Genomic DNA, 72,089 nt, shown 5'->3' on the forward strand with positions numbered 1-72,089 from the left:
TTAACCTTTATGAGATGGGGAGACACTGGAGGATTAGGAGCAGAAGAGTGACATGATCTCATTTACATTTAGAAGATCACCTGGCTACCCTGCTGAGACCAGACGAGAGCGAGGCAAGAGCAAAGAGGAAGACTAGCCAGGTGGCTCTAGAAATCATCCAGATGAGAAAGGCTGTTGGCCTGGAATAAGGTAGTTGTGAGAAATGTTGTATTTTGGAGTTTAGATCCAAGAGAATTTACTGACAGATCAAATATGGGATGTGACTGAAACAGGAGAAACAAAGATGGCCCCAGAGTTTTTGGCCTGAGAACCTGTAAGTGTGGAATTGCCATTTGATCGTAGGGCAAGATCAGTGATGAGTTTCCCTAGTGGCTCAGATGATAAAGAATCTGCCTCCAATGCGGGAGACTGGGATTCGATCCTGGGTTGGAAATATCCCCTGGAGAAGGAAATGACAACGCACTCCAATATTCTTGCCTGGAGAATTCCATGGACATGGGAGTCTGGCGGGCTACAGTTCATGGATTTTCAAAGAGTCGGACATGACTGAGCAACTAACACTTTCATTTTTCTTTTTCAAGATCAATGAATGCCTCAAGTCCTGCTCAACTCTGTTTGCTCCATTCTGGCTGCAACTTCGTGTGGGTCTAACAAGTCTAATTAGGATTTCATCTGACAGGCTTCACAAGTCTATCCTTCAAAAACCCAAATAATAGATATCTCAAAATGCAAAGTAAAAAAGTTGAAAGATTTATTGAAAGGGATATATGTATATATATATATAGTTGACTCATTTTGCTATAAGTAGAAACTAGCACAACTTGGTAAAGTAACTATACTCCAATAAAAATTCCTTAAAAAACATAGATTTATTCAGCCCTGAAGTCTACAGGCTCTATAGTGGGATTGCTGGCGATCTCTGGGAGGGCTTGTGCCCAGGGCCACCTCCCAGGACTGCTGCTGCTGGTGCCGCTGTCCCCGAGGTGAGTCGCTGCTGACCCATGTCTCCACAGGAGACCCTCCAACATAACAGGGGCTGGTTAAGTATGCTGAGCCCACTGATTGCTCCTCCCAGTCAACAGCCAGCAGAGCAGCATCAGGATTCTTCTGGAAGCTTGAGTGCTCCGTGTAAAGAAGACGTGAGTGTGGAAGAGGACAAGGAAGTGCTGACTCTGTTGTATGACGTGTGTCTGAACTGTTACTTTGATCCCCAGACTGGGAAATGTTATGAGTTGGTGTAATGCCTCCTTCCAGGGCAAAGAATGGCCACTCCAGGTGGAGGAGGATAGCAGTTCTGACTCTGCTAAGTTGGCATCACAATCAGTGTCTTGGACAGGCCCATGGAATTAAAAGGAGGGTGGCTCAGTGGTAAAGAATCCACCTGCCAGTGCAGAAGACGCAAGAGGTGTGGGTTCAATCCCTGGGTCAGGTAGATCCCCCTGGAGCAGGAAATAGCAACTCACTCCAGTATTCTTGCCTGGAAAATTCCACGGACAGAGGAGCCTGGAGGGCTACACTCCAGGGCGTCACAAAGAGTCAGACACGATTGAGCAACTGAGCACTGAGCAAAAGAAATGAAGTTAGTTTGTACACAATGTTCAGTGTTAAGACTACCTACATTCTTTTTGTGTATGCATGTGTTTTTTATAACTGTGAAGAAATTAATACAGAGACAAGATTATAAAAAACTTTATTGATTGAAATAGTGTGATAATATATTCCTAATACAATGAAGAATATGACATATCTTTGTTACAAGGTATTTTATATTTGGTTAAGAATGCCCAAGCCATATGCCTAAGCATGAAAGCAAAAACGAAGTATAGCAAACACGAAACAAAACTTGATTCTACCTAATAACTTTCATGAGGCAACCATAACGTTTTAAAGCCAGACGTTAGGACTATTGAACTTCAAAAACTTAAATGCTGTTGGCCATGTATAATCCTTACTCCCAACCCATCCCATTGCTGTTAGTTGTCCTTCAAGAGGACAGTAAGCCCCCCAAAAGAGCATAATTAAAAAACACAGATTAAAGTAACTTTAATTTTGAGATGTATGCTCAAACTCACTTTTGATAACTTTATAGAAAAGCAGTAAGGCTAATTCTCTAGCTCTTTCTCTCTTACTATCTCCCTCCTTGCATTTCTGAATACTTTTAAATATTTATTATTGTCTAGGTGGCTCAGTGGTAAAGACTCTGCCTGCCAATGTAGGAGACTCAGGAGACACAGGTTCGATCCCTGGGTCAGGAAGATCCCCTGGAGTAGGAAATGGCAACCCAATCCAGTATTCTTGCCTGGAAAATTCCATGGAGAGGGGAACCTGGAGGGCTACAGTCCAGTGGGGTTGCAAAGAGTCGGACACAACTGAATAACTGAGAGTGCATGCATACATGTAACTGTGTAAAACCAGAAACTCTATTCTTTTGTCACATTTTGAACAATGTTAATGAGAAATTGTATAAAGGTTCTCCAATTCATATTGTTTCACAAGAAAGACAACCTTAAACACATATGCAAGGCTGAGCCCAAAGTGAGGAAGGCCACTTGAGCCCAAGGTCGTAGAGCTTTACTCACTGGGGACATGGAGCTGTTAGAAGATTGTTGAGGGGCTTTAATGGCCCTACAGTCTCTATCAGCACCAGCTCCTTTTCCCAATAAACCCGCCACCCATGCTATGCTTTCAGCTGCTACCGGGTCCCCAACCATCCCTCATGTCCCCAATCAAACTGTCATTCAAAAGATTCTTGTATGCAGAGATAATAAAGATCCCACTGGCAGGAGACCCTTCACTGGAAGGGCTGGGTAATGAATGTGGTATAATTTAGAGTTAGGCATTATTTTTTAACTTGTTGCTGAAAATTATTATACCTGATTTTGAGAATAAGGATATAGTCTTCTCAGGCAGTATTAAAAATCAAAACAAAAACAGAAAAAAAATATTAATGTGCTGCTGCTGCTGCTGCTGTCACTTCAGTTGTGTCTGACTCCTAGCGACCCCATGGACTGTAGCCTACCAGGCCACTCCGTCCATGGCATTTTCCAGGCAAGAGTATTGGAGTGGGTTGCCATTGCCTTCTCCAAATATTAATGTGAGTATGTGCTAAATGCGGGAACTTATATTGAGTAGGCGTTCTTTGGTGTTTAGATGTTATTGTTGATAAACTATTTAGATATTAATCCAGAGATTGTGAGAAGCTTATAACTTAAAATAAAATATTGGTTCATTAAGTAGGAATATTATATAATGGAAAATGAATGTCTTTGAAGTATATTCATATAAAATAGAAACATATGGGAAAATACTTCTTCACATAAAAATTTCACTTATCTGAAAGTTGAATTACCTATGTCACGTTAACTGTCAGTAGAGACTGAAAAAGAATTATATCTGGATCACTTGTTTGTAAAACTATTTTTAAAGATTTATTCAAGAATATTTTTTAAAAATGCCTACACCTCTTTGGTTCTTTAGTTTTTATTTAGCAGACTTGGAAGAATGGAGATTATGTTAGAGATGTTAGAGACAGAAGCAAAGTTCTGTATTTCAGAGAGTCCTTATTTTGTAACTGTTTAAATTCTGATGATTTGGGGGGTGGGGTGGGGAGAGGTACTGCTTAAATTTAATTTACAAATAAAATATAAAAGAAGAAAGAACTATTAAATAAAGTCCCTGAAGTATAATGGTGAACACTGTGTTAAGAAAATATAAAAACTAACATTGTAACATTGTAAATCACCTATACTTCAATTTAAAAAAAAGAAAATATAAGAATGGCTTTCAATAAGATTCTTCAAAACAAGTCGTCTCATTCTCAGATGGCTTTGAATTGCACTCTGCAGAGTATTTCAAGGACTTTCCACGCATCTCTCTCGGCTTCTCTGACTTTTTCTGTCTAACATGGGCTGGTATATCTCAGCCACTACACAGTAACCAGTGTAAGGTGAGGTAACTTTAACTTCAACAACTCTGTGAGCTCCTTCATACACCTTTTGCTCCTGCACACAAGGGGAAAAAATGAGATGATAAACAGTTTTCAGTAAGTCACTGGCTTGCTCTGTTTTTGATAAAGCTAAGTTGTTCATGACCACAGTTGTAGTGGGCTGTAAAGCTATCTCCCAGACACATCCTCCATCTCCCGAGTCCTAGTTCCCAGACTGAGAAAGGGACAGGTCACATGGCTGCGGAGGGACCACACGACTCCTTCCTGAGTGATGTCCATTGATTGCCCCAGTGGTCAGAGTCTCTTTTTAAGAATTTGAACTGTGCAGTGAGGAGAATGGAGTAGACTTGGAGACAACTGTAGACGTGTGACTTACTTCTCCAGTTCTCCTTCCCAGTCATTATAAAACCTGGCAGCACTTTATTTCTTGCTTCCAGCTATCTTAAGATTGATCTTTGCTGCTGCTGCTAAGTTGCTTCAGTCGTGTCCAACTCTGTGCAACCCCATAGACTGCAGCCCACAGGCTCCACTGTCCCTGGGACTCTCCAGGCAAGAACACTGGAGTGGGTTGCCATTTCCTTCTCCAGTGTATAAAAGTGAAAAGTGAAAGTGAAGTTGCTCAGTCGTGGGGTCGCTCTTAGCAACCCCATGGACTGCAGCCCACCAGGCTCCTCGGTCCATGGGATTTTCCAGGCAAGAGTACTGGAGTGGGGTGCCATTGCCTTCTCCGAAGACTGATCTTTACCTCCTAGTAAAAATCCTCCTCTCCCCTCCACTTTCCTATTTGAACCAGTTTGAATGGATTTCTGTTGTTTTTATAGCCAAAGGAACCCTGTCTTAGATAGATATCAAAAAGGGGAACAGACCAAAATAAAGGCACCAATGGGAGATTATAATATCATAGCAAAACTGGCACAAATATGTAATGCTCTGATCCAAAAGCCACTTTAAAAGGTGTATAAAGATTCCATAAAAATGAATATTTGTGACCATCAAATGGAATTGAATATTGTTAATATCAATCTTTAGATATACAGGGAAGATCAAATGGAAACCAACTGAGAGATTAAAAAGGTGCAAGCGTGCACACAATTCTGATGGTGATGGTAACAATCAACTGCTTATCAATGAGGGTGAAAGGGAGAAGGAACTAAAAAAAGATAAGGAAAAATGAGAGGGGGTAGAGTAGCAAAAGACAGGACCTGTTCCATGGTTAGAATTTTGCTTAAACAAAAGAAAAATACCAAGAAAAAATACTAAATTTATCTGTCTGAACTTACCTTTTCCAGTGAATTGTTAATTATGAAGACTCGATATACTAGCTCATAGTATTCCATTGACACATTTTCCCCTTTTTGGTCTCTGTATGGTAAGTTGGGAGCATGGAGATTTACCAACAAAGATCCATTAATGTGGGTTATATTCATGACTGGAGGATCTATTTTTGCTGAAAGAATAGGAAATTTTGACAAATCACTAAAAATGTAATATTTCACATGAACACATAATAACAAATCATTATTAAATTCAGGGATCAGGCAAAAGTTATCATGGAGGGATACTGCTAAGTCGCTTCAGTCGTGTCCGACTCTGTGCAACCCCATAGACTGCAGCCCACCAGGCTCCGTCGTCCCTGGGGTTCTCCAGGCAAGAACACTGGAGTGGGTTGCCATTTCCTTCTCCAATGTATGAAAGTGAAAAGTGAAAGTGAAGTTGCTCAGTCGTGTCTGACTCTTTTCCACCCCATGGACTGCAGCCTACCAGGCTCCTCCATCCATGGGATTTTCCAGGCAAGAGTACTGGAGTGGGGTGCCATTGCCTTCTCCTGGAGGGATACTGGTGACACTCAAAATATAGATATCTGAGAAGTTTCTTTGAAGATGATTTTTTATTTGCAAAGACTGATGTATTCTGAATCAGCTTTAAGAGGAAATTAATCAACCACTTCCATAGCCTGCAGTGATTGTTTCAGAAAATGAACTATAAAAAGTTATTTGGGTGAATATTCTTAGTGTAAGGCAAATATTTTGTAGGCCCTTAAAGAGGTAAAATTTCAAAAGAGCATTAAAATCATTCGAAGACTTGTTTGTATGAGATTATTTCAATGGAACTATTTTATATACTATAGAGTAGCTGGAGAAGGATTGAGAGAGAATTTTTGTTTCTTGAATTTTGGTGTCAATAATCAGATGATCATTAACTAGGAAAGAAAACCAAATAAACTGTCACTTTAATTTCCCCCAGGTTAACTATTTGGGGGCAGTGTTTAAGGTCAGTTTAATTTAATTTAGCAAGTTAAATTCATTTAGTAATTCTAAATGAATTAATTCATTAATTGATGTTGTTGTTGTTTTCTTGTTTGGCATTCATCATGTGTTTTTAGTTTGTAGATTTCTATCTTTTATAATTCTTGAAAATAAGCCATGATCAATAAATTTATAGAGAGATAAATTGATATAGAGATCGGGATACATATGCTTTTATTCTAGAATTTCAGTTCAATATCTGTCACTATTTCTTATTTGATTTTTCCATGTCTTAATTTCTTTTTTATTTTTCCATCTTTCTTTCTCAGTATTTTGAATGGTTTCTTCAGAGCTGTCTTCTACTCCATTGATTTAAGAGTTGGAGACCAGATAGCAACTGAATAAGAACAGCATTTCTAAACTGATCTTTGCGTGTGTGCGTGCTAAGTCACTTGTCATGTCTGACTCTTTGTGACCCCATAGACTGTAGCCCACCAGGCTCCTCTCTCCATGGGATTCTCCAGGCAAGAATAGTGGAGTGGGTTGATATTTCCTTCTCCAAAACTGATCTTTCACTCCTCTTAAAATCAAAATTTTAATTTAATTGATTATATATTTTTGTTTCTATGAGTTCAATTCGAGTACTTTCCAGTCTATTTGGTCTTAGTAATATTTTGTCCTTTGATTATGTTTTTATTCTCCTCTATTATTTCTTTAAACTTATCTATTTTATTATCTGCTTTCAATAATACAAATCCTTAAAGCGTTGCTCCAGCCAAGTGCTTGTTTCTTACAAACTTGCTCGTGTTGATCTGCTTCCTTGTGTTTTTATTGTGAACACATGTTGAAAGTTGGTACTCATTTTTGTTGCTTTGGTTTGAAGTTTTAAACTTTAAATAAACTTTAAAAAATCAACCTATAAAATAGATGCAGACAAATAAATCATGACAATATGGCTAAACAAATCTTTACAGATAAACACCCCTGTACAGCTACCACCCAGACAAGAACAAGGACATTACCAGCGCTCCAGAAAACTCCATGTTTCCTCCAATTACCTAACCCCAGAGAAAAAACACAATTGTCCTAGCTTTTATGTCCATGTACATTTGTTTTTGGAATCATGCAATATACACTTTTTTGTCTGTCTGGCTTGTTTCACTCTTTCACTTTTATTTGTACATATATAATTATGGGCTGAATTATGCCCCACCTCAGACTCAGAGGTTGAAGTCCTATCCTTAGCACCTCAGGATATGACTGTATTTGGAGACGGGATCTTAAAAAAACACAGTTAAGATAAACTGAAGTCATATGGGTGATCCCTAATCCAGTGACTGGAATCCTTATAAGACTGAATACAGAGGGATAACCGTGCAAGGACACAGTGAGTGAGGTGGTCAAGGAGCATGGCTTCAGAAGAAACCAAACCTGTGGATACCTTGATCTTGGATGTCTAGCCTCCAGAACTGTAGGAAAATAAACTTTTGTTGTTTGAGCCACCTAGCCTGTGGTACTTGGCTATATCTAACACATACATATCCATCCATGATGCATGTATCAGGAATTTGTTTTTTTGATTGCTGTGTGGTATTTAACTGCATGAATAACACAGTTCATCCATTGTGTTATTCACAGACTCTTAGTTTGTTTTTAGTTTTTGGATATTCTGAGTAAAGTTTAATGAACATTCTTTTGTATGTAGTTTGGGAAACAAGCATTTTGTTGGGACTATAACTAAGGGTGAAATTTCTGGGTGATAGAGTTGATATATGTTTAACTTTTATAAATACTTACATTTTTTCCACAGTAAAGACACCATTTTTATTCCCATCAGCAGTATATGAAAGATTCTGTTTTTCACTTGACATTATTATATTTTAAAAAGTTTAATTTTGGTCATTCTAGTAAGTGTGTAGTGCCAGTTAATTGTTCCTGCTGACTAGTGGAATTTCATGTTTATTGGCCATTTGAATGTTCCCTTTTGTGAAAAGACTGTTCAAGTCTTTTGCCCCTTATTATTGATGTGTAAGAGTTCTTTGTACATTCCGGACATAGTCCTTTTTCAAAAACATGCATTGTGAATATTTTTTCTCTGTGGCTTGCATTTTCATCAATTTAATGTTATATTTTAATAATCAGAAGTTCATAATTTTAGTGTAGTCCAATTTATCAGTCATTTCCTTCTTCATTAGTACTTTTGGGGGTCTACCTATCTCCAAATCATAAAAATATTCTTCCATGTAATTTTACAGTGGTGGTTTAGTTGCTGAAGTTGTGTCCAACTCTTGCAAGCCCATGGACTGTAGCCCATCAGGCTCCTCTGTCCATGGGATTTCCCTGAGCCATCAGGGATTCCCATGTTATTTTATAGAAGTCAGCAAAAGTTTTCTGTAAAGGGCCAGATAATAGATATTTAGGCTTTGTGGGCTATATATGGGGCTTCCCAGCTGCCTCAGTATGTAAAGAACCTGCCTGCCAATGCAGGAGACATAAGAGATGTGGGGTCAACCTCTGGATTGGGAAGATGCCCTGGAGGAGGGCTTGGCAACCCACTCCAGTATTCTTGCCTCGAGAAATCTATAGACAGAGGAGTCTGGAGGGCTACAGTCCATAAGGTCCCAAAGAGTCAGACATGACGGAAGTGGCTGGGCACGCACACGCATACATGAGCCATATATGTCTTGTTGTAACTGCTTGACTTTACCATTGGTGAGTGAAAGCAGTCACAAACAAAGTGTAAATGAATGGGGGTGACTTTGCTCCAATAAAATGTGATTTTATAGAAACAGAAGTAGGTCAAGTTTGGCCTACAGTCTGTAGTTGCCAAATTTTACTGTTTTCATTTTGCCATACTTGATTTTGAAAATGAGGGATGTAGGGGACCAAGATTTCTTATTTTTCCAATTGATCCAGTCTCCTTCATTAAAAAGGACAGTGGTTACTTTACTGAATGGCACCATGGACATGGATCACACGACCTCATCTGTGTAGTGCTGCTTCTGAACTTGGGTCTGAGCATTTGCTTCTGCAAGGTATCCCATGGCACCATCAGCCTGGTACAGCCTCAAAGTGGTGTTTTCTGGAACATAAGGTTGTATGCATTTGAATCTCAAAACTTTCTGTATTTAGCAAACATTTGATTCCTAACAGTCAAGACTGAAACATACACCTTTCTTTGTTTCTCTAAAGGGCTTTTCCCTAGTCTGCACTTTTATTGAGAGTAGAGCCCTATGTGGGGGCAAGAATTTCTGGGAGTACACTCCCCACTCTGTGCTGGCTATGACATTGTCTTCTGTTCAGGGAATGGCTGTTTCCCCTCCCAGGGTCTAGTTACTACTAGTTACTAAATTGGGCAAATGTCCTCAGGGCAGTGGGACTTCACTTTCTTTCTTCTCTGGTTTCTAGCTGCTCTGTTTTGGCACCTGGGGATTTCCTTCCTTTTCTTTCATGTTCCTCTATAGAGTTAAGAGAATGTGGTATATTATATTCAGAATTTCTAAGCCTCTTAGAAAAGGGGGATTCATTTTAATTTGTAACCAAAAAATTGTTAATTCACTTTTCAATTATGTTGGAAACTTTGCCCAATTGCCTGAAGAAGGAATTCTTGTTTGTTTATGTTTTAATCATGCAAAGTGGTTGATATTTAATTCTGTTTATGGTTTTCATGCTCCAAATTCTGGTGACCATAGACCTCCTGCCTATCACTTGAAAGATGAGAAGCATGAGTCAGTTTTGTAGGCCAGTATGATATGTACAGGGCTTCCTGGTAGCTCAGCTGGTAAGGAATCTGCCTGTAATGCAGGAGACCCCGGTTCAATTCCTAGCTTGGGAAGATCCCCTGGACAAGGGATAGACTACCTACTCTAGTATTCATGGGCTTCCCTTGTGGCTCAGACTGTAAAGAATCTGCTTGCAATGTGGGAGATCTGGGCTTGATCCCTAGTTTGGGAAGATCCCCTGGAGGAGGGCATGGCAACCCACTCCAGTATTCTTGCCTAGAGAATCCCCATGGCAGAGGAGCCTGGTGGGCTACAGTACATGTGGTCACAAAGAGTCAGACATGACTGAGTGACTAAGCACAGCATAGCACGATATGCATAACTGATTTTCTCCTAGTAATATTTGTTCTTTCTGGCCTAAGTTATGACTGTTGAAGAATTTTCCTTGAATCATGTGCATACAGACCTCGTCCTTTGAATGTATCGACTTATTATTTTAGGTTCTGGTTGTTTAATGTGTTATTTGATCCTACATACAGATGAAGCACATAATGTCAAGCACTGACCTAGGAACACCAGTGAACCTGACTTACAGACTTCCTAAGGGCTCCTGATCTGTGATCTGTGATGGAGGAATCTGTGACTCAGAGACCATTATCAGCCTTTTCACTGGACTGCGATTGTGTTACAATGGCCAGGTTAAGATACTTGACCTTATAGCACTGTTTTATTAATTGACTTCGCTCTCCTTGAGATACTCACAAATAATGCAGTCCCCTGATTTCCTATGTCTTTGGCTGTTTCTTTTCAGTCTCTTTTTAAGATTTATCCTCCCTTTCTTTAGGATTGACTGGTTGGATCTCCTTGTAGTCCAAGGGACTCTCAACAGTCTTCTCCAGCACCACAGTTCAAAAGCATCAATTCTTTGGCACTCAGCTTTCTTTATAGTCCAACTCTCACATCCATACATGACTACTGGGAAAACCATAGCCTTGACTAGATGGACCTTTGTTGGCAAAGTAATGTCTCTGCTTTTTAATATGCTGTCTAGATTGGTCATAACTTGGTAATCCTTGGGGATTCAGAATACTACTGTGTGAACACAAAATGGATCAAAGATTTAAATGTAAGAGCTAAACTATAAAACTCTTAGAAGAAAACTTAGGATAAGTCTTCATAGCCTTAGATTTGGCAAAGGATTCTGAGATATAATGCCTAATGCATGAACAACAAGAGAAAAAATAAGTGGACTGGACTTCATCAAAGTTAAATACTTGGGGCTTCAAATGATGCCATCTAGAAAGCTCAAAGAGAAAACACAGAATGGGAGAACATACTTGAAAATCACATATCTAATAAGATATTGTTGTCCATAATACATAAAAAACTTCAGGCTTAGTGATTAAAAACAAAGCATTCAATTTCAAAATGGGCAAACGGTCCAAATAGACAGTTCTCCAAGGGAGATATGCCAAAGGCCAATAAACACATGAAAAGATGCTCAATATCACTAATCGTCAGGGAAATGCAAATCAAAATCACACGAGAGACCACTTCATATCCACTAGGACTGCTATAATCAAAGAGTCAGATAGTGGTGCTGAGGATGTAGAGAAATAGGAATCCTCATATTCTGCTGACTGGAACGGAAAACAGTGCATCTGCTTTGGAAAACAATGCAGCATTTCCTCAAATGATTAAACAGAGTTATAAGGTGACCAAGTGATTCCACTTCCAGGTATATACCCAGGAGAATTAAAACATGTCAACCCAAAAACTTGTATATGAGTGTTCACAGGTACTCTATTTATAGTAGCATAAGGGTGGAAATAACTCAAACAACCATGCATCAACTGAGGAGAGTATAAACAAAATGCAGTGTATTCAGGTACTGCAGTGTTTTTCAGCAGCAAGAAGAAATGAAGTACTGATATACATTACAACATTAATGAATCTTGAAAACATTAAATGCTAAATGAAAAAAGCCAGTCACAAAAGATCACATACTATGTGATTCTATTTGTATGAAATATGACCAATAAATGGTGCTATTTCTTCCATGGACAGAATTCACTGGTCTAGGATACAGGAAGTAAAAGATGGAGGAGCAATTCTCACTTTTAAACACAGTGAATGATTCATCAAATGGTTTGTTTCCCATACACTTGCTCCTTTCCTTCTTCTGGGTTATAACAACAACAGTTTCCAAGAATTGGAAGTTAAGGCTGCCTCCTGATGGTTGGGAGATTTTTACGCCATTTAACCAACAAGGAGGAAAGAGGTCCTTGTGTTGTCTAGGGTGACTGGTTCCAATTATCAAAGTGAAATAGAGCTGTTATAAATACATTGGGGTCAAATATGCTAGGTATCCTCAGAAGTGCTTCTTAGAACTCCTATTTTCAGAGATAAAAATTAATGTAGGCTATGTTAAGCTAATAGAAGAAAGATCAAAAGGACACAAACTCCTGAAAAATGAAAGGCTGAGGTGCTGGCTGAAAAGAAAGCAGATGTTGAGTTAATCATGAGAGGAGGTTATAAATATTAACTACAGCTTCATGACTAGTTGCATTGTGAGGACTATAATATCTATATTTTTGTTCTTGTTTTGTTATGCATATCTTTGTACATACACTTTAGACACATTTTTGTCATATATTTTGTCTACTATTTTATATGAAGTCCATTAGTTTTTTAAAAATAATTTTCATCATAAGTTATAATACATTATTCTGAGATTATGACTAAATTAGAAGGAGAACAAACATTATTGAGAATTGGATACAAGAGAGTATTTTGGATCTCCCGTTTTTGGAGAGGTAACTAAAAGCCTTGATTTTCTCAATAGAAAAACTGTCTAATGTATATTTTCAAGAACGTAACCCTCATGCTTAGGACGGGCAATATGAATCCTTTCTGCTATATAAAAATACTTTCTTTTCTAGATGGCAACATCCTGGCAGTAGGATGGAGTGTCAGCTTCGTAATCAGAGGCAGCCCATTTTGAATCCCAACTTGGCTTATATAGGCTGTGAGACCTGGGCTATTTCCAAAGAGTCTGTACCTTGATTTTCTGGACAGTAAACGAGAACAGTAAAACCCATCTGCTAAGGTTGTTCTGAGAATGAGATCAAATGAGATGATGGTGTGCACCTCAGCAAAGCCCAGGGTCTGGTAGCTAGCTAGCCAGGCTCTGTGAGGGCTATTGAAGGTCAGGGAAAGCAAATGCAAAGAAATGCCATGGAACTCACTTTCCCACCATGGAGTGAACCGCTGTGTCATGGTCCAGCCTGAGTGGATCCCAGCCAGAGTTGTCTTCACTCTCCCATAATAAGGTTCCCATATATCTGACGTTTCATTGGTAAGGTCACAGAAGAACTCTCGAATCCCCCAGCAGTTCTCTTTATTTTTCCACTGTCTCTCTCCATACCTAGAGACAGAAGAAGACAAAATCTGAGTTCCTTTATTCCACTGGAGAAGTTTTTTTCAGTCTATTCAGTTTTCAGACTGGTTGGCATTTGTCCTCCAATATCATAAGCACCCCTGTGAAAGCTGACAGTTGCTCCTAAGTCTCTTTAAATGTTTTTTTCTTTTTGTTAATAAAAGTGCTATCTTGTTGAAAGATAAATTCAAGCCTGATAAGCTTCTGTCCCTAGCATAACGGTTTTTGGGTTTTTAGTACTTAGGCAAGCTTTTCTTCTGGTGTCTGAACCAGCTTCCATTTTTGACTACGTCCTTCAGCCTCCCGGGGTTTCAGTGCTTTGTGGTTTTCCTCACTTCTCATCAGTCTGCTGTTGAGTAATGCGGCTGGTTCTGAGAAGTTGCTACCACTTTTCATCTCAGGTGATGTTTACTCAACACCTAAGGCCAATCTCTTATTTTGACAACTGATCAGAGGTAGTAGTGAGGGTTAGCTGAGTTTTGCAATTAGAGGGTGGGAGAGAGGGAGGAGAACCCAAGAATAGAACATAAGTGTCAAAGAGTCAGATACAGTAATTCAGCCTAACACTCTGGGATGGTGTAACAGCAAAAGGGAAGATTATTAGTCACAGATCAGAGAAATCGCAATAAGGTGATGGTGGGAACAGAGGAGGGATTAGAGGCTGGGGAGAAAAGCCCCCAAAATATTTGCTGAAGGACTTGAAATATAATTCTATAGTCATATAAGGAGGAACATTGATGGTATTTGTACTCTGCAAACTATATGTTGACAGTAGTTTCATTATATCAAAAGATACCATATGGGCAGAACCAATAACATATATCGAACACAATTTAATGTTTTCTAACATTTATTGATGAGACATTGTCTTTGCTAGCTAAATTTAGCTGTAATGACTGGCTGATTTTTTTGGTGTAATACCTCATCTTTTGTCCTATTCCAGAGGGACAAATCCATGAGTATATCTATGTCTAACAGGGATATATCCAGGAGTATATCTATGAGATATCTAACAGTATATCCATGAGAACTGGATAGACCCAAAGCAAAAAATTTCAAAAATATAAATCTGCATCGTGCTACTGAAAATACCACATAGGTAAGAAGGGATCCAGATATTCTGAATTTTATACAAATCTGGGAGCTCTATTTAAGAAAAAGAATTAGAACTATGAAATTCTTCTATGGGGCCCTAAAGTCTAATCTTCATTAATTTCATGGTAAAACAACTTCTAATCCACTGTTTATATTGAACCACAAATAGGCTCATTTTGGACATGTTTATACTGCCTAAAGGGGAAGCATAAAAAGATCATCGATCCCCACTTCCTATATGCAAGGAGCATTTTCAAAATAGATGCACAAGTCTATTTTAGAAGTGGAGAAATTTTTATGATAAAGATTCATACAGTTTATAATTGCTGCAAAAAACATGTTGAAAAAAGCCACCAAGACTGAGAAACTTTTGGAGATAGTCCTTCTGAAGTTAGAGAGATTGATTAATGGAAAAATTTGACCTTGAATCTATCCCATGCTAGAGAGACAGGAATGAATTTATGGCATAAAAACTGCCATTTTGGTCCATAGCTGCATCTGATCTTCTGAATTTCTAATAGAAAACCATAAAAGCTAAACAGTAATATTGCCTGCCTCGTGCTCAACTAGCATCTCAATCTATGAAAGAGAAGGAAGAGCCTCAATTCCCACCTTGTACTCCACCGTCCCACCATGTCCAGAAAAAGATTGTGTGAAGGGGAACATCTGCTATCTGCAAATCAGAAACTTCTGTTCCCAGGCCTCGATCCAGGAAAGGAGTAGATTATATCTGAGCTTTTGCATGGATCCATCAGAATTAGCCTGAAGATCGTGCAAGAGGAACATGCTGTGGTGTGTTCCAATTTGCATTCATGCTTACAGGAGGCATTCCGTTTTAAAAGGACTTTTCAGAAAGCTGTGATACATATACACAATGGAGTATTATTCAGCCATTAAAAAGAATACATTTGAATCAGCTCTAATGAGGTAGACGAAACTGGAGCCGATTATACAGAGTGAAGTAAGCCAGAAAGAAAAACATCAATACACTATACTAACACATATATATGGAATTTGGAAAGATGGTAATGATAACCCTGAATGCGAGATAGCAAAAGAGACACAGATGTATAGAACAGTTTTTTGGACTCTCTGGGAGAGGGAGAGGGTGGGATGATTTGGGAGAATGGCACTGAAACATGTATAATATCATATAAGAAACGAATTGCCCGTCTAGGTTCGATGCAGGATACAGGATGCTTGGGGCTGGTGCACGGGGATGACCCAGAGAGATGGTATGGGGAGGGAGGTGGGAGGGGGTTTCAGGACTGGGAACATGTGTACACCCGTGGAGGATTCATGTTGATGTATGGCAAAACCAATACAGTATTGTAAAGTAAAATTTAAATAATTAATTAATTTTAAAAAATAAAAAAATTAAAAAAATAAAAGGACTTTCCTAAATAGCAAACTCACCCTAAATTTAAAAAGACTTTTAATTGAAAATGTACTTTACACACTCACTTCCACGTGTCCCACAACTTATTTTTCAACTATCAATAGCATCAGTTTAATTGAGATTGAGTACTTATTATATGCTAAACAAGTCGCTTCTAGCACTCAGTGGACAAATGTATAGTAAGAGTCAATTGTGAAGCTGAAGGCTGAGCCTGTGAGGCCTCAGTGAGGTCTCCTAGGGATGAAGTACCTCCCTCCACAGACTTCACGTCATCATGCACTTTGTGTCACCTTCAGGGGAGACACTCTCCTGCCCCTATCTCTGCTTCTTCTCAACCCTTTTGAAACTGACAAAAGCTCAGATCCTGGCACACCATCGCGTTCTAGGGCATGGAATCTCAGCAGCCATCTACTAGCTGGAGGAAACTCAGACGACTTACACTTTATACTGCACGAAATAGATACTGTTGTTCCCAAGACAAGCCCGCCCAGGCTGCCAGTGCAAAATGTTGTGAAAATTTCGGGATTGAAAATGGACTCGTTGAGGTTTCAGAGACTCGTTGGCGGGCTGAGTTTCTAAAATAACAAGAAGAGAGACAAAACGGAACATTGATACAAGCACCATTGTCATTAGCCATAACTGGCAGTGTAGTAATATCTCCACTGGGATTCTTTGGAAGAGCTGCTATAAGAGCAGGTGGTAGAGGTGGAGCCCAGAAATCAACATTTTGGATCTTTGATGTGATGGATTTTGATGCATGCTAAAGTCTCAAAACAGTTGTGATCCAGACTGTAAAAACATATGTGCTAATCTCCCACATCACTCCTAAACGGGAGAGGAAGTAACAGTAGTGAGAAGATACTGTCTTTTGATCTGTCCCTGGTGGTGATGAAATATAATGACTGAGATGCCCATCTTCCTAGGAGGCCTTGTATTACCACCCCTCAAGGTTTCGCCTGGGATCAGCTCGGCCTCCAGGACCTCACCCTAGCACTCATTCGTCCTTTCTCTGGTTTTTCCTCCATCTCCAGGTCCTGCCTCATTGTCTTCCGCCTGTCTAGTTGACCTGGCTTTATTCCATGTAGGTTGTATCTACTCCTGAGTAGATCCTCTTACCTGCCTGCATCCTGGTTCCAAGTGCCCGAGCATAATTGCTCAGGTGACTGGTCTAAGCTATGGAGGGAGACTGCCCGTGCCAGGAACTTCCCTGAGAGGCATCTCATCAGGGGTCATGACGGGAATGGGCATTATTTCACACTGGCACAGTTTGTGCTTTCTTGCTCAATTAATGGGATGTGACAGCTCAGTCTCACCAGCCTTTAGTCCGCTGGAGATAAAAGATCTTTGACAATTTTTTTTTCTGGAGTCTGAAGGAAACCAGAATATATCACCCCCAGAAATGTCTCTTTGACATAAAAATTATTTTGAGCTGAAGGCAATTGAGAAGCAGCAAATGCAGTAAAAGCTTTCTTGATCCCCTCCTTTTCTGCCTAAATGCTATGCTATGCTGTTGCTCAGTCATGTCCAACTCTTTGTGACCCCTGACTGTAGGCTGCCAAGCTCCTTGGTCCATGGAATTCTCCAGGCGAGAATACTGGAGTGGGTTGCCGTGCCCTCCTCCAGGGGATCTTCCCAACCCAGCGACTGAACCCAGGTCTCCTGCATTACAGGTGGATTCTTTACCCTCCGAGCCACCAGGGAAGCCGGCATATAAATTCTTCTTTTACTTTTACTGGAGACAGACTCTTACCAGCCCGAAGAAAACACTAGAAGAATCTGCAAATGAAACTTCTCCATTAGTTTCCTCCCATGTACTTACTTTCCCACAGATTGCCACCTTTGGAAGCCTAGAACTGCTCTCCTTTGTCCTGTCATATTTGCACAGGTATATCATTCCTTGTTGAAGATGCTACAGAAGCTGGGACTTTCAGACGCCATTTTGAGTTCATCTTCGTTTAAGTTCCTCACTAGTGACGTGCTGTGTATGCACTCATAAACAGTTTTTCTTTTATTAATCTTTTTGCTAGAGTCCTAGTTGACTTTTTTACTGAATAAATTTGTCATGTAACATTGTGTAAGCAAAAAAAAAAAAGAAGAGAGTACCAGATGAAAACGTAAAAGAGGCAGAATTAAAGCTTTGCCTTCCTGACAGGCCCAGCGTTTCTGCTGAAGGATAGGAGATAGGCAGAAGCAGGAGTCAGGAAGCATGTCTCCCCCGCCTGTCTCTTCCTCATCTTCTATCACTTGCCCCCTGGCTTCTCCAGAGTGTCCTCCTTCCTCCTGCTCTACCATGCTGGGCGTGGCCCCATCTGAGGTCTCTGTATTAGCCCTTTCCTTTTCCTTGAATACTCTTCTCTGGATTTCCACAAGCCTCATTTCTTCACCCCCTTCAAGTCTTTGCTCAAATATCATTCAAAGGGAAGTGAATATTTTGATGCCTATGATCTCCGCTCTGAACTTTCGAAATTTGTTATTCTCGGGGCTTCCCCAGTGGTCCAGTGGTTAAGAATCCCCCAGCCAATACAGGGGACACAGGTTTGATCCCTGGCCTGGGAAGATGCCACATGTTGTGAGGCAACTAAGCCCGTGCACAATTACTGAGCCCACATACCCTAGAGCCCACGCCCCACAACAAGAGAAGCCATCACAATGAGAAGGCCATGTACTGCAGCTAGACAGCAGCCCCTGCTCACTGCAGCTAGAGAAAGCCTGCAAGCAGCGAGGAAGACCCAGCACAGCCAAATATAAGTAAATAAATAAGACATGTGTTATTCTCTAATGAGTAAGGCTGCTTCCTTAGGTATTTATTTTTACCAATCAAATAGTGTCAGTGCTGTTATTTGGTTTTTATTTTTTATTTTTTTGGACTTCCTTTCATCCAAAGTACAAGAAAATATCTCTTGGAAAGAGTCAAATGCCATGATTGGTTTCATTCACACAAGTCACTATCGGATCAATCATATTTAGCACATAAAAACTTTGAAAGTTTTCAGGAGTTGATAAGAAGTGATAGGCACAGTTTCCTAAAGACCCTGCCTACAGTTGATCTGCTATCCTGAAGGCAAATGGTCCAGTGTCCTTTATCTCATCTGTCTTTAGGCTTCTCTCATTTTTGTAACACCGTTGGTAAGCACTGTCAAAGAAAATAACAAGCCCTCTGTGCAAAACACCGCAGGTCTTTTACCTGCAAGAACTCATTGAATTTGCCCAGCTCACCTATGAAAAGGATAATATTATGGCCTTTCTCTTGCAGACCAAAATCCAAGCCTTGGGGTGGTAAAAGAGCTGGCAAAGTGGCAGACAGTGAAGCTGATTTTATACCAATGCTGTCTGGCTCCAGAGCCTGCCTCTCAGCGGCTACAGCAAACCAGGAGCAAAGCCTGGGGGGACAGGAGCCAATGGAGGAGGCAGAACAGTAAGAAGTCAAAGATAGTCCTCCCTTTTGCCCTCTTCCTCCTCTTCCTGGCTGGCATTCAGAAAACACATGTTGAACATTAACCATCTATCAGGCACTGTGCTCAGAGCTTCATCTCTTTTTTCACTCTTACAACCACCCAATAAGGTAGAGTACTTTTATTAGTACGTTTTACAGATGGGAAAACTGAGGTCTAAAGAAGTTGTGTGATTTGCCTAGGGTCGGTAAGATGCAGCACCTAAGTCATTTTGGTGGCACTTAATTCCTGTCATATTCTTTTAATTGAATCCTTGGTATGACCAAAGACCAAAGGCATAGTCTACCCAAATCCACACATTTCTGGGAAATGGAGGCTTGAGTTGTGTTTAAATTATCAGTCACTGGGCAACTGTAGAATGCTGGGAAAGCTACTTGAGCCACTGACACTGAAAGGTACACATCTGTTAACTGGGGCCCCCCATGGTTTTGCTCAGAGGTAAGCTGGGGTGACAAGATGCTCTCTGTTCTTGAAGACTTCTCCATGAATGCCAATAGCAAATTCTCACATGTTGTTTATGATCTATTCTATGCTAGGCATGGTGCTAAGCACTTGGCACATATTATTAACTCATTTAATCCTCACAGTGACCTGCAATCCCCATTCTACAGATGGAGTAATCGAGGCAGAGGTGATTTAAGCCAATCAGCCCAGTTTTTCTAGACAATAAAGAGATAGAGTTGAAATCCAGGTTCAGGCAGTCTGGTTTAGGAGCTCTGCTTGTCCCTTGAAGTTGAAAGAAATGCTAAGGAGACAGAGAAGGGTGTGTATTTGTCCTGTGTGGAGTTTTTTGAACCCACTAGAGTGCCTCCTCTTTAGTAGCTACTCATGAAGTCTGCATGTGTTTATCCAGGCTATAGAGGGAAACTGGGCTTCCCAGGTGGCAGGCAAAGAACCTGCCTGCCAACTCAGGAGACTCAAGAGACATGGGTTTGCTCCCTGGGTCAGGAAGATCCCCTGGAGGAGGGCATGGCAACCCACTCCAGTATTCTTGCCTGGAGAATCCCCACGGACAGAGGAGCCTGGGGGGCTACAGTCCATAGGATCACAAAGAGTCAGACACAACTGGAGCGACTTAGCTCACTGAGAAACGGACCCCATGTCTGTTCTGACCAATTTGTGACAGGAGAGAGCTGAAATCTTTACAAAGCCCAGAAGGGTGAGACTGCCATGTCCAATAGTCCCCTGGAGCAGACTCTGATGACAACACTGAGAAATTAGGAAGAAAGGAAGCACTTACCTACCACACCAGGCAGGAGGACACTGAGGAGGAAGCCTAGAAAGCAACATTTCAGCGTCATGGTCGCGAGTGTGACTGGTCGGGTGGCCAGCGTTCACCTCAATGAGACGACAGCGCTGGACAAGAGAGGGAACCAGAATCCTGTCTCTCAAAGATCCCCTTTTGGTTTTAACCATGCTTCTTGAAGTAAATACAATTTCATCCTGTTCGTGTATTATCATTTGAGAGGAATAAGTATTAAGAATCATTTCAAAAATATTGTCAGTTAAGTCACTTTAATGTTGGGTTGGTGGGCTGGGGGCAGGCAGGGTGAAGAATTATGCAAGGTTCTTGCAGGTGAGTGGAGGAGGCCTAAACAGCTTCTGACAGAGGGGGCAGAGGGGCTGCCAGTGACTGAGTAACGGGCTTGGCGGTTGCAGTGATCAGGGCCCCTGGCAGTGGTTCAAGCAGGTGGCGTCTCTGGCTAGTTTTTCCTTTTCCTCCCTTCATGGGAGCTCCTCAAGTAACCTCCCGGGTGTAGACCTCATACCCTCTGTCCACCTGGCCTCTCCGCAGGACTCCCTCCCACCTCTGTGGCCATCCCAGTCCGTAGCGCCCTGGGCCCCCCGCAGCTCATGCTTCTTCCTTTTCCATCTGCACTCTCCATTTCCAGCAATCTAGCTGATCAAGATTTTGAGCCCAACAAACCAAGTAAACCCTTAAAAGGAGGAAGACCAAGGACAGTCATTTTGAACTACGTTAAATCTTCATCATATCTTCTTGGAAATCTAATCAAACTAGGTCATCTGTTCTTTGCCCATGATTCGCTACATCAGTTTTCTTACCAAACTTTTTTTTTTTTTACTGCATGTTTTTAGCAACACTAAGATTATACATTAAAGCACAAGAAACTCAAAGTTTTTTTTTAAAGAGGCTTTTGGGGTAAAAGAAGAAATACATGCTGGTTTCTTTTTCCTCTTGGGAAGTTGAACTTTCAAGCTCTTGGTAGCATAACCCCTTCAGTCGGGAATAGTGATGGCTGCTGCGCAGTATCCATTAATTAATAATTATTTAAGTAATAAGTAAGTAAATACTTGACTCAATAACATAGTTTCTGCCCTACCATGAGATAGGCATTGTTCTCAGCACCAAGGATGAAGAAGCAAATAACATAGACATTGTCCCTACTCACTTGAAGATGAGTTTTAATGGGGGAAGTAGGCACATTCCCTAAGCAGGATGGGGGGCTTTGTGGAGACAATGCTGGGTTTTCCAGCACTTTCTGGCAGGGTCAGACTTTTGAATCCAAACTCCTTACCTCCTCCAGGTGAAGTTTCCACTGCTTCTAAGATGACTTAGGCTTTCAAAGAAGAAACAGCAGCCTACCTCAAGTGCCCTTTGTATGAATACTTTCTGAGGGATCTTTGTCCCTTAGCATTTTCAGCATCATCCTTCATTTCCTTGCTCGTGATTCACCACTGAACGCTAGACTTTTTACTCACCTTGGTTTCAAGTGGGGAATAGTCATTTAGGTTTGAACCATTGATGTTCAATATCTTTAATGCCAATAACTCATGTATTAGAGCAACCAAATTGCTCCAATGAATTCAAGGTTTAATAAGTAGAGAAGCAGAGAAGGAAATTGGGCTTTCCAATGTAGTGAATTTTTGTAGGAACAAATAAGGGGAAGATGGGGGGGAGAAGGTTGGGAGAGAGCAGAGAATATACTAAGAACCAAATTTGCTCAAATATGTGTGAATGTCTGTGCTATGTTAAATTTCAGAAACTGAGCTCATATTGTCACCCTTAGATGAGCTGTCTGATTGTCTGAAATCCTCTGCATAAAAGCCGACACTGCCAACCATGCCTCAAGTTAATGAAAAGATACAATTAAAATACCACCAATTGGAAAGCGGAGGAATTTGTACAGAATTATTTCAAATCAAATGAGATTGCTTTGGGAAGTAAGAAACTTACAGACAATGGGAGACCCCTGCTTTACTCGGCTTCAGACATGAAATGCTAGCTGCAAATTTGTTCCCTCCCCTCCCAAATCCCCCACTCCCAGTCAGCAACCCCTTAGCAGGAAGAGGCCACCTCGACAGTGACCACGGATGCCTCTACTGTGTTGGATCTGGAGAGAACTTGCCTAAAGCCCTGCCTTGGACAGACCTGATTCTCTTTTCTCCTGTGGCTTCCAGCTGACCAACAATTCATCAAATTAAGGAATCTTTATTCATTATTTTTGAGTGATAAAAGATTTTAGTTATTATTTTAGACATACATATTGAAGTATCACAGATGACATGACATAATGTCTGGGATTTGCTTCAAAATAATCCAAGCAGTTGGGGAAGGGGGATGACCAGCGATGAGCTGATAACTATTGAAACTGGGTACTGGGTATGAGGCAGTTCATTATACTCTGTACTTTTGTATATGTTTGAAACAATTTGTAACAAAAGAAAAAAATTTTAAGTTTATCTATAAGGTGTCATCTCTGTGAAATTTCTTATAGTAATTTTAATGCCATTTTATTGATGATAATAGTATCTAATAACTATGAGGAAGTATATTGGATCCTTTTTGAACATTACTTTAGTTAATCCTCACAACAAGCCCAGGAGTTTGGTATTATTATCCTGATTTTGCAGAAGAGGAAACAGAAGCTGAGGGGCAAGAGAAGCTGACCAGGCTCGACAGCATGCAGTAACACAGTGAGCAGTGAAGCCAGGTCTGCCTGCCTTCAGGGTCTGAGGCTTATAAAAATCGGAGTTGCTTTTTTTCTTATAATGTTGATTCCATAAAGGGATTGAATGATGTCAAAGAAGATTCAGCTATTTATTCCTTTGTTTATTCACTCAAACAAATCTTTACTGAGTATGTGCTGTGTGCCAGGCACCCGACTAGGCGTGTGGTACTGAACAAGCCAGCAGGGCCAGTCCACAGGGAGCCAGTGTCATTGTCTTCAGTGCATCTTGGTAATGAAGGGTTATATGTTTCTTATTATCTTCAGAAAGGTGTTTAAAAACTGATGTTCTGCACTGTTTCAGTGGGTTTACCCAAGGGGGTCAGATGGATTGGGTTTCTGCTTCATGTCCTATCTCTCATTCTATGACTTGGTAAGCAGCAGGACATCTTTCAAACTTCAATCATGAATTACATCTCAAACACCACTCTTCTCAACCTACAGAGAACCACATGCCTCTAGTACCCTTAACTGGGAAACTATTTGTTCTTTCTTATCCACTGGGCCCTCAATAACTCCACTGAGTAATAACCATGACCTTTAAGTACTTCTGCATTCTGGAAATAGCTGGCATGAGTTTTAAAATAGTTTATGGGCTTGAATTCAGAAAAAAAGGAACTGCATTGTTCAAATACAGGCAATAAGCACAATGACCAATTTGATCAAGTTTAATTTTATTTTTGGACTTTGTACACTAATAGATTATTCTCAGTCTCCATTAGGAGCCCTAATAGGATTTAGGGCTTTATTAAGATAACTTTTTCTGCTCTTCTCTCATATTGTTTGGATAAAAGATGCTACTGATTTTGCTTCGATTGTTCTCGACCGAGGTTGGGTGTCATCAATCATGATACTTAAGCGCTAGCATATGCCTGTACCTTGTTGCAACTCTGAAAGGATTCTTGGCATAGCCAGATCACCCCCTTGATCGCAACCATGTAGGTCTCTGCTGCCATCATCTCCTTCCTGGGTTGAGGCTGTCTCCTTGCCATTCTCCCTGCCTCTGCCGCTGTCCTCTGCCTCAGGCAGATTGTTTCTCTGAAATGTCAGATCAGAGCCATTGCTCAGAATCCTCCCATGTCTTCCCATGCCTCTCAGAATAAAAATAAAAATTTTGATGCTCACCTCTGAAGCTCTGTGTAATCTGGCCCTGCTAGATTCTAAATTCATCTGCTATAACTCTCCTATGAAGAAGGCAATGGCACCCTACTCCAGTCCTCTTGCCTGGAAAATCCCATGGACGGGAGAGCCTGGTAGGCTGCAGTCCATGGGGTCGCGAACAGTCGGACACGACTGAGCGACTTCACTTTCACTTTTCACTTTCATGCATTGGAGAAGGAAATGGCAACCCACTTCAGCGTTCTTGCCTGGAGAATCCCCGGGATGGGGGAGCCTGGTGGGCTGCCATCTATGGGGTCGCACAGAGTCGGACACGACTGAAGTGACTCAGCAGCAGCATAACTCTCCTCCTAACCCCAAACGCTCTGGCCCTGGTGGCCTTTTCTGCTGTTTGTCAAATACATCAAGCACATCCTCCACTGAGACTTATTTTTATTAGCTGTCCCTTCTGCCTGAATGCTCTTCCTGAGATGTCCAGGCTCACTCACTCACCTCCTTCATATCTTAACTTGGATATTATCTTATCAGTGAATCCCTCTGTGACCACCCACCACGGCAGCACTTCATCTGCTTCATTTTTCTCCATCACACTTTCATTTGATGGACTGTGTTATTTTATTCTTGCTGTCTGTCTCCTCCACTAAAATACAAACTCCATGAGGTCAGGAACATTGTATGTTTTATTTGCTGCTTCCCTTGGGAAGGATGCTTGGCATAGAGTAAACACAGAATACGTATCTAGTGAATCAGTGAAAGGAAGTGATATAGCAGTTTTCATGAATTTGCAAGATTGAAGTTAAAGGAATAAGAAGATGCTTCTCTGTTCTGGGGGGCTTCCCTGGTGGCTCAGACAATAAAGAATCTGCCTGCAATGCAGAAGTCCTGGATTAGATCCCTGGGTGGAGAAGTTCCCCTGGAGAAGGGAATGGCAACCCACTCCAGTATTCTTGCCTGAAAAAATCCCATGGACAGAGAAGCCTGGTGGGCTACAGTCCATGGGGTTGCAACGAGTCAGACACGACTGAACGACTAACACTTTGCTTTTTATGATCTGAGTTTTGGAGTCCTGGTGGGAGAGGGCTGAGATTCTCTGATGCCTGGGGTCACTATAGTTGTCAGACACACAGAGGAAACAATGACCTTCACCGTATTATGTGGCTATGAAGCTGGACAGATTAATCTATGTGACCTGAGAACTATTTGCTTCCTGAAGGTTGGAGTGATTTCCCTGAGAAATCATCCGGGTGCTTTCCTGGGTGGGACATGGGGGAACTTGGGGGTGGCATTTCTTTAGCAATTTTCTTATAATTCTCGCATGATCAGTAGTCTGCTTAGATTTTCTATGTTTCCTACGTTTAGTTTCTACAAATTGTATTTCTTTAGAACAGTCAGTCTCTACTTCATTCATGCTTTTAAATGTATTTGCAGAGAGTTGAGCCAATTATTCCCTTATGGTACATGCAATTTTGCCTGTTTCTGCAGCTTCCCTTTTATAATTTCCTATTCTGAGTAGTGATATTTTCTCTCTTGTTTTGTTATTTTTAGTTAGGTAAGCTAGTTATTTATCTTTACCACTCTTCAAGGAACCAGACTTTGTGATTAGTTATATATATTCTGCTTTTTGAAAATTTCATGTCTCATTCATATCTCCTCTTTTAAAGTTCTTTTCTTCTATATATTCTAAGAAAAAAAATTCTTTGTGTCAGATGTTTATTGCATTTGCTTTGTTCTTTATTTGATAACAATACAAATATTTGCACTAGGAATTTATTCTGGACTGTATCCCACAGGTTCTCCCTTTGTTTCTGAAATGTGATTTTTTTCCCCCTCTATTATTAGCAATTCTGTAACTTGGATTACTTTTTCTGATCCAAGCGTTTTTAAAGAGAATTAAAAATACACTTTCCAAGTGGGAAAATTTTTTGATTTCAGTTCTCATTGCTGCTTTTTCGTGATTCCCAGGGAAGAAAAAGATGCTGATTTTGGCAACCATTTGCAACTTGGAAACCCCCTTTATTATTGCTTTGCTTTCTGGGAGGAGTGGAAGAGCAGAGCAGCAGATCAGTATTATTATTCATGAACAAAGATACAACATGGCCAGACAATCCAACAAGAAGGACATTGAGCTTCTTAACAAAATTTAAAAATCCTCACGAACCTCAGAGTAAGCAAAGGACCTTTCCCGTTTTAAAATAATGACTTCATGTACTATTTTATGATAGCATTGTGAGTAACCACCGTAAGTAACGTATGCCAGTATATTCCCAGCTTCATCGAAGGCTGTTTCTGGGGGTAGGTGCCAGTTGCCAAAGAATAACACATATTCAAAGACAAGTGGAAGGGTTAGTGTCCCCCCTACCCCTTTGGTTTTGAATAATAGGAAGCTAGAAACATCAGACCACAACAGAAAAATCCTGGACTTTGGAGCCAAGTGACACTTGAGTTTGAGTCTCTCAAAATGAGTTTCTCTGAGTTTCATTCACCAGTGTAGTCCCCAGCCAGGTGCTCAAAGGCCTGGAGGATGCCATTTTTTATCCCCCTCCACCAAATGCTCAGAAAAACCCAGAGCACTAATTTTTGATTTCTGGAGTCTCTGGACTTTTAGGCATCCTAAATTTCCCAGTCAGGGTCCCACTTTATACTGCAGAGGTGACCTGCCTTCCCCCGACATCTTGTCCTTTCCTCAGCCTAAGAGGCTCCTACAGAGGTTCCTGCCCAGGGTCAGGCTGGGCTCCTGGCTTGCTGACTCCTTCACCTCCGAGCTGCAACCCACCCCCACTCCCAGCTGCACTGGTCCCAGGGCTGCTGTCCTCCAGGTTTTATTGGCTTCCGAGTGCCTACTGTGCCGTGTCCCCGAGATACACCTCTGTGATTTCTAGTTTACCTAACAACTTTTAGCAACTTCCCTGTGCCCCAGTTTCTTTACTTGGAAGAAACATAGAATACTTTTCACATCAGGTCACTTGGGGATCAGTAAGAAATTTGCCAGACATCTGCTTAGAGCAGAGACTTGATAAATATCAGCCCTTCCTGCAGGCTGGGGGAGTCTGAGAGACAGCTGTTGCCGTTTTCCAAACATTCAGGCAGGAGTCAAGGGGGATTCCTGCTGTGTGAAACAAAGGATCCCTACAGATCTAGAGACTGAGTCCTATCTTGTTCCATGTAACCCTGCAAGACACTGGGAATGATGGGAAAGAACAGTTCTATAGATGGCACAACATAGGTGGAAATGTTGAGGTAAAATCAGTTCACTGAGTTTGATTCCCTGTTACAAAACACGGAAATTGGTGCTCTTAAAAAAATATGAGAGACTTCCCTGGTGGTGCAGTGGATAAGAATCTGACTGCTAATGCAGGGTACATGGGTTCGATCCCTGGTCTGGGAAGATCCCACTTGCTATGGAGTAATAAAGCTGATGCACCGCAACCATCAAGCCCAAGCTCTAGAGCTTGAGAGCTGCAACTACTGTGCCTATATGCCACAAATACTGAGGCCTGCATGCCTAGAGCCCAAGCTCCACGAGAGAAGCCACAGCAATGAGAAGCACTGCAATCGAGAGTAGCCCCTGCTCGCCTCAAGCAGATAAAGCTGGAGTACAGCAGAAAAGATGCAGCACAGCCAAAAATAAATAAAAATTATAAAAAAAAAGAGTTGTTTTGTAACATGTCTAGCTTATCATCTGACTTTAATCCCACACCTTTATTCCAGATTTTAACTCAGTTCTTGCTTGCAAGAATTTGTGGTTCTGCAAGTTTTCAGATTCTTCTGGAATCACAAAAACAGACCAATTCTCTCTACACACACACACACATACACACTTTGTGGCAAAAGGAGTAAAACTGACATGGACATAATCATAAGCCAAACATAAGTGACTGTGTGGACAATTCATTCACCAGTAAGTATTTACTGAACACTTGCTGTGTTCAGGAACACTTGCCAGGCACTGTCCTAAAGTCTGGAAATATTACAGGGGATTAGAAAAGTTCTTCCTCTCAGAGAGCTGATATCCTAGCATCTACATGTGGAGGCAGACACATGACTGCTTCCTCAGGCAAGGATCAGTGCCGTAAAGATGAAGCAGGGGGCAGGGGGAGAGCTTGTCAGCAAGGTGCTCTTGCCATTGGAGGTGAGCAGAGGCCTGAGTTGGGTGAGGCAGGGAGCCCTCCACAACCTAATTTGCACTTATAGGTGAGAAGAAATATGTTTTTCTCATGGCTTGTTAATTTACTCATGTAAATTTGCATTTAACATTTTTGGGGGTCAGTTAATTAATTTGTCTTAAAATTCCTATCCTCTTAGTAATTCTCCAAACTTCTGTGTAACATAAACTTTTGGTTTTCCTTGTGTGTGTTATGCACACTGATTGCTAAATATTAAGATATAGATACAAAAAGACCATTTTTAAAGATTAGGCGATTTTTAGGATGGTTTTAAAGATATGAATAATTAGAAAATGATTCTATGATATTAATGGATAGAAACAAGTGAATGAATAAAAAACACCCCAGCTAAATGAATAAATGAAAGCAAAAATGAATTTTAAAGTTACTTTATTAAAAAATATCCCTCAATGGTAACATTTCATAAAAATATACATACATGCTTTTACTTACACATTCTATTTAATACTATGGATTTCAAGGCAATTTTAAGTGCAGTTTTGAAAAGCATTCAGGATTTCTCCTGAAAGTATATATACACAGACTTCCCAAAACAAATACCATGCTGAGGCACAAAAAGGAAAACAATCTTTATTCTCTCTTAAAGTGGTTAGAAAGGACCCTGGAGTTAACACCTACAGGAAGCAGGGTTATGTTCACCATTAACATGTAGACGCAAAGGTTCACATGTGACAATGGCTTTTTTTTTTTAAAAGAGATTGCAGTTTTCAGACGACAAGTGACAAGGCCAAACAAGCTCTTTACACTTTCATCTAAACCATGACACTCCATCTGATTTCTATCAAGATGACGCCATTTCTGAAATCATGGATCTGTTCACGGAATCAAAGTGGAAAAGCTCTTCAGGAAAACAGCTCCTTCCCAGTTTGTGATCTTGGTTCATCTCATGACAACTCTCCGGAGTCTGCTGTAAGTCTGTAACCAATTAAGGACTCTTTACCACCTTCATCCACAAGCAGATCCACTAACACGTGCGGTTTATCGTAACCAAAGGAGGTGGTGGTGTTTCTCAGCGTTGTGAAGTCCTGTCCTTCAGTCTTTACTTCAGTTTTATTACTTGGGGGAAATTCTGAGCTGGAGCAGTTGTCTAACACCACCAGGCCACTATCAGAGCCATCTCTGGAGTGATACGCATTCAAAGTGATGCTGCAGGATTCAGACTGATTGCTGCTTGTGTGGATAGAATCCTCTCTCTCTGGGGTCAGAGGACTACATGGGGCCAAGTCAGAAATATTTTCTTCAATGGTCACCACTTCCATTTCACTAGAAAGATCTCCGTGTTCCACTTTTTCTGGATTGTCCTCAGTGTGTAGGCTTGAAATGGTCCCTGGGGACAGCTGTTCATTTTCTACGGCAATTGGCTGGTAGGTGATGGGTGATATCATTTTTGAATCAAATTTTGCCTCTGAAGAGGCATTTTTCACCACAGACAGCTAAGGGAAGAGAAATCAGTGATTAAACATAATAAATTATTACACTTAAGTGCTTAACCTCACAAAAAAAAAAAAAGGTCTAAAAGGGTAGAGGGTAACTAAATGTATCACTCATTGGCATATTTAGGATAACAGTGAATAGTCTGCTAATTGCCTTTCTTTTCAATGGAAACACCATTAAGATTAAAAACAAATTTTTAGAAAGTCACTATCTCACCAACATATGTTGCTTTTTGTGTGCTACCTTCAACAACCACGCACGTTACATTTGTAATAGGAATACAGTTACTTATTCTAGGTAATGTTTCACCATTTGTCTTTATAGTCTAATTTGCATAGGCTCAATAATTTTATACTGATGATGAAATCATTTATCTAAGTGTTAAGGTCTTCGAATTTTTACCATTTATAAAACATGCTGAAGTTAATATTTTTATACTTCTTTTTATTTATGAAACTATCTTTTTAAGGATTAATTTTTTAGAGTGTGGCATGCTTAGGATGCTGCTACTTTGTACACCCATTGCATACTTATCAACTCCTCAGGATTAAAATTTCTTTTTTGCCAGCATACACTACTTTTATTACAAGGTACTAGGGGATATTCAGGTTTATTTTTCCTTCTCTAGTAGGTGTAAAGTAGCACACTGCGAGCTTCGTTTGTGCTTAACCACTGCTGCTAAGTTGCTTCAGTCGTGTCTGACTCTGTGCGACCCCAGAGACGGCAGCCCACCAGGCTCCCCCGTCCCTGGGATTTTCCAGGCAAGAACACTGGAGTGGGTTGCCATAACCACTAGTAGTTAATAATTCATATGTGAATTGTCTGCTAACTGTTGACAGTTCTTATCCCCTCTACTTAAAGACAGTGTTTCCATAACAAAGTTAAACGTGCCCTTTACATATCACAGGTATGATTCCTGTCGTATCTGACTTAACTAGTTATCATTCTGGCACCTTTAAATGTTCTTTTCATCATACTTTAAAATGTCAGGCATTAAAATGTCAACCTTCTAGTTTAGACTCACTGCTGGTCATCTTTCCTTCTACTCTTCAACTACCATGAAGCATTTCTGTATTTGCAGGTTTCCGAAAGCCACACCTTATTGACAGTGGGCCTTAGCACACACTGTCCCTCGGTACCTGGATGAGCTCCTCTGCCTCTCAAGACTGTTTAGCTATCACTGCCCCTGGAGAAGCCATAACTAACCCAACCCCACAAAGATGGACCGAGTCCTCACTGGCATGTATACAAACCTCGATCTTCAACCCTCAGATTGCACTGGACAACCACTGAGTCCTTATCATTTTCCCACTTGACTTTAAGCTCCTGAGCACTGAGGCCTAACTATGCCTCTGCCCCTCATATAAAAAGGTACCCGCTGCATAGTAATAAAACAAAAAAGTGGTTTTGGGTATGTGGGAGATTGAGTGATTTATGATAGGTGACATACAGCTGAGCATCATTCTACTTAAAAACAAAATTCGAAGAATTATCAAAAAGGTTTAAATTAACATTTTAGTGTCCAGTTCACCCTTGAGCAATACAAGGGTTAGGCACACTGAGCCTCTCTTGCAGTCAAAAAATCTACGTATGACTTTTGACTCTCTAAAAACTTAACTACTAAGAGTCTGCTGTTGGCCAGAACCTACCAATAACATAAATAGCTGATTAACATATACCCTGTGTATTATATTTACATGCATTTTATACATTTATGACATACCTAACTTCACTTAATTTTTTCAATACTTCTAGGCTATATGGTGAGTTTTTTTTCAAGCTGTCACAAATCTCCAAAAAACTTTCCAATATATTCACTAAAAAAATACTGAAGTGGCCCTGTGCAGTGCAAATCCATGTTGTTCAAGAGCCAACTATAAATAGATAAAGAAAAAAAAATCTAAATATATTACCAAGGATTTGGGTAACTTGGTGCCTTCTCGCTTAATTGGATACAACTTCTTAATGATGCAGCATACAACTACTGCAGCAAATACAAGAAAGAGGAGTAAAGCAGCAACGACAGGAATCCAAACAGGATCTACGAGAAGGGAAATAAATCACAAATCAGAATTGCAAGCGAACAGTGCTGGATCCATCAAATAGTTACACAGTCTCAGTGCTATTCTTTAATGGATTTACATATCTGGCAATTAATATGGTCAGAGTTTTAAAGAACACTGACACAGAAGTCAAAAGACATGAGTAAAAAATTAGGTACCTGTCCAAGATATCACCATGCGATTCCTCCCAGCTTTCAGATTCTAAACTTTATGCAACTATACTGTCATACAGTGTGCCTAAAATGACTTTTTCATAATAATTTCCTTACACACCCCAATACTGTATGTCTTTAGTCCCACCCTTCTGAATTGTTACATTTTGTTATTTAAAGATTACAAAAACTTAATAAAATACACAGATGTACACAAATACACACATACAGGCAAGCTGCACAGGAATAAAGTCCCTTTGAATGTAAACCAGATATAAAGAATAATATAAAACAGGGAAGGTTTGTTTCAGAGCACAAACACCTACAATCACGACTGTATATTTTCCTCTAATGCTGCTTTTTATTTTCACAGCACAATCTTCAATTTTTTTTCCCAGTCTTCTCTTCAAATTAACAGTGCTCCACATGCTGTGGTGGTGTTTGCCACCCTTCACAGCATTTTATTACCTTTAATTTCTATTCCAAAGTTACTTCTTTGAAATAATAACTCTGACAGCAAGATCTTTTTTGACCCATTTCCTAGAGTAATGAAAATAGAAACAAAAATAAACACATGGGACCTAATGAAACGTAAAAGCTTTTGTATGGCAAAGGAAACCATAAACAAGACAAAAAGATAGAAAGGGACAAAATATTTGCAAAGTAAAGGAAAGAGGATTAATCTCTAAAATACAGAAACAGCTCCTGGAACTCAGAATCTAAAAAAAAAAACAAACAAACCCCCAAAACCAGACCAATCGAAAAATGGGTGGAAGACTTAAACAGACATTTCTCCAAAGAAGACATACAGATGGTCAAGAGCACAAGAAAAGATACTCAACATCACTAATTATAAGAGAAATGTAAATCAAAACTACAATGAAGTTATCACCTCACACCAGTGAGAATGGCCATCATCAAAAATTTTCAAACAATAAATGTTGAGGAGGGTGTGGAGAAAAGGAAACCCTCTTGCACTGTTGGTGGGAATGTAAACTGATACAGTTACTGTGGCAAACAGTATGGAGGTTTCTTAAAAATAGAACTACCATACAACCCAGCAATTCCACTACTGGCCAAATACCCTGAAAAACCGTAATTCAAAAGTGAGATGTATGGAGACAGTAACATGGAAACTTATATTGCCATATGTAAAACAGACAGCCAATGGGTATTTGCTGTATGTCTCAGGGAACTCAAACAGGGGCTCTGTATCAATGTAGAGGGGTGGGATGGGAAGGGAGATTGGAGGAAGGTTCAAGAGGGAGGGGACTTATGTATACCTATGGCTGATTCATGTTGAGGTTTGAAAGAAAACAACAAAATTCTATAAGCAATTATCCTTCAATTAAAAAATAAATATATTTTAAAAAAGGACATGTGTACCCCAATGCTGACTGCAGCGCTATTTACAACAGTCAGGACAGAGAAACAATCTAAATGTCCATCAACAGAGGAATGGATAAAGATGTGGTAAGCACTTACAATGGAATATTACTCAGTCGTAAAAAAGGGAATGAAATTGGGTAATTTGTAGAGATGTGGATGGACCTAGAATGTGTCATATAGAGCGTAGTCAGAAAAACAAGGATGGTACGTTAATGCATATATGTGTAATCTAGAAAAATGGTACAGATGAACCTATTTCCACAGTAGGAATAGAGATGAAAACGTAGAGAACAGACATGCAGACATGGAGGGGAGAGGGTGGGACAAACTGGGAGATCAGCCTGACATACACAGACCACCATGTGTCAAACAGATAGCCAGTGGGAACCTGCTATAAGGCGCAGGAAGCTCAGCTTGGTGCTTGGTGATCACCTAACTGGGTGGGATGGGGGTGGGTGGGGATATATATACACACACAGTTGATTCATCATGCTGTACAGCAGAAACTAACAGCAATCATACTCCAACAAAAAAAACAGAATAACTCTGGAAGTTACTAAAGTAAATGCCTGTATCACACCTGTTAGAGGACATGAAAAAAATTTTTATAATAGGAAAAGATAAAATAACCATATAAGCAACACAGCACCCTGCTCAAAAGCACTGGAGTGGACAGGTAGAGAATGCTGCCTGCATATGAGCCACAGAGGTACCACTGTGCAGCCACCTGTCAGTCTGGTTTGTAACTCAGGATTTCTTTTTTTTTTTTAAATAAATCTGGAGTATTTGCATTATTTCAAATTTTATGCATTTTCTTACTCAAAATAGCATAACACAAAAGGATATTAAATGCATTGCATCATTTTAAGTTATCTATTTGGAATCCTAACATAATGGCCTAAAAAGTTTTCAGTATTCATTAAAGTGTTTGGTCTGATTCTTCAGGCTAGATTTTCATTCTTCGAAAAGAAATTTACAAAATTTTTTGTACATTTTTAACCTAGGAAATATACTCTAAAAATACTTGAACAACATAATATATATATACATACACAGACGCACACACCCAAAGACAGTCACCAAAGTAGTATGATTTATAAAGACACATGGACCAGTTATTCCCAAAATTGAGAAACATTAAATATGATCTTTGGGCTTCCCTTGTGGCTCATCTGGTAAAGAATCTGCCTGCAATGCAGCAGAGACCTGGGTTCAATTCCTGGGTTGGGAAGATCCCCTGGAGAAGGGAAAGGCTACCCACTTCAGTATTCTGGACTGGAGAATTCCACAGACAGTATAGTCCATGGGGTTGCAAAGAGTCGGACACGACTGAGCGACTTTCACTTCACTTATGATCTTCATAATAAAATATTTTAGAGACATCAAAAATACTATTAATAAAGTATGTAAAATAAAAAATATTTATAGCATATGCTTAGCGTGTGTGTATGTGTTCAGTTGTGTCCAACTCTTTGTGACCCCACGGACTATATATAGTCCGCCAAGCTCCTCTGTCCATGTGATTTTCCAGGCAAGAATACTGGAGTGGGTTGCCATTTCCTACTCTAGGAGATCTCCCTGACCCAGGACCAACCCACGTCTTCTGTGTCTTCTGCACTAGCAGGCAGATTCTTTAACACTGAGTCACCTGGGAAGCCCCATATACTAAGTTATAGTTGTACTACAGTATGATCATGGCTACAAAGCAAAAGAAAAAACAGGATGGAAAAAGCCCCACCAAACTGTGAATAACTGAGTATTCATTTGGATGGCAGAACTACAGCTTTTGTTTCCTTCTGGCTTTTTATATTTTAAAAATTATCTATAATGAACATTTAAATTTCATAACATCAAAAATAAGCCCGAAGTTTTGTTAAGGTACCTGCCAAATGAGAATGCCTGTTAAAGAAGATAATAATAAAATGAAAACATTTAAGAATGTGTTATAAAAATGACCTATAATCTATGATTTAAACCAATCTTTATCTATTTTTGAATGTTAATTTCCAGTGCTTGTCCAGTTCCCAGGTAACACAATTTTAGTCAGTGCACATCCCTACTTTTTAGTTTATAAACTTACTGTCCCCAGGAAGAATATTTTAATGGATATATAACATCTTGCTATATTAGAGTAACAAACTGATGTATGTCCTTACTCATAATCCTGAAATGCAGAAATTTATGCACACAACTTTATGTGTTACAATTTTTCTTTGCTGGGTCAAAGGTCATCACATGGCTTTCTAAATTGGTTGTTCTGTATCTTTTAAGACTGAAAAATGGCCTTATTTTTAATTTTAAACTTCTGAAGAATGGAACTACGAAATATTTTTTGTAAAGAGCAGAGATGTACTGAAATTAAAAATCAACTCTTTTCACATTACCATTTTAGTGATCACTGCTTATACTGGGTTTCCCTGGTGATTCAGTGGTGAAGAATGCACCTGCCAATGCAGGAGATGTGTGTTAGATCCCAGGGTCGGGAATATCCCCTGGAGAATAGCCACTTCAGTGTTCTTGCCTGGGAAATCCCATGGACAGAGGAGCCTGCTGGGCTACAGTCCACAGGGTCCCAAAGGAATCAAACACTACTTAGGGACTAAACCACAGCCCTACATTTAGGAAAAAATTGTAACAACTTACCTTCTGTGTTGTTATCATCAGAAAATGTAATACAAAGTTCATCAGACTTTTCAGTTGTAACAGCCCATAATTCTGAGACTCCTTCTGCTGAAATACAGTACTGAGAATTCAGCGAGGACATAGGAATATTTAAGAAGCACTGAGTCTCATTACAATCCTCTTCCTTTGTGTACATTTTATCCGTGGTCTGGACAGAAGAAGAAAACAAAGAAAATGCACGGCACCTTTTAATTTGGGAAAAAAAAAAATCACCATACTTATCCTGGTCGAACATTTGAAGAAAAACACAGACATGATGAGTGCTGAACATGTCTGAACATAGTGTTGATATTCAAACAGTAAGCCAACCTGTTACTTCAACACAGCATGATGCATGATGCTATAAATCCATTAAAATGTTCTTTATAGAGATTATAAATTTAAAAATTAAAATATAGATTATGACTATAAAAACTCAAATAGCAGAAACGTTCAGTGTTAGCTGTCAAACCAACAAATGCTCACTGGTCCTATTTCTATAGTGCCTGAAACTTAGCTGGTGAGAGAGACGAGCATCTCATACGAAGAATAACTCAGGCATCTTGCCGGAGCATCTCTTGGCAATAATACATGGAAGGGACTGAAGCAATCTCTGGGAGCTTATTATTCATTCAACCAGCCACAGTGCACGGATCACTGTGCTAGGGCCTAAGGACACAAAGGTAAGAAGTGGTGCCTGACCTCCAGTAACTTATGATAGTACAAGAGACACAAGAAAGAAATGCAAGTGAGTGACGAGGACTGTAAGAGAAAGCCCCACTCTGTGAAATGAGGAATAACCGGACCACAGAGGAGGAAACAGTCCATGGGGTCAGAAAAGACTTCAAAGGAGAGCTGATTTGCCAGCTGAATACTGAAGAATAAACAGAAATTCTCCAGAGTAGACAAGGTGGAGAAGGGAATTCTGCAAAAGAGCAGGGTACCTGCAGGAGACCAAGAACAGTAAGCAGTTCACCAGAGCACAAATGAAGATGAAGCTGGAAGGCTGGAGACATGTAGCTGGAAAGGATGCAAGAGGCCAAATTATGAAGGCCAAGGGGGCATGCCACGGAGGAGAATTTAGAAATGATTCTGTACTTAATGGGGACTTGTTAAAGGGTTTTAAGCAATGAAGTAACATGGTCAGATAAGCACTTCAGAAAGACAACTCAGCTGGCGACCAAAGTGATGTTTCACAACCTAAAACAGATGTCCTTCTTCTCCTAACATCCTTCCATAAGGCACAACGACTCAGTGAGAAGAGTCAGCTCTCTCCAATGCCTCAAGAGAAGTGGCCCCAGTGAACCCTGCAATGTCAGCTGCCCAGCGCCCTGCTGCTCCCTTCACGTGCCTCTGCCAGGCTCTGCCGGAAACTTCCCCCAGGTACGTCCAGGAGCTCACCTCCTCACCTCCCCCAGCCCTGGCTCCAGTAACACTTCCCAGCGAGGCCTGGCCACCCTGCTGGAAATCACAACGGCCCCACCCTGCGCCCGGCCCTCCTCCCTGCTCTGCGCTTCTCCCACGATACTTATCACTGGAGCTTTGTCTGCACTGCTCACGGCTACTCCTAGGGCCTAAAAGGCACCAGGCATGTGCTTGACAAATGTTGTTAAGTTAAGGAATGGCAGTGCTGTGGAAAGTGGATGCAACAGAAGAATTCTAGGCAAAGTGTGGGCTGCACGTCACTGCCAGGGTGCAATCATGTCCTACAGAAGTACTGGTAGCTTCTTCTTTCAAAGACAGAGATTCCAATTAGAACTTCTTATTACTTCACATCACTACCAATGAGGAAGAAAGGATTAAAGCTATCCTCATCTTACCAGTGGAGAAATGGAGATACACAGGTTAAGAGTCTAGATTAGAACCACACTGTTGGCAAAGAAAAAACTTAAAATGTATTCACGTGGCCAGTGTTAAAGATTAACTCCAGTACTGATTCCCTTCAACATATATTTCTTTTTTTCTTACTAAAACTGATGAGCCATGAGTCTTGACTGAATATTCATAAACATTCTACTTTCATTTTACCACATATAAAACAACTTATGCAAACAACAGGAAAATTTCAATGTAGAAAAAGATGAGATAGAAACACATACCTCACTTCTATTGACGCTCACAAATACATGGTATGTGAATGTATAACAAGTATTTTCATCATCATACATAGGTTCTGGCTCTTTTCCATTTACAGTAATTAAAGGGTGAAATATATCAACAATGATTTGGTTTTCCTTCTTTCTGATACCCAGTTTAGGTGGTCCAACTTTCCCTGGGGGGTGGGGAACAAAAAAGAAGTACAATTTGTATCAGCCTTGGAACTGTGATCCACAGCATATTATATAATGTTACCAAACTCAATCCATCAATCTACTCTTTTTGTTGTTGTTGTTCTAAAGCAGGACTGCATTTAAATCATTCCACAAACATCCAGAAAATATTTTAACTGTCCTTAATGAATCTTGGTAAAAAGCCTTGACATAAAAGAAGCTTTATGAAGTTATCTTTCCTTTATCTTTGATTCTGTAGATTGAAAATCATTAAACAGAAAACAGAGCATGCTTTTAAAACACATTTCAGAAAAGGCATTGTAATTATCTTTGAATTCTCATCAAAACTCTTTATATTTCCAGTGCCTATGGACACATGGCACAAAGATGTCATGAAAGTTTGCAAAATACATTCAATTTTTACTACGAAAATCAGAACTAGCTATTCACTGATTCCATAATATTTATTATTATGTCTTTGATGTCTGGAACTTTGTAGGTAAACCATTTATCTATTTTTCACATATTTATTGCATGCCTCCTATGTGCCTGACAGATCTGTTTTTATTCACCAATTATACCCTAGGGCCTAGCATACTTTCTGGCACATAGTATGACCTTGATAAATCTGTGTGGGAAAAATCTGACATAACAGATAGTATAATTATCAGGTGACAGAAGCGTGGACTCTGGGGAATGAAACTACTTCAAGGGCAGGTAGAGGCAGGGCTTTTAGAAGAGACGAAGTAGGCACAAACCAAAAGGAAGGAGCAGAATCCAGGCAGTGGTTGAAGTCATAAAGCATGGAAGCTGAACAAGGATGGAAGAGAAGCCAGAAGGCAAGGCATTAAAGAGCTACAAGACTGGGAAGGAACCATGTGACTACAGACTTCTCTTACCCATGAGTGACGGTATGAAAGCTACAAGGTAGGGTGTTAGCCAAAAAAGAATGGGCCCTGAAGAGTCTGGAGCCTGAGGTGACAACGAAGCTCAGTCAGATCATGGGAATGGGATGTCGGCAGCGTGAAGAACTGAAAAATCACTGTGATTGAAGAGATTACAGAGCTGTAAAATTGTCATGTGTTAAAAATGTTAAATTAAATGTGTTAAATTGCCAGAGGCCTTGAGGGGAAGACTGAGAGCAGTTCTCAGGTTTAGAAGGGCAAAGTGGCGGGCACCTCTTAGCTCTATTTTGTGGGGCTTGGGCGAAGAGAAGACAGGAACTCCCTAAATTCCTCCAAATGTTCCTGAGGGCATTGTGATAATTTTTAGCAACTGCTTATAAAAGCAAATATATATAGAAGACACGAATGAAATTAAAATTCAGACATGTATACATTCTACTCACCTTCTTTGCATAAAATAAATTCTTTGGACTGTGCATAGACAGATTCTTCTTGTCCAACCCTGACCTTAACTCTACCCCAGACAGAACTCGATGGATCATTAATTACAGAAAAGATATTACAATAACGTTCGGAGGTATTGCAGGCATCCATCCATTTCCCGTCCCTAAAATAAAGAACACAAAGGTAACTTTTACTGTTAATACATAAACCATTTCTGTCCGTGCTGTGCTGTTCATTCACAGCATGGAGCTGATAGAAAGAGATGAATAAGAACAGGATGAAGAAGCTAGATAGAGTGGGAAACCTTCACTCTTTGGTTAGAAGATCTATAAAATCATTTACAATAAAGAGGCTCAATTCAGAATAAGACCTGTAAAAACCACATTCCACATGCAATTTAAAAAAAATCTGTGCTTTAAACAAATCTAGAGTCCATTAACAGTCATAACTTATAGAATCCAACATATAATAACCCCTGACACTTGCCAAAAATTCTGCTGAACTTTTTCTTTCTACTTCATACATACACTATACGAAGTAAGACGACTTGGCTGTTTTAACACAGAACTGTAAGCTTTATTCGTCATGCCTTAATATGTCAGAAGTTAGTGATACTCCTCTACCCTAAATCTGACACAAGATGAACCAAGAGGCAGGAAATATTCTGAAAAGAATTAACTTGCATCCTTATTACATCTGGATGTCGTTAAGTAGTTCAGGCAGTTCTGCCACATGGGAAGGAAGGATGATGGAAGAATCAGTTATGAGATGTGCAAAGGCCTTGGCAAAAACAGGATAAAAAGATAAAAGTGACACTCACTCATAGTTCATCACTTGTACGGTAAACATAGGATTCTGTAGCATAACAGGGTAATCCCAAAATATAACAGTGTTCAAGTTGTAGGCTTGTATTGTAACATTGGCTGGTGGTGGAACTACAAGAGATGCAAAAAGTAAAAAGGATCATAGTGAGCAACAAACACTAACATTACAAAACCTTAATGTAAGAAGCCAAACATACACTTGAAGAATTCACCAGGATAGTAAATTTATTTAAATTCAGAATTTCTAAAAATTAATTTTATTAAACAATGTACAGAAGCATTCTAATTCCTTTTAAATTACTGAAACAACATTGTGATATAAGGGACACACAAATACAGTATGAACAATGGTGGTTACCAGGGGGTGGAGGGACGGGGGAATGTGGGATTGTGTCCAATGGGTATAAAAGTAGGCGTACAAGATTAGTAAGTTCTCAGTATCTGCTGTATACCCTGTGCCTATAACTAACAAAACTGTATTGTTTACTTATAGGAAGACTCTTGAGAGTCCTCAGACAGCAGGAAGATCAAACCAGTCAAACCTAAAGGAAATCAGTTCTGAATATTCACTGAAGGACTGATGCTGAAGCTGAGGCTCCAATACTTTGGCCACATGATGTGAAGAGCTGACTCACTGGAAAACACTCTGATGCTGGGAAAGACTGAAGGCAGGAGAAGGGAGTGGCAGAGGATGAGATGGTTGGATGGCATCACCGACTCAACGGACATGAGTTTGCACAAACTCCAGAAGGTAGTGAAAGACAGCTAATCTTGGCGCGCTGTATGCAGTCCATGGGGTTGAAAAGTTGTACATGACTTGGTGACTGAACAACAACAACAACAATTGCTGTATTTAAAATGTTTTTTATGAGTGTAGATCTCATCTTGAGTGTTTGTACCACAACAAAAAATGTGGCATATACATATAATGGAATGTTACTCAGCCTTACAAACGAATACGATGATTCTGATACCTGTTGCAACATGGATGATCCTTGAAGACATTATGCTAATTGGAATAAGTCAGATACAAAAGGACAAATACTGTATGATTCCACTAATATGAAGCATACAAAATAATCAAATACATTGAGACAGAGACTAGTACGGTGGTTATCAGGGGCGGGTGCGGGGGTAGGAGACAAAGGGGAGTTAACGTTTAATGGGTACAGAGTTTCAATATGGGATCATGAAAAGTTCCAGAGATGGAGTGCTGGCTGCACAACAATGTTAATATACTTAATGCTACTGGACTGCATAGTTATAATAAGAAAAACGGTAAATTTTACATTAATACTTTACCACAGTAAACATAAAACACAATTGACTTAAAAAAATACTAATATAATATGAGCAACACATTCCTAGAATGTCTTAGGAGTTTTTATCAATAATTGCACTGCAGTAATAATCCTCAATTCGTTTAATCACTAGAATTTTCTCTATTTGGTACCAAAGACTGTATTCAATGTCTAGAGAAGAACTGGCCACAAGTGGGATGGTCAATTTCACTCTCAAGTGCTACCTGGGCTCTCAACCCTCCACTCAGCACTGTTACACCTTTACTGCCTTTTCTCCAGCACAGCAATAGATACCGAACGACTGCCTGATGGAGCCATCAAGCAGTCCAGTTTCATCAGCATTTTGCTCTCTGAGGTGAACAGGGCTTTTTTCAAAACATACTCTGTATTTCCTCCTGCCTTTGCTCTTTTAAACCATTTTAGAAAATGTCTGTTGATAAGATGTGCAAGTGTTACACAAGAAAACAGGGCAGAAGTCACTTTAACATCTTATAATCAAACTCTACCACAACCATTATCTAGTTACTAAAAGCTGCCATTTGTTCCCCTGCTGGGTGTAAATGGTTATTGTCCACCACCCAATAGAAAACTGAACACACACCTCCCTTCCTCCTTTTCTCTCTTGCTCTATCTCCCTCTCCTTTCTTGCCCTTCTCCGTGAACAAACATGAAGGTATAGAGTTAGCAATATGACCTGAAATGTAAGAGCATTCAATCCTACCTATCTAGAAAACTCCATCAAACATGATTTGCTTGTACAGCTAAAATGAATGAATGAATAGCAATGTGGTCAGGTGCAGTCGCTTCCAAACATAACCTGTCATCCTAAAAACCTCAAAGAGAGCCAAAAGTTTATACTTTTAAAAAATGTATTCCAGATAATAATGATAATCACTTAAATTTATACCGAATTATTTGTTGTTTATTCACTAAGTTGTGTCTGGCTCTTTGTGACCCCATAGACTGCAGTCCCCCAGGCTCCTCTGTCCATGGGATTTTATAGGGAATACTGGATTGGGTTGCCATTTCCTCCCCCAGGGGATTGTCCTGACCCAGGGATCAAACCTGCATCTTCTGCACTGCCCGAGGATTCGTTACCACTGAGCCGCTAGGGAAGCCCTATACCCAGTAGCCTTATACCTAGTAGACTGTTCTAATAAGAAATATATTCCCTGGGTTGGATCTTAAGAAATCTGGATTCTTTCTTTGCTATATTACTAAAGAGTTGTTTCAGAATCCCTCACCTGTCAAGTGAGGTGTTAATTTCACATACATAGGATACTTGCTTACTGCTGAAGAAAACACCTACCATATTTTTTCCCAAAACAAAAATTCCAATATTTGAAGCCAAACTGGTACACTGCCTTAATTTACAATTATTTAGCAATTGCATTATTGTTTCGAAGCAGAACACAGATCAAGAGCTACTTAGGTAAACAAACAGTGTATGCCTGCATGCTCAGTCACGAAGTCACGTCTGGGTTTTTGCAACCACCTGGACTGCAGCCCATCAGGCTCCTCTGTCTATGGGATCTTCCAGGCAAGAATACTGGAGTCGGCCGTCATTTCCTCCCCCAGAGGATCTTCACGACCCAGGGGTCAAACCTGTGTCTCCGGTACTGGCAGGCAGAGTCTTTTCTGCTGAGTCACCTGGGAAGTCCTCAAGGACAGTGGGATTCTACTGTCATCCCCCACCCCTTTTTTCATTATTTTTCCCTTTATTTCAGTGGTTTTCCACAAGAGGTGCTCTGTCCCCCAGGGATATGCAGCACTGTCGAGAGACAGTCTGGTTCTCCTAACGGCATGGTAATGGTGGGGTTCTACTCGCATCTAAGGGACAAAGGCTGGGGATGCTGCTGATATCCTGCAATACACAAGACAGCCCTCCACATTTTGGCAGTCCAAAACACTATCAGTGCCGAACACTGAGAAACCCTGCCTTATCATAATTTTAGGAATCATTTTTATTTAGGAAGAAAAATTAAAGAGAGAATGGAATTCAAAATCACCCCACACCTGTCAGAATGGCTATCATCAAAGTCTATAAATAACAAATGTTGGTAAGCATGTGGAGGAAAGGAAACCCTAGTACACACTGTTGGTGGGAACGTCTATCAGTGTAGCCTCTATGGAGAACCGTATGAAGGTTCCTCAAAACACTAAAAATAGAACTACTATACGATCCAACAATCACACTCCTGGATATATACATATATCTGGGGAAAACAAAAACACTAACTTGAAAAGATACGTGTACTCCAATGTTCACAGCATCATTATTTACAAAAGCCAATATATGGAAGCAACTCAACTGCCCATCAGTGGATGAATGGATAAAGAAGATATGGTGTTTGTGTATGTATATATAATATACATATACGCATATATACATACACATATAATGGACTACTACTCAGTCACAAAAAATGAATGACATTTTGCCATTTGCAGCAACATGTTTGGACCTAGACTGTATTACAGTTAGCGAAAAAAGTCAAACACATGTGCAACCTAAAAACAAATGGTTGACTGTATCAAAAAAGAAACAGGCTCACAAATATAGAGAACAAACCAGAGGTTACCAATGGTGTGGCAGGAGTAAGAGAGGAGTAGGGGATTAAGAGGCACAAACTACTATGTCTAAAATAAATAAGCTATAAGAATACACTGTACAGCACAAGGAATATAGTTGATTAATAAGTTTAAATGGAGTATAATTTAAAAATATTGAGTCACTATTATATACCTGAAACTAACACTGAAAATTAACTACACTTCAATAAAAAACAAAAGACAAACAGAATTTTTTGATAAACCAATATGTTTTACACTTCCTGCTCAGCAAATAGCCTTGGTGTCTCTTGAAATCTCTAATTTCCATATTATTGACCAAAGTAGTAGAACAATTTGTACCTAAAGATTGAAATTATGAAGTTGGAAGGATGTCTCATGTTCAAACACTCAATATGCCCTTTGACCTGTAGCCAGTCATCAGTCAGCATTTTTCTACTTTCCCTTTCTGGAATAATGTTGACGGCTTTTGGTATCTATCATCGCTAGTTCTCTAAGCAATTTTCTTGCAGATAGTCAGGAAGCACTGGACTTGCCAGATTTCGCCCCGGTGTTAGTCGAGTTCCCGTGGCCATACACAGCAGGGTGGACTGAGCTTCCTTAACAGGGCTCCTTCTATGGTGTGGTCACACCCCAACTTCATGAAGCAACCTGTCTCAAACAGTTTACATTCTATGGTTGAGAAGGAAATTAAAGGCATCCTCCTCTAGGGTCAATTCAACATTAATATCAAATATCAATCACACATATAAATATAATTTTGCAACTACATAAGATACCTAATGTTAAGAAAACTTGTAATAAATCAGAACGTCCCTCAGATGTCATTTCTTAATTTTAGCATCTTTTGCTGTTCTTGTTGTTCATTCTCAGAGTTGTGTCCAACTTTTTGCGACTCCATGGACTGCAGCACTCCAGGCTTTCCTGTCCTTCACTATCTTCCTGAGTTTGCTCAAACTCAGGTCCATTGAGTTGGTGATGCCATCCAACCATCTCATCCTGTCATCTCTTCTTCTCCACCTTCAGTCTTTCCCAGCATCAGGGTCTTTTCTAATGAGTCAGCTCCTTGCATCAGGTGGCCAAAGTATTGGAGCTTCAGCTTCAGCATCAGTCCTTCCAATGAAAATTCAGGGTTGATTTCCCTTAGGATTGACTGGTTTGATCTCCTTTCAGTCCAAGGGACTCTCAAGAGTCTTCTCCAACATCACACTTCAAAAGCATCAATTCTTTGGCGCTCGGCCTTCTTTATGGTCCAACTCTCACATCCATACATGACTACTAGGAAAACCATAGCTTTAACTATATTGACCTTTGTCGGCAAAGTGATGCCTCTGCTTTTTAATACACTGTTAAGGTTTGTCATAGCTTTTCTTCCAAGGAGCAAGTGTCTTTTAATTTCATGACTGCAGTTAGTAGCTGAGAAATTTACAAACCATCAGGTCCTGGTTTCTTTTGTTTAACAGCCCTTCCCTTGATTACTCTCTCTAACCTTGTATTTTACAGTAAGAAATAAAAAGACATCACATGGCACCTTCAATCTGCCTGGAAACCTTTGCTAGGTCACTGGGCTCACCAGGCACATTTCCTGTTTTCCCTGCTATTAAAGGTGATGGGTGTTAAGTTTCCTGCCACTATGTAACAAGGATCCTCAGTTTCCAGTAAAGACAAGTCCTTCACTTCCTTTTAAGTCCCTTTTAAAAAATTATTCCCAGTAGGAATATGTATGTACCCAATCTGAAATTAGTTTCTGCATTTGAGAGAAAGGCATATAGAAATAAACCTATGTACTAGAATATAAAATAAAGTGCATTTATATTTAAGAAGAGGTTACTGAATCATACATTATGAAGTACAAACAGCAGTAAACTTGTGTTGCATTCGTCTTTAGAGTGAATAAATATTTCCCAAAATTTAAGTAAAAGCTTGGCATGATTAGACTAGGACAAGGACGTAAATCACAGCTTTCAAAGCAATCAAGACAGGTAGTAGGAAAAGAGGTTTCAATGGATTCTAAAACACAGAAATTACTACTAGATTATAGAAGAGACTTTTGAATATTTACATCAAAGGATGTAATCTGTGGTTTTAATGCTACCAGAAGAGAAACCATGTGGTGATCAGACATCTGCTTTTGTCGTCCTTGCCAAAATCACATGATAAAGTAGACATGAGCAGTTTTCTCCTTAAGTTTCAGAATTTTGTAACCTAAAGTTTAAATGGCTACATAATCAGCTTAAAATAATTGAGGCTTACAGCTAACTTCTATTCATAATAAACGCACTCTATGTCAATAAAAATGTGTAGAAATAGCAAGAGAATGGAGTTAAAGGAGTATCTCATGAAGCAGGATCATCTTACAGATGTTCTCATCTCTTAAAAACGCCCAGAAGTTTTCTGCAACACATGTTGTTTTTGGGAATGGGTTCAGAGTCCTTATAGCATTCTATCTGCATACAACCCAGAGTCAAGTTCAGCTCTTTCTTAAGATCTGCTTCCCCAAACTCCTTTAGAGCTAGCAGCTGAAGGTTAAACAAAATCAAACAAAGGAGAGAAGAATCACTTTTCATAACATTCTAATTACAAAGCAGATAAAAAGGAGAGATCTGGTTACAGCGGACTGTTTCCTGGTGATAACATATGAAAAAAAGAGCAAGGATATGAAAAAACAACAAGGGAAAGGACAGAAAAGACAAATGAAGTTCAGCACGTGGTGAAGCCCTGCCGCTAGATGGGGCAATGGAGGTGTCACCGAATCCCCTAAACCAGTAGCTAGGACAGCTCTACGATCCTCACTGGGAAAGGCAGCAGGGGGGAAGCACACCATTACAGACACCTCCAGATTTCCTCTGCAGGGACGGGGACAGGGGTGCAGGCAGCCTCCTATGCGCCATCCTGTAGCCTCTGAAAGCATCTGTGCCTCAACCGAAAGATGGACAGTCACAGCAGTTCACTGATTTTTATATAATAGCATTCAAAGATAAAAAATTTATGTGAGTGCATGTGAGCATGGTCAATCATATTTGACTCTGCGACCCCATGGACTGTGGCTCACCAGGCTCCTCTGCCCATAGGATTTTCCAGGCAAGAATACTGGAGTGGTTGCCATTTCCTCCTTCAGGGGATCTTTCCAACCCAGGGATCAAACTGGCATCTCCTGCACTGCAGGCGGATTCTTTACCACTGAGCCATCTGGAAAGTCCCAAAAGTTGTGTACATCTAAACGCAAACCAGAGCTCTGCACTGCATAGACATCATTCAACTATCTGCTCACAACCTCTCTAGGGGAAGGACAAACTGAGAAGCATAAAGAGGTTAAGGAGACAGTGGCCGGTAAGTAAACTGTTTTGGAGGATTCAAAGTCATCTGACACTACAACTCAAAAACAAACTCTTTAACTTAAAGCATCCAGACTCTTTTTTGAGTGAGCAACTCTCAAAATATCTAACAACTTCCTCATGTTAAAGATGCGGGGTTATGGACATTTTCACAAAGGTTTCTTCTTACACAGCAAATTAAGAAATGGCATGAGAAATCCAGGCAGAAAAAGGGAAAAACATCAAGACTTCTGCATTATTTTCAGAATATATTTATGATTATGATCTATCTACTGGTTTTACGATGCTGATAAAATAACTTTTTCTTAGTGCTTTCCAACTTGTCTTAGCAAATATTGATAGCACCATCCTCTAAATTTAAGCTGAATAAAGACATTTAAGAATTCTTGCACATGGTGTTTCAAGCATTCATAAAAGTTTTAAAACCGAAACATTTAAATATTGGGGGGCTTTGAAAGGAATCCTATCTATCACTTTGTGAAATGAAAGGAAAAATGATCCTATTTAAAATTCCTTTATTATTTCCTTGTAGCTTCATAAAAAGGGTGTTAGAACTAAGGGTTCAAGTGAGTTCATTAAAATATTTCAGGTCTGTTTCACCTTCCAGAGTTCCTTAGCTATTTCAAGACCTCTATTGTCCCTGAAGTCTTCTCTTCCTCCTGTCTGCAGGTTTTATCACTCACTCTCTCCCTTAAAATGTAAGGCCCATGGCATTGAAACATGTACACTATCATGTAAGAAACAAATTGCCAGTCTATGTTCGATACAGGATACAGGATGCTTGGGGCTGGTGCACGGGGATGATCCAGAGAGATGATATGGGGTGGGAGGTGGAAGGGGGGTTCAGGATTGGGAACTCATGTACACCCGTGGCGGATTCATGTCAATGTATGGCAAAACCAATACAGTATTGTATAGCAAAATAAAGTAAAAATAAAAATGAAAAAAATAAATAAAATTAATCTGAGATGCTAAAACAAAAAAAAAAAATGTAACTGATGTGAATGAAATACTCTTCTGAAGAGATGGTTCTATCAAATCGTGGCTTACGCTGAATTTGTAATGAACTAAAGCTCCCCAGGTCTTTCGCAGAAACCACAAGCAAATTAGGGCTTATCCAATAAACTTCTTCCCAGCCACTTTTCCGATCCGAAATGCAGTGCTGTATTATTGTTCCTGTTTATTCAATTTCATCTAGTTGGGTTTGCTTGGCATGCCAATAAAATTCTAATTGAACGAGGTCCACCTAGTCCCTGAGAGAACTCATTTCTCAAGGCTAATTCTCTTTTGGACTGATTCACTCTAAGTTCAGAAATAGTGTAGGAACAGAAAAAATGAAACAGGACTTTTCAATCTTAGGAAGAATGGGAAAAAGTTGGAAGAAGGAGTTAGTCACGGAGCTTATTTTAAATTTTTCATATTGATCTGGATGAGTTTGTTTTTAAAGCTGATACAATTTCTCATTCATAACTAAAACAATGCAATATTTAAAACATATATTTGTGAAAATGATGCACATAATCGAATGACAGTCACCAACATATATGAAACATTTACTGGACAAGCTATGAGCAAAGCTTTATTATGCATTATCTCAGTTAAACACCACAACCGTCCTAGAAAGGAGGTAGTATTTATATCTTTTTACCGAAAAGAGAGGGGGAATAAAAAAAGCTTAGAGAAGTTACTCAAAGACTTGACAGTGTGCAAAGTTTTGTTGGTTTTAATTAATAAAAGCTGTGTAAGCATCATCTTTGTGATAGTTTACTAAAAGTGGGGAAAAAATATAAATAGAAACTGGAGATAATTGTTTTCTGATGACTTCATAAGCATTTGCTTCAAGTAATTTTGCCTAATTTATTATCCTATCACAATTACAAGACAGTCACCGAAAATCTGAACAGTATACTAAATTATTTATTTAGCATGGACATGATTGAAATGGATATCTAGTATTGGGATAATCTAAAACAAAGACACTCCCGTAATAAGAAAATTACAAGTAACTGATTCCTTTTTGTTAGGAACTCATTTAATTCTGGCTCATCTTTCATTTTCTTTGTCCAGTTAAGATGCAGCCATTAATTATCCATTTAGCTCAGTCTTTAAAGGGGTTCTTTCTTTCTTGAGTTCTTTAGGTTTTCCTTTATATAGAACCAAAATGTGGATCTTTCAAAAACCCATATAAATCATGAATCAGAATAAAATGGAAACAAATTATTAATACCCTCTTCAATAAATATAATTGAAATGCACTGACTTAAGTATTCTGAATCTCTGAAATACATATAGAATCTAAAGTAACGAAAATTCTCAACACACCCAGAGCATTACCTAAAGTCAGAGAATGAACAGCTAATAATCAAGTGGAGAAGGTGAGTTAAGAGCCCCACTCCTGTTTTAAAGCAGTCTGCTCTTCAGATAATACCCAGAGTGGAAGAACAAACTGGAAAAAGGTAGCTGACACCTGTGGTTATACAATGCTAAAGTACAGAAGGCTACAGATCTTCCTGTGGAGAAAGGCAGGCAATCCTCCTCCCAGGGCTGGTATCAAGAACGCAGGAACTGTGTAGTCACGAGGGGCCCATGGTCAGGAGGGCTCCGGGCTCAGAAGGAAGGGACTTGTTCTTGGTTTACTGCTCTGCCCTAGCCAGGAACCTCAGTCACTCTCTTCCTCTCTTCCCACATCCAGTCATCCCCAAGTTATGCTGACTCTCTATTCTAATTTCTTCTTTCCCATTTAAACTTACCACTGTCTTCTCCCAGGCTTAAGTAGCAGCCTCCTATGTGGCCTCCCTCCTTTGAATCTATCTCAAAACTATCCTCTAACATGAATGGTCTTTCTAAATGGCGTATCTGATCCTGCATAAAATCACTGATCTCCTGAAAATAATCCCATGGCTACCCACTGATTTGAGCAAGAGTGAGCCTATTATTTTGTTGGCTCAGCACCTGTACTTCTTTCAGGAATATTATGGCTCTCCCTCCTGGCATTCTCCTACTGTTACCACCTGCAACGGTATCCTTCCCATAGCTGGCACCTGACCGAAGCTGGTCAGGAGCATTCTTCTGGGATTTTGCCAGGGTGGAGGAAGCTGCAAGATGTCAAAATCCAAAAGCCTGTCAACATCCATAATTCCTGCCAAGTAGAGAAGGCTGCCAATAGCCAAAGTAAGTAATAAAAAATGGAGGGTCTTGGCACTTTGAGTTTCTGGTTCAGCCGACATCTCCACATTTCTGTTTTAACTCTGGTTTGGATTCTCCGAGCCAATAAACTCCTCTTTTTGTCGAAGTGAGCTGAAGCTGTGTTTCTGTCCTTTGCTGTTACACATGACAAGGTACTTCATTAATTGGTTCCTACCAACCAACTGGTTCCTAAACAACAATTTTGCTGTTGTTTAGTCGCTCAATCCTGTCTAACTCTTTTGAGACCCCACGGACTGTAACCTGCCAGACTCCTCTGGCCATGGAATTCTTCAGGTAAGAATACTGGAATGGGTTGCCAGTCCCTTCTCTAGGGGATCTTCATGACCCAGGGATCGAACCAAAAATGCTTAAATTATTCCACAAATTCAACTTGCTGTTTCAGAGCCCTTCCTCTGCACACACAAAGTCTCTTCGCACCTCCAGCTCCAACTCTGGGGTCACCTTCTCAGTGAAATCTTCCCTGATTCCCCTTCTGAGTCAGGCACCCATGTGTTGCTTTCCAGTCAACTATGTGTAAGTTCTAGCTCTTATCACAATGGACTGAAACTGCTCTTATGGGTGACCAACTCGCCCTAGTAATGGCAGAGAAGAGAGTTAAGTACTTCGGACTCTGGAACCCAACTGCCAAGGTTCCCAGTGAATAGCAGCAATTTAGTAGATTCCATGCCTCAACTTCTCATCCATAAATAAGAGCTAGAACAGCATCTACTTTTTAGGACGTTTGGGAAATGATGTGATAAGAACTTACAACAGTGCCCAATAACAGTTAAACCATCAGGATCCTTTAAGGCAAAAACTGAAGTTATTTTTGTATTTCCAACACAAACGGTGCAATGTCTCTTCCAAGGAATGACTTAACTATTTGTTTACTTGACTTCTAAAGAGCAAGCCAAAGGAGAGCGGGATATGAAGGGACTGCATCTAACAAGGGTCACAGAGTAAGTCATAACACAGGTGCAGACCCCGCGTTCGCCAAGAGTAAAGGAGGCGGGGTCGCCCTGACCCCTTCCAGGCAGCTGCTAACAGCGTACACAGAGGAAACGCTCCAGAATGCCCCGCTTTCCGATAATCTAGGTTTGTCTCTTTTGCAGAAAAAGTTTACTGATTTCACCGAAGCGCCTAATTATCACTACACTGAGCTTTAGAAAAACATGTTTCCTGGGAAATCTCTTTAAGCAGGCGGAGATAAAGGAGGAACTGAGGTCTGCCGAGACCTGCCTGACAAACGGATTCGACAGTACATGCCCTGAACCACTTCCAGACTCGCACGTAAGACGGCCACTTAACTGCCTTTTAATCATTCTCAGCTGGCGAAAGAACGTCTAAGAATTCGGGGCCGACCTTACGAATATTTAAATCATGAGCTGTGGCCACAGTGTGCAACTGCACACCAGGTAACTCACTTATTTAAAAACGAATTAAGAGAACGCGTTTTGTTTCGGCAACCGCGGAAGAGGCCAGAAAAAGGGAACTGAAGGCTGCAAACCGCGGACACTCGGCGTCACCTTCCCACGGCCGCCCCCTTAGGACCCGAAGCCGCCGCCTGGCGTCGAAGACCGACGCCGGCGCGGCCCCGACCCCGGGCGGGGCTTCCTGGCCGGTGGGGCTCCCTCCTTTCCCGTCCCCACCCGCCTGCGGCCCTGCCGCGAGCGACAGTACCCGAAGAGAGTCCCGGATTCGCGGCGCTCATCTCAACCCAGCTTCCGGTCAGCAAGACAGGGACGAGGAAAAAGAGGAGAGCCATGCTGCTCCAGACTAACGCCGGTGCTGCCCAGCACCACCGCGGGTATACACCCGCGCGAACCTCGGGCTGAGGTCTTGCGTCACTTCCTCCGCCGCGGACCATCCCTCCAGCGGGAGGCGGGGCGTGGACGGGAAAGTAAAGCGCGGACCTGGAGGCCGAGACCAGGACTGGGAGGCCAGCCTGGCCCGGGAGGCGGGGCCAGGGCCGGGAGGCGGGGCCTGGCCGAGGAGGGCGGCCTGCGTGGGGGTAGTTAGGGCTCCTGAGGGCAGGCTGAGGTGGCCGAGAAGGTTGAATCGGGTAGGCGAGCTGGAATACAGTGGGACGTCAAAGAGAGGTCGCCTCTGTGGAAGCTCAGCGTTAGGGGCACGGCAGTCTGTGGTGGCGATCTTGGCTCACCCGTTTGTGAGCACATTTGGGTCCAAAGGTTATGTTCTTTAAGCTTGGCATTACTTGCTGTAATTCATCTTCCTCTTCTGCAATCCTTTTTCTAGAAACTCCAATACTTTGGCCACCTGATGCGAAGAACTGACTCATTTGAAAAGACCCTGATGCTGGGAAAGGTTGAAGGTGGGAGGAAAGGGGGACGACAGAGGATGAGATGGTTGGATGGCATCACCGACTCAATGGACATGAGTTTGAGTAAACTCCGGGAGTTGGTGATGGACAGGGAGGCCTGGCGTGCTACCGTCCATGGGGTCGCAAAGAGTAGGACACGACTGAGCGACTGAACCGAACTGAGGATTGCAGAACTTTGTTCTACGCCACAACCTAGCCATAATTCTTCCTTTACCACGTATTAGCCTTTGGCATCAATGCCTCTGGGAATCTGAGAGTTTCGGGCAGAAAGAGCCCTTACATGGCTTCTGGAATCCCTGCATTTGTAGTTGAGGAACCAGAAGCTTTGCTGGGAAATGGTTTGTGCAAAGTGTCACAGCCCAAATCTAATTGGCTCGGGCAAGAACTACTTTATTCTTGGAGGAAAAAGAACTTGCATTACCTTTTCAGCTATTAAATAGCAGCCTCTCATCATTAAGATATGCCTTTTTACCTCTATGACCACATCTCCTATTACTCTGCATTGCCTCACCTATTCTACTTCAGCCACATTGGCGTCTACCCTTCTTAGCTCATGCTTAGATATGCATATGGCTAACTACCTAGCTTGCTTCAAGTGTCTGCTTATGGCTTTCTGCAAAATTTTGAAATTGCAACCCATCTTCCCATCCTCTTTACCTTGCCCTACTGGTTTTTTGTTGTGTGTGTGTGTGTGTGTGTGTGTGTGTGTGTGTGAGGGGCATTTATCACCTTCCCTCACGCTCTACAATATGTATTTTGATGTTTATTTTCTCATCTTTGTAGAATGTAAGCCCTATAGGGTTGAAATCTTTGGGACTCAGTATTTGTTGGATGAAAGAAGGCATGAGTACATTAAAATTAATTTTTTTTAAGAAAAACATTATGAAGATGTACAATGTAGAGAGGAAATATTAGCAAGATCACTTAATTTATAATAATAAACCCCTTAGCTCAGTATTTCTGAAAATCAGTATGAACGACCTGGGATCTTGTTAAAATGCAGATTTGGATTCAGTTGGTCAGATTCAGGTTGGGTCTTGAGAGTCTGCATTTGTAACAAAATACACAAAGAATGCCAATGGCCATAGCTCTAAGATCATACTTTGAATAGGAAGAGTTTAACACAAGTAAATTGTTTGGGGTAATATTTTGTTTGTTGAGTTTATGGTGTTCACTGTCTTAGTCTGCTTGGGTGGTTATAACAGTATACCACAAACTCAGTAGTTTGTAAACCACAGGATTATATTTCTCCTAGTCTTGAGGCTACAAGTCCAAGATAAGAATGCCAGCATGGGCAGGTTAGGGCTGCAGTACTCTTCTAAGTTGGGCTTCCCTGGTGGCTCAGACGGTTAAGCGTCTAACTACAATGCAGGAGACCTGAGTTCAACCCCTGGGTCAGGAATTTCCCCTGGAGAAGGAAATGGCACCCCACTCCAGTACTCTTACCTGGAAAATCCCATGGATGGAGGAGCCCAGTGGGCTACAGTCCATGGGGTCACAAAGAGTCAAACATGACTGAGCAACTTCACTTCACTTCACTCTTCTAAGTGGCAGGCTTCTAACTGTTTACTCACTTGACAGAAGAGGGAGGGATCTCTCTTTTATAAGGTGTTAATTCCATTCCTGAGGGCTCCACCCTTATGACTCCAGCACCTCCCAAAGGTCACGCTACCTAATGTTATCACCTTTGAGGGTTAGAATTTCAACATGTGAATTTTGGTGGTATATAAACAATCAGACCATAGCACTCCCTTTATAAAAGTCACCTTCTAATCAGTGCAAGGATACAAGGATAAATAAGTTCCCTGGTAGCTAGGACAGTAAAGCGTCTGCCTGCAATGTGGGAGACCTGGGTTCAATCCCTGGGCTAGGAAGATCCCCTGGAGAAGGAAATGGCAACCCACTCCAGTACTTTTGCCTGGAAAATTCCAGGGACAGAGGAGCCTTGTAGGCTACAGTTCATGGAGTCGCAGAGTCGGACACCACTGAGTGACTTCACTTCACTTTGCTGTATAGGAGTTTATGGAGTATAACGTTCAATTCAATTGAACATAATATTCAATTCAGTTCAGTAAATACTTTTGTAGTAGCCATCAAACGTTGAGTTACCCATGGAGTAGACTCTTAGGGGAGATTAGTGTACAGACATGCTCTTGTGTGCTCTTGGGATTGACTCCTGTGAAAGGGAGGTAGAGGAAACAGGATTGAGCAGAGGGAGATGAGCTATGATGCCATCCTAACAAAGACTTCAGCTGATCCCTTCCAGGCCTTTTAGAGGTATCTTTGAGTTGGTATGAGTGGCTGGGTCTTCAACTCTGAAGATTGATTAGTCATTGAATATCAACCACCCAGAAAAGGGACATGTTTGGGGTTGCCTGTTTCTTTCAGTGGGGCATTCTCTTCAAAAAGATACATATACCCGCAATGTTTATTGCAGTACTATTTACAATAACGAGAACATGGAAGCAACCTCAGTTCAGTTCAGTCACTCAGTCATGTCCTGCTCTTTGTGACCCCCATGAACTGCAGCACGCCAGGCCACCCTGTCCATCAACAACTCCCAGAGTTTACCCAAACTCATGTTCATTGAGTCAGTGATGCCATCCAAACATCTCATCCTCTGTCACTCCCTTTTCCTCTCGCCTTCAATCTTTCCCAGCATCAGGGTCTTTTCAAATGAATCAGCTCTTCACATCAGGTAGTCAAAGTATTGGAGGTTCACCTTCAACTTCAGTCCTTCAAATGAACATTCAGGACTGATTTCCTTTAGGATGGACTGATTGGATCTCCTTGCAGTCCAAGAGACTCTCAAGAGTCTTCTCCAACACCACAGTTCCAAAGCATCAATTTTTCGGCACTCAGCTTTCTTTACAGTCCAACTCTCACATCCATACATGACTACTGGAAAAACTATAGCCTTGACTAGACAGACGTTTTTTGGCAAAGGAATGTCTCTGCTGTGGTGGCTCAGAGGTTAAAGCATCTGCCTGGAATGCAGGAGACCCGGGTTCGATCTCTGGGTTGAGAAGATCCCCTGGAGAAGGAAATGGCAACCCACTCCGGTATTCTTGCCTGGAGAATCCCATGGAGGGAGGAGCCTGATAGGCTACAGTCCCTGGGGTCGCAAATAGTCAGACACGACTGAGCGACTTTACACCTTCACACACACTAGGTTGGTCATAACTTTTCTTCCAAGGAGTAAGCGTCTTTTAATCTCATGGCTGCAACCACCATCTGCAGTGATTTTGGAGCCCCCCAAAATAAAGTCTGACACTGTTTCCACTGTTTCCCCATCTATTTCCCATGAAGTGATGGGACCAGATGCCATGATCTTAGTTTTCTGAATGTTGAGCTTTAAGCCAACTTCTTCACTCTCCACTTTCACTTTCATCAAGAGGCTCTTTAGTTCTTCTTCACTTTCTGCCATAAGGGTGGTGTCATCTGCATATCTGAGGTTATTGATATTTCCCCTGGCAATCTTGATTCCAGCTTGTGCTTCATCCAGCCCAGCATTTCTCATGATGTACTCTGTGTATAAGTTAAATAAGCAGGGTGACAATATACTGCCTTGACGTACTTCTTTTCCTATTTGGAACCAGTCTATTGTTTCATATCCAGTTCTGACTGTTGCTTCCTGACCTGTATATAGGTTTCTCAAGAGGCAAGTCAGGTGGTGTGGTATTCCCATCTGTTTCAGAATTTTCCCCAGTTTCTTGTGATCCACACAGTCAAAGGCTTTGGCATAGTCAATAAAGCAGAAGTAGATGTTTTTCTGGAACTCTCTTGCTTTTTCAATATTGCCCATCAACAGATGAATGGATAAAGAAATTATGGTACATATATAGAATGGAATGTTAATTATAAAATAAAACGAATTTGAGTCAGTTATAGTGAGGTGGATATACCTAGAAGGTATTATACAAAGTGAAGTAAGTCAGAAAGAGAAAAACAAATGTTATATATTAACACGTATATATGGAATCTAGAAAAATGGTACAGATGAACCTATTTGCAGGGCAAGAATGGAGAGGCAGACATAGAAAATGGACTTGTGGACACAGCAGGAGAAAAATAGCTTGGGATGAATTGAGAGAGTAGCATTGACATGTATACACTACCATGTGTGAAATAGAAAGCTAGTGGGAAGCCGTTGCATAACCCAGGGAGCTCAGCTTGGTGCTTAGTCATGACCAAGAGGGGTGGGATGCAGGTGGGGTGGGAGTGAGGTTCAAGAGGGTGGGAATATATGTGTACACGTTCACTTTGTTGTACAACAGAAACCAGTATGACATTGTAAAGTAATTATCCTCCAATTAAAAATAAATTAAAAAGTAAGGCATTCTCCAAAGAGAGCTGGCAGCTGAGGGTGTCTGCCAGTAGCACTCTTAGCAGCAGGGAGAGAATGGTACGAAATTTTCTATTCCTGGGCAGAGCTCTGCAGTCAACATCTGCTGCAGTATCTATTTTTTGGCAGCATTATGCTAGTCACTTGGAGACTAAAGTTACTTATTAATTCATTAAATGTGATTGAGTGCCACTGCATGTATCCAACACTGCTACATACTGAGGTGTAGACTTAAACAAGATAGAGATGGCCTCTGTGTTCATGGAGCTTGCAGTCTAGTGAGAGATTGAGCAGGTATTAAGCAAGCTATTGTTGTTGCCGTTTAGTCGCTTAATGAGTTTTGACTCTTTTGTGACCCCATGGACTGTAGGCCACCAGGCTCTTCTGTCCATGGGATTTCCCAGACAGGAATACTGGAATGGGCTGACAGTTCCTCCTCCAGAAGATCTTTCTGACCCGGGAACCGAACCCATATCTCATGCATTGCCAGGTGGATTCTTTACCACTGAGCCACCTGGGAAGCCCAATAAAGCTATTATAAGTATTGAAATTGTAAGTTTTATCAAGGAGAGTGATGGGTTTACAGGAGCATGAACAGGAACTTAATCTAAGTTTTAAGGACTCTTTCTTTAGGTGGTTACAGCTTTGTTAGAACCTGAAGGATGAAAGGGTATTAGCCTGAATAAAGCTGGGTAATGGGGGAATCACAGGCTAGTAAGAGAGGTAAGAGGAAGATCAGTAGAATAATTTAGAAATTCAATATATAAATCTTATATAGTCACACAGAGGTCACATGAACAGTGCCCATTTCCTTGGTAAACGTCTCATGCCTAATGGCCAGAGAATATCCAAGTATATGTTGGTTCCCGTTATATCCTCTGGTGAGTTTTTAAAACCAAGAAAACTAATGTGGTATGGGGGATGGTTAAATCTCAGGTCAAGTGCATAGAGAAGTGCTGCTCAGGAGTAAAGCTACACTTTGTAGGCCGCATTCAACATATCCTGCTGCTGCTGCTAAGTCACTTCAGTTGTGTCTGACTCTGTGCGACCCCATAGAGGAAGTTAAATAAAGGCCAAATAAAGTAATTTTAGAAGTTAGAACTATGTTCTAATGAGAACGGGGACAGGGTGTGCAGCAAAAACTATGCTTTTGGCTCCTGGCAGTGTGCATTTCCTTCCTTGTTTCTCTAGCACAAAAGGTCTGTCAGATTCTCTGCAAAGGGGACAGACTGAAAAGTCTGTGGCTAAAACATTCAGTTCTGAATTCTGATTGTTCTATAAATTAAAGCCAGTATGCCCTCCACACTGCTCCTTACTTAGCTGTGTTTTTGTCATTATATGTCCACAGACACGTAAGCACTGGAATTATGGTGATCATTACAAAGAGAAGAACAGGATTATTGGAGCTTAAGTGTTCTCTGTCTTCCACTAGAAAATAAGCTCCGTGTTTGCCTCAGTGTTGTAGTCCCTGCACCTAGGCAAGTGCCTATCATTCCTTCAACACTGAATATTATGAGTGGACAAATATATGAATAGACAATGCAAGCTTGTGGGAATGTAGCAGGTAGTAAACTTACAGTTGATCAGCTATAATTAGATCATTGATGGAAATTTAGACACGTGTGGATATCATACCAAACCAAGTACTATCCATTCTTGCCCTGCACACTGCCCCATTTTGAGGAAAGCCCTTATGCTGATGTCTGATCGTATCAGATGAACCCCTGACTCCAAAGCACATCCATAGACTACAGTCTTCTAGGAGATGGCTTGTTTTGGAGCACTGACTAAGATCAATGCCATATGCTAGATGCTGACTGTAGCAAGCATTGTTCATTGACTGATTGCTAATTACCGGAATTCAGCTCCAGCAGCCCGGGAATCAGCCTGAAGGGATGAGCGGTGTTGGCAGAAGATGATGTAGCCTCTGACTCATAGTACGGAGCTACATGTTTATTTCAAGCTTCAGGTTCTCTTTTATACTTTGACAAAAGCATTAAGTCAGAGGTTTTTAGTTTCCCCCACACAGATTTACTGTACTTAACGTGATTACATTGTAACTCATGCTACACTCCTCAGTTTATTTCTTATCTTTGTAAATATCTTTGCCCCTAGCATCATAAGATCATTATCTCCTAAAAAGATTTCTAGTTATTCTTAATTAATCCTAAACCCTAAACTCTGCAAACTTCTTTTGCCATAATCATTCACCTCACAAACAGGTCTCAGATAATAATCCTTCCGATCCTGGGGACATTTTTTTGTAAACATCCTTGAACAAATGTCAATGGTTATTTTATAGATTATTTTCTGGGCACAACTGCAGAAGGCTTTGTGCTTTCGCATGCTTCTCTCAAGCACCTTAACACGCTTTCTAGCCAACTCAACTGAAGAAAGGAAAGAACAAGTCAGAATCACAAAGGCCTAACTCCTTCATCCTGGAGCCGCACCTGTGAGGAGAGGGGGTTGGGGCCGTGCCTCCATTTTGTCAGTAATGCCTAACAGCTAATAACCTTTCCTCTTGTTTCCTTCCCACAATGGCACCCCACTCCAGTACTCTTGCCTGGAAAATCCCATGGATGGAGGAGCCTGGTAGGCTGCAGTCCATGGGGTCATGAAGAGTCGGACACGACTGAGCGACTTCACTTCCACTTTTCACTTTCATGCATTGGAGAAGGAAATGGCAACCCACTCCAGTATTCTTGCCTAGAGAATCCCAGGGATGGGGGAGCCTTGTGGGCTGCCATCTATGGGGTCACACAGAGTTGGACATGACTGAAGTGACTTAGCAGTAGCAGCATCTTGGAGGCTATAAAATCTCAGTAGTCACTTTCAGAGCCTTCATGGCAGCAGCATAGTCATATGACATAGTTCTGGTTCATGAGACATAAGCAGAAGTCTGCAAGCATGTGTATGTGCGTGCTTGTTTGTGTGTGTGAGACAGATGCAACAAGAGAGCGTGCTGGCTTTGACCCTTCTCTAATCTTTTTGCCTTAAATGTTGGCACATGGTGACTGGATCTGCAGCAGCTATCATAAGGCTGGTTTTTCACAATTAAGGATGAAAAACCAACAGCTAAAAATGGAAGGCTAGAAAAAATAGAAAGACTGAGATTTGGGTGTTAGCATTGAGCAGGTGAACCAGTATCTGGTACCACCTACCTCTGGGTTCTTCTTTTAGGAGGAAAAATAAAACCCTATGGATTTAAATCATTGCCAGTTGGATTTTTTGTTAATTAAGCTTTTATCAAGTTAATTAAGTTTTCTGTTAATTTTTCTCACACAGTGTCAGACCAAGCTGAATAAATGTGCTTTCAGAGAGCTGAGAAGTAAACCATAAAGGAAGGAAAGATGGCTGGACAGAGGGGTGGGAAAGAGGGGAAAATAAAAATAGAAGCAGCAAGAAACTCAGGGACAGAAAATAGAGCACTAGAACAGTAAGCAAAGAAGAACCTTTGTTGAGGGAAAACAAGAGGCCCAAGCCTTGGAGCTGCAGCAGTAACCCAAGGCTTTGTAGCACTGCTGTGTACCTGAACAGTACTCTCTCACTGTGATCTCTAAGGACCCCCTGAATGGTGACTGTTTCCTCTTTTGACTTTCCCATACATTTGCACCAAAATTCCTTGTCACTTAAGGTAATCAGAGTCTCTGTCTCTTGCAACTAAAACAGCCCACTTGTCATAATTTCTAGCCAGTGTGTGGTCAGTTCCATAAAGAACAGCTACCATGTTCTTTAGAAAACATTTCTCAGTATCCCACAAAACACTGGGCTGGGTAAACTGTTGCTGAGCAAGAATCAAGCAATGTAAAGGAGCATGCAGTTTGTCTTGGGTGCCTTGAACTTCCTCTTTCAGAGTTTCTTCCTCTTGAAGTGCTTTCCTGTGTCTCACCAACGCCTGGTGCCCTCTCACTGCTTTTCAGACAAGAGTCCTTCTGCTTTGAGAATAACTAGAACTGCCTTGGTTCACAAGGTTTCAGCTTAAGGTTTCTCTCCACCTCAATCTTTGATCAACATTTAGGTACAGTAAATGGTTCTTTAATCTGCAGGCCAATGTTCTTTGCTGGCTGTGAGTAAAGATGGGTAAACAGATTAGTTTATAGATATCAGCATTTTGATAGCCATTTTTGGGTTAACACTCCTAGATATTTTAGCATTATAGACAGTTTCTAAGTAGCAAAACAATGGATTTATAGTGACAGTGTAACAACAGTGACATTGGAAGTCTTGACAAGAAGAGTAAGATACTTTGCTCTGAAAGAGGGATCTTTTAGGTACCTTTAAAACGATGCTATGACAACCCACTTTCCAAAAGACAGGGCACAGCTAATACTAGTTACTGCAGACTCACAGCTCATGAACTAAAGTCAGCTGATAGACATGTTTTGTTTGGTCAGCAGGGCTGGTAGAGTATGCATGCATGTGTGCTAAGTCACTTTAGTTGTGTCTGGCTCCTCTGTCCATGGGAGTCTCCAGGCAAGAATACTGGAGAGGGTTGCCATACCCTCCTAGAGAGGATCTTCCCAACCCAGGAATCAAACCCACATCTCCTCTGTCTCCTGCATTGCACATGGATTCTTTACCCGCTATTGGGGAAGCCCAGGTAGAGTAGAGATTCCTTTTAAGTTTTTAATATCTACATTTACTAATATTATCCTGTACACCAATACTGGGTTTCTAGAGCAAAGCAGAATATTATTTACTTACAGCAGATGATCATTCCATCTTCTCTCTGTCCCAATTCTTATCTCTGGGCCATGCAGTGAGAACCAGATGTCATCCTACTCATAACAGTGTCTACTGTAGGTGAGCAACTCACTCCCCAGAATCAACCTGTACATTTATTTATTTCTCCCATTCCGAGAGATAAAGTAAAATCTTTTGCTTCATATTGCAAACAAATTCTCCTTGAGGAACAATGGAGCAGGATCCTGGATTTTTACCCTTTGGGATGTAAATAAATTTATTGACACGGAAGATAGGACTAGAATTTCCAGCTTCACATCACAGAAAATGTCTGCATGACCCTGAGTTGGGGGTGGGGTGGATGATGGGGATGGGGGGTGGGAGGGGATTGCATCTCTCTTTGACATTTAAAAAAACCCACAGATCTAAGTAAATCTCTCTGGAATTCACAATAAGTAATCACTCATAAATTCACATTAAGTCTTATTCTTTTAGCTCAGATTACAAAGGTCCTCAAAATTTGCTCAGAAAATCATGACATAAAAATATAAAACATGAAAACTTTCTCTACTGTTTACTGTCCCAGTTGAACCACAGTCTCACTGTCTCAATCACTTCCCACATTGCTTGATTTATTCTATCTTCTGAGTTGTTGCAGGAATTTGAGTTTGGGACCCCCTATTTCATATCATCCTTTACTTAATTTATTTTTAAAAATATTTAGTTGGCTGTGCTGGGATCTTTAGTTGCAGCATACAAACAGTTGCAGCATGTGGGATCTAGTTCCCTGACCAGGAATCTAACCCGGGCCCCCTGCATTGGGAGTACAGGGTCTTAGCCCCTAGACCACCAGGGGAATCCCTCATTCTTTGGTTTAAATTAACCTTTAATGTAAGTTTCCCACCAAGCTAACACAGTCAGTACTTTGATCAAAGAATGTATATGTGCTACCATCTAGACCTCTAAAAGGAGAATTGACATACATTCTGTGAAAGAAGAATTTATAATATAATTTTTTGGACTAGAAATAAAATCAAAATGAGAAGAAAATTTCTTACTACTTGCTAAAGACGGAATGTCTCCCCCACCCCACAATTCGTATGTTAAATCCTAACTCCTAGTGTGATGTATTAGGAGGTGGGCCTTTTATGGGGGTGATTAAGTCACAAGGTAGAGCCCTCATGAGTGCCATTACTGCCCTCATAAGAAAATAGCATTGAAACATGTATATTACCATAAGTGAAATAGATCACCAGTCCAGGTTCCATGCATGAGAGGGCGCTCAGGTCTGGTGCACTGGGACGACCCTGAGGGATGGGATGGGGAGGGAGGTGGGAGGGGGGGTTCAGGATGGAGGGACACATGTACACCCATGGCTGATTCATGTCAATATATGGCAAAAACCACTACAATATTGTAAAGTAATTAGCCTCCAATTAAAATAAATAAATTAATTTACAAAAAAAAAAGAAAGAAAGAAACCCAGAGAACTTGCCCCTTCCCTCATGTGAGAACCCAGCAAATAACTGGCCGTGAGCCAGGAAGAGGGTCTTCTGCTTCAGTGAAATGGTCTTGAACTTTGGTCTTGGACTTCCCAGCCTCCAAAACTGTGAGAAATAAATTTCTGTTGCTTATAAGCCACTCAGTCTAAGATATTGTCCTACAGAAGCCTGAACAGGCTAAGATATTACTCCAGAGTATGTAGCAAACAATTTTATCTGCATGGAAATTTTTCATACAGAAGTGTGTTAATTTTGTTAGAGAATCCTGGCTGCTGCTTGGGAGTGAGCAAGACAGTCTTTTCTTCAGTCAGTCTACCATCAGACATTTCATCAGTACAGTGCACTGATTAAACATGAAGCCTCTGAAGTTGGTCTGCCTGGGTTCATCACCACTGAATAACTTAACTTCTCTGTTCCTCAGTTTCATTACCTGTAAGTGGAGATAGAATAATGTGTACCACATAGGGTCATTGTGAAGGTTAAACGAGATAGTTGTGTCCGTGGCTTAGCCCCAGGCCTGACAAGAAAGTAAATAAATATTAGCTGTATGTTATTATTTGTTCAATATCCCCACCACAGTGATATAAATAAGAATAAGCTGTCATTCCTTTTCTGAAGGAACTTGTTTTATGAGAGAGAAACAGAGGGGGAAGAGTTGTAAACTAAAAATGACGCTACAGCTTTATTTGTCTTGCAATAAAAATTTGTGCCAACTCTAGTGAGAACACAGCAGGGAGTGGCCAGTTCTACTCAAAGTGGTGGAAAAAATAATCAGGAAGCTCTTTACAAGATGCAGGGATCTTTGAACTAAATCTTGAAACCAGTTTTTTCCCACCATCTTGATCTCCTAGCAACCACCAAATACTGGTGGAGAAAGTAAAACCGAAATTTTTAATACTACATATTTTCCTAAATGACTATCTTAGGAAAAAAAAAAAAAAAGCTTACTGCTACAGATTTCAATGATACAAGTACTCTCTGCTTGCATTTCCCCTGTTATTGTCTTTCATGGCTCCTGAACTTATAGACCCACAGACTCTACACTTCTACCACACCCAATTCTTTAGTCATTCATGTCAGGTTCAAGAACATTGGCAGAGTAGTAGACGACTATAAGAAGTTGGTCGTTTTGTCTTATTGAGGTATAATTGACATATAAAATTTTATTAGTTTCAGATGTACAACATGATTTGATATTTTATACATTGTGAAATGATCACCACGATAAGTCTAGTTACATCTAACACCATATATAATTACAACATTTTTTCTTGTGATCAGAACTTTTAAGAGCTATTACCAAAGAAAGGCAATGCCAAAGAATGCTCAAACTATCACAGAATTGTACTCATCTCACATGCTAGCAAAGTAATGCTCAAAATTCTCCAAGACAAGCTTCAACAGTATGTGAACTGTGAAATTCCAGATGTTCAAGCTGGATTTAGCAAAGGCAGAGGAACCAGAGATATAATTGCCAACATCTGCTGGATCATCAAAAAAGCAAAAGAGTTCCTGAAAAACATCTATTTCTGCTTTATTGACTATGCCAAAGCCTTTGACTGTGTGGATCACAATAAACTGTGGAAATTCTGAAAGAGATGGGAATACTAGACCACCTGACCTGCCTCTTGAAAAATCTGTATGCAGGTCAGGAAGCAACAGTTAGAACTGGACATGGAACAACAGACTGGTTCCAAATAGGAGAAGGAGTACGTCAAGGCTGTATATTGTCACCCTGCTTAGTTAACTCATATGCAGAGTACATCATGAGAAATGCTGGACTGGAAGAAGCACAAGCTGGAATCAAGATTGCCAGGAGAAATATCAATAACCTCAGATATGCAGATGACACCACCCTTATGACAGAAAGCAAAGAACTAAATAGCCTCTTGATGAAAGTGAAAGAGGAGAGTGAAAAAGTTGGCTTAAGACTCAACATTCAGAAAACTTAGATCATGGCATCTGGTCCCATCACTTCATGGCAAATAGATAGGGAAACAGTGGAAACAGTGTCAGACTTTATTTTCTTGGGCTCCAAAATCACTGCAGATGGTGACTGCAACCATGAAATTAAAAGATGCTTACTCCTTGGAAGGAAAGTTATAACCAACCTAGACAGCATATTAAAAAGCAGAGACATTACTTTGCCAATAAAGGTCCATATAGTCAAAGCTATGGTTTTTCCGGTAGTTATGTATGGATGTTGAGAGTTGGACTATAAAGAAAGCTGAGTGCCAAAGAATTGATTCTTTTGAACTGTGGTGTTGGACAAGGCTCTTGAGAGTCCCCTGGATTGTGAAGAGATTCAATCAGTCCATCCTAAAGGAAACCAGTTCTGAATATTCATTGGAAGAACTGATGTTGAAGCTGAAACTCCAATACTTAGGCCACTTGATGTGAAGAACTGACTCATTTGAAAAGACCCTGATGCTGGGAAAGATTGTGGGTGGGAGGAGAAGGGGGCGACAGAGGATGAGATGGTTGGATGGCATCACTGACTCAATGGACATGAGTTTGAGTAAACTCTGGGAGTTGGTGATGGACCAGGAGGCCTGATGTGCTGCAGTCCATAGGGTTGCAAACAGTCTGACACAACTGAGCAACTGAACTGAACTGAACTGAACTCTGAGCAGATTGCAAATATGCAATACAGTATTATTAGCTAGAGTTACCATGCTGTATGTTACATTTTCATGACTTATTTATTCTATAACTGGAAATTTATCTCTTTTGACACCCTTTAGCTATTTCCCCCACCTCCACCTCCCGTTTCTGGCAACCCTTCAATTTGTTCTTTGTCTATGAAGGAACTTGCTTATTAAAATCAAGATATACTGAAGTTATCACTATCTCTTAGGCCAAAAGAGGGAGGAACAATTTAATCCTGACCTAAGTGAAGATATTTAGCATAATTTTTCAAAACCACATCAGAAAAGGAGGAATGGTTTTGATGGAAACACAGAAAAAATGAAGAGTTCGGGTAGGTAAAATCATGGAGGGTGTCACCAGCAGTGTTGGGAAAAAGAGATGTCATTTCCGGATTATGCATGCATGTAGTCCCTTTGCCAGAGAATACTATGGTTAATTAAGAGTGTGGGAAGCCAGACTGTCTGGGCTCAGATCCCAGCTGCATTACTTAATAACTCTGTAACTTGAGTACGTTATTATACTCTGCATGCCTCTCCTTTCTTGTCTCTGACATGTTGAAGAAGAGTCATACTCACCTCAGTAGGGCAGATCTAAGACTTCAGTGGATGGGGTTAAGAGTGTTAGCGCAATGGCTGGCACACAGAAAGTGCTTGAGAAATCATAGCCAGTATTTCTCTTTTCTCAGCATTATCTGGTCAGTTTCATCATCTTTCCTCCAGCCCCAAAGGCCAGCACACTCTGTAACACAAGTCTGGTCCATTTTGACATTTCTGATATTAACTTTGGTTATTTAGTGGGACTAAAGCTGAACCTGGCTAGTGGTATTAGGTGTGTTGGAAGAAATTGTCAAATATTCAATGTATGTGGAAGTCCTTCTGACTTATACTTGATTTAGCTTGAGTGGAGCTGGGTGGCCATTGTGGCTGTGGTTTCAGTCATGTTCCTACATTCCTGAGAACTTGAGTTTTTTGAACTGTATCAGATTCAAGGGCATCACCAGTCATCCTCAAAACAGTATCTGCTAGCAGTTGCCAGCTGCAGCCTTATGCTCTCAAGGGAACTAGGAAACCAGTTCGAATCCCAGCTAATCCTTGCCTAACAAGCACCCTTATTTCTTGCCAGCTCCAGTGGTAATTCGTGACAAACAACTTACATAATTTTGCAGGTTTTGCCTTTAGAAGACTCTCCTAGTGCTTCCTGAATCCGTGTCTCCCAGGCTACATAGTCCTCAGTCTGATTAAAATAAAACTCTTTTCTATTCCTATTATAGATTGTTTATTATTTCTATCAATAGGTGAAACCCTGCTACAACTCCTCAGATTGCAGGAACAAACAAGTTGAGGTTTATCACAGATTGTTGAGGACTTGTTTACTGTCATGAAATGTTCATGAGCCTGAAACAGCTACTAGGCCACAACCAGACTTTGCAGGTGGCTCAGTGGTAAAGAATCAGCCTGCTAAACAGGAGACCTGGTTCGACCCCTGGGTCAGGAAAACCCTCTGGAGAAGGAAATAGCAACCAACTCCAATACAGTCAGTTGGGTCTCGAAAGAGTCAAACACGACTGAGCGAGTAAACAATAACAACAACAGGCCTCATCCTCTGATTTAAATGGAACTGGGACTCTTTTGAGATGACTTTGTTTTGTTTAGTTTCTCAGTCATGTCCAACTCTCTGTGACCCCATGGACTGCAGCATGTCAGGCTTCCCTGTTCTTTACCATCTCCTGAAGCTTGCTCAAACTCATGTCCATTGAGTTGGTGATATTATCCAACCATCTCATCCTCTGTCATCCCCTTCTCCTCCTGCCTTCATTCTTTCCCAGTATCAGGGTCTTTTCTATTGAGCTGGCTCTTCACATCAGGTGGCCAAAGTATTGGAGCTTTAGCTTCAGCATCAGTACTTCCAATGAATATTCAGGACTGATTTCCTTTAGGATTGGCTGGTTGGATCTCCTTCCTGTCCAAGGGACCCTCAGGAGTCTTCTCCAGTATTACAGTTTGAAATCATCAGTTCTTTGGCACTCAACCTTCTTCATGGTCCAACTCTCAACATCCATACATGACTACTGGAAAAACCATGTCTTCAACTATATGGACCTTTGTTGGTAAAGTAATGTCTCTGCTTTTTAATATGCTGTCTAGGTTGGTCATAGCTTTCCTTCCAATGACCTTGGACTCTGCCTGAAATTGGGGCTCAGGGACATAGACCCTGATACGAAGGACTGAGGTGGAGAGCAGGGCTCTGAGAGAAAATCCTGAGAGAGAAGGCCGGCAGGGGGACCCATGATAGGCCACAGGGGCCTACATTAGTGAGGGCCTCATTTGATCAGATGAACATCTGAATAGATCAGTGACAGACCTCCTCCTCTAAGAAGGAATTCTGCTAGCAGATAGCCTTCAGACTTGAACTGCAACCTCAGCACCTGGGTCTCCAGCCTTCCAGTCCCACCTTGCAGATTGCAGATTTGCCAGCCTCCATAATACAAGCCAGTTCCTTAAAATAAATCTCTCTTACTTAGGCAATTGGTGCTTAGCATTTCACAAGTTGATTTGGTTATTTATAGACTATGCTGCTAGCTCTTTCTGCCCAAGTCTCAGAGACTGTGGGGCTCTGCTCTGAACGTTATGGTTGTCCTTGTAACCCCCAGCCCAACAGCCCCTGCTACACAGCAATCATGGGTTGTGGGTTGAGTTGCCCTCACCCTACATTCTAGGCCCACATCTGTTAGGTAGGGCCATTTGCTTTCTCAAAGTCCACCAACTTAAATGTAAATCTCATCCAGAAGCACTCTCTCAGAAACATCCAAAATAATGTTTGATTAACTATCTCAGCGCCGTGACCCAGCAAAGTCGACATATAAAATTTACCATAGAGACTCAAAGTAGAGTTAGGCACTGAGCGCTCTCTCAGGATCACTGGCTTCTAGGTTTTCCCACTTGCTCAGGTATTGGTTTGTGATATGGACAGAACTTGGTCTTCCTGTTGCAGATTGGCAGGTAGTTGTCTCTGAGAGGGCTGAGGGAGGGAACAGGGACTGGCAGAGCACCAAATTCCCAGAAGCAGGCCTGGGAGAGTAAGAAAAGGCTTACCTTACTAGCTACACGGTTGAACGTGGACCTAATTACCCCTGAGAAGTAAAACATCCAGAAGAAGGCAAATTAGTAGAATCTGCTTCAGAAAGAATACAATTAGTGTCCAGTGCAGCTTTCACATATGTACTGGGCATAGAGAAAGTGAAGTTGTTCAGTCGTGTCCGACTCTTTGCGACCCCATGGACTGTAGCCTACCAGGCTCCTCTGTCCATGGGATTTTCCATGAAAGAGTACTAAAGTGGATTGCCATTTCCTTCTCCAGGGGATCTTCCTGACCCAGGGATCGAACCCGGGTCTCCCTCATTGTAGACAGACGCTTTACCGTCTGAGCCACCAGGGAAGTGCTGGGCATAGTACCTCATGAAAACTGGAAATCTGAGATGAAGGCAAAATTAGGGAGGTGAATGGTATCCTGATGTTTCCTTGTAGGACCTGGGCCCCATTTCCGACTAGGTGGGGATGAAGATAAAACCCTCTGTTCTTAAAAATTTTAGTAATGTAGTAGTTTCTTTATAAAATGATTATTGTAATGATGCCTGCATTACATTTTTTTAGTAAAAAAATGAAACTAGAGAAATAATCATATTTGATGGCAAAACTTGTCATTTTCTCTGTTAAAAAAAAAAAAAATTGGAGCCTAGAAGTTTATGTAGCTCTAGTGAAGTTTCCTTTTTAGAAGGTGTTAAATTCTAATCATTACTTCATTAGCACTTCAAAAGATTTATGTTTTTCATCTCTGTGGTTGAAAATGTATGTGTTAATGTGTCAGCAATAAAGAGCTGGGGACTTGGTTGAGTTCCACAACGGTAGTTTTTAACTGGACCACTCACTGTTCACATTGCTTTAGTCCAAATTTCTGTGAATGAAGACTTCTCTTTTACATGGAAGATTCTGGAACAAAAAAATAGACTGGGCATACAATATAAAAGGTGAAGGTTTGGATTTGAAAATCTGTAAACCCAGCGTGGTTTGGAGGTTAGGAAATGAGAAAAACATCTAAAGATGTTTGAAGAGCCTAGACTTGCCACTAGTTACTGTGGCTGCAGAGCTTCTTTAATGTGGCTCCTCCAAGAGAGATGTACAGAATGCTTACTGGATTTGGGAGACTTAAAACAAAGTAAGGCATATTATTAATATTCTTTTAATATTGATTATATGTTGAACAACCATATTTTTCATGTGATATCACATATCATAATGTGATATGCTATGCTCAGTCAATCAGTTGTGGCTGACTCTTTTCGACCCTTTGGACTATAGCCCACCAGGCCTCTCTGTCTACGGGGTTTTTCAGGCATGAATACTAGAGTGGGTTGCCATTTCTTCCTCCAGGGGATTTTCCCAACCCAGGGACTAAGCCCACATCTGCTGCGTCTCCTGCATTGCAAGTAGATTCTTTATCTGCTGAGCCATTGGAGAAGCATTAGGTTAAATAAATTTATTATCTCTCTAATTTATCTCTTTCTCTATACTTTTTAATGCCTATTTGATGTGGCTACTGGGACTCAGTGGTAAAGAATCTGCCGGCAATGCAGGAGACCAGGGTTTGATTGCTGGGTTGGTAAGATCCCCTGGAGAAGGAAATATTAACCCACTCCAGTATTCTTGCCTGGAAAATTCTATGGGCAGAGGAGCCTGGCAGGCTGTAGAGTCCATGGATTTGCAAAAGAGGCAGACACAACTTAGCCACGAAATAACAACAATGTGGCCATTAGAGAATTTTAAATCACAAAAATGGCTTGCATGAACATCAGCTGAACTGAAAATTATGGCTTTGTTTCTGCCATTTTCTCTACATATCTCTGGTTACCATTTCAGTCCTAGGCTCTCTTGCTTGGTTAGGACAACAGCCTGCCGTCTGCCACCATGTCACTTCCTCCTCACTCCATCCATCATTCCTTCTTGCTGGTAAAATCTTCCTCAATCAGTGTGTCATCCTTGTGCTTAAGGCTGACAGTCTTCTTTCTGCCTGAACTTCCTTGGCATCACTCTGAGTCTTTTGAGGAAATTGTACATCATTTTAGTCCCCCACATAGAATTTGTGGAAAAGATACTGGAGCATCTCAGAGTGGGGGACAAATATTGTTTTAGTTCCCCAAGTAAAAATTTTGGGGAGGATAATGGGGCATCTCGGTGAAGGTGGGGAGAGGATTCCAAAGACTGAGCCTTGGGAAAAGAAGCAGGGATGAGAGACGGGTGGGCTACTTGGGAGAGTTGTTTCAGTGGTTTTTTGTTCCTCTGCATGTGGTTACAGAGGCTGGTTAATGGCTTCTGATGTTTACCCATGAGTCTGGTTCAGCTACAGGTAGAAAATGGCACCTGTCATCGGTCAGCTGACACCTGTCTGATTCTAAAGTGGAGATGTCTAG

At 40.8% G+C, this 72,089-nt stretch overlaps 2 protein-coding genes across 3 annotated transcripts; both read right to left on the minus strand.

Annotated features, from left to right (window-relative positions):
* IL22RA2 (interleukin 22 receptor subunit alpha 2) lies at positions 3,025-20,626 on the minus strand. Its single transcript, XM_005684844.2, has 5 exons — positions 20,540-20,626; positions 16,287-16,422; positions 13,163-13,341; positions 5,227-5,393; positions 3,025-4,001 (listed from the first exon to the last, which is right to left on the minus strand). Exons 1-5 carry the CDS (start codon positions 20,598-20,600, stop codon positions 3,852-3,854), a joined length of 693 nt encoding a protein of 230 aa, XP_005684901.2. The 5' UTR covers positions 20,601-20,626; the 3' UTR covers positions 3,025-3,851.
* Positions 29,153-52,987, minus strand: IFNGR1 (interferon gamma receptor 1). 2 transcript variants are annotated; one of them, XM_018053256.1, is made up of 8 exons: positions 52,786-52,987; positions 40,709-40,823; positions 39,888-40,051; positions 38,369-38,541; positions 36,252-36,438; positions 32,688-32,759; positions 31,918-32,045; positions 29,153-30,003 (listed from the first exon to the last, which is right to left on the minus strand). In XM_018053256.1, the coding sequence occupies exons 1-8, from the start codon at positions 52,970-52,972 to the stop codon at positions 29,455-29,457; spliced, it is 1,575 nt and encodes a 524-aa protein (XP_017908745.1). In that variant the 5' UTR covers positions 52,973-52,987; the 3' UTR covers positions 29,153-29,454. The 2 variants fall into 2 exon arrangements, with proteins under 2 accessions (XP_017908745.1, XP_005684864.3); XM_005684807.3 differs by lacking the exon at positions 32,688-32,759.

Source organism: Capra hircus, chromosome 9, assembly GCF_001704415.2.
Source record: "Capra hircus breed San Clemente chromosome 9, ASM170441v1, whole genome shotgun sequence".
NCBI lineage: Eukaryota > Metazoa > Chordata > Mammalia > Artiodactyla > Bovidae > Capra > Capra hircus.

What these genes read in the sequence shown, in the direction of transcription:
- IL22RA2 (XM_005684844.2), bottom strand. Translation starts at nt 20,600, where the DNA reads ATGACGCTGAAATGTTGCTTTCTAGGCTTCCTCCTCAGTGTCCTCCTG. An exon ending in CCTCCTGCCTGGTGTGGTAG is followed by an intron (nt 16,423 to 20,539) that starts GTAAGTGCTTCC and finishes TTGTTATTTTAG; the next exon opens with AAACTCAGCCCGCCAACGAG. An exon ending in TTAACAATTCACTGGAAAAG is followed by an intron (nt 4,002 to 5,226) that starts GTAAGTTCAGAC and finishes CCTTGTGTGCAG; the next exon opens with GAGCAAAAGGTGTATGAAGG.
- IFNGR1 (XM_018053256.1), bottom strand. Translation starts at nt 52,972, where the DNA reads ATGGTCCGCGGCGGAGGAAGTGACGCAAGACCTCAGCCCGAGGTTCGC. An exon ending in GAATCCGGGACTCTCTTCGG is followed by an intron (nt 40,824 to 52,785) that starts GTACTGTCGCTC and finishes CATCTCTTGTAG; the next exon opens with TTCCACCACCAGCCAATGTT. An exon ending in GTACAAGTGATGAACTATGA is followed by an intron (nt 40,052 to 40,708) that starts GTGAGTGTCACT and finishes TCTTTATTTTAG; the next exon opens with GGACGGGAAATGGATGGATG.